Source organism: Neltuma alba, unplaced genomic scaffold, assembly GCF_004799145.2.
Source record: "Neltuma alba isolate B1F8T4 unplaced genomic scaffold, ASM479914v2 tig00011396_pilon, whole genome shotgun sequence".
Taxonomy (NCBI): Eukaryota; Viridiplantae; Streptophyta; class Magnoliopsida; order Fabales; family Fabaceae; genus Neltuma; species Neltuma alba.
Genome location: NW_021636085.1, coordinates 279,880 through 351,968, shown reverse-complemented (window position 1 = coordinate 351,968; position 72,089 = coordinate 279,880). Strand labels below are relative to the sequence as shown.

General features: G+C 31.4%; 1 protein-coding gene across 1 annotated transcript; it reads right to left on the bottom strand.

Annotated features, from left to right (window-relative positions):
- Positions 1-56,425: 56,425 nt before the first annotated feature.
- Positions 56,426-61,147, bottom strand: LOC114712728 (uncharacterized). Its single transcript, XM_028897275.1, has 6 exons — positions 59,495-61,147; positions 58,877-59,410; positions 57,537-57,798; positions 57,286-57,452; positions 57,142-57,210; positions 56,426-57,055 (listed from the first exon to the last, which is right to left on the bottom strand). Exons 1-6 carry the CDS (start codon positions 61,145-61,147, stop codon positions 56,426-56,428), a joined length of 3,315 nt encoding a protein of 1,104 aa, XP_028753108.1.
- Between the last annotated feature and the right edge of the window lie 10,942 nt (positions 61,148-72,089).

Sequence of the window (72,089 nt, the reverse complement as noted above, 5' to 3'; positions counted from 1 at the left end):
TGTGTGTAGATCAACTAATGGAATTCATGGATAACTTAACATATGGTTTAATAATAGAGGCTACACTTTTCAAAAATTGAAGAAAGGAATATATATCATACTTCGACCACACCATTTTACTTTCTCTGCAGAATAACTTTATGCATGTAACTTTGTTTTCATACACATGAAAATACAGCTATTGTAAATACATAAAGCCCACTTTAATGCCTAATTGCATTAAGATATGGATAGTTTAATGAATAAATTAGAATTAAATAAAAAAAGAAATAGATGCACGCTAACTCGGAAGTAGGTCATTGCATCGAGTAAGCTTCACGTAACCTTTGATACGAAAGCCTTCTTTCGTTTTTTTTCTTTCTTTTTTATTTTTTAAGAAGAGGACAATTAGTTGATATAATTTAAATATTCTGAAGCTAAGAATTTTTTTATAATAAAAATATAATAAATAAGACATTAATAAAAAGCAAGGAACAAAAAACTGAACAGAACATTAAACCGGTCGAGATAGTGGGTCAAGGGTTACTGGTCGAACCGAGGTCGAACCGAGGTCGGACCGGTCATATTAAAATAATATAATTTAATTCACAATATTAAAATAAAACAAAATTTATAAATAATAATCACTAAAAAAAATATGAGAAGCTACAAAAGTAGTTTAAATGTTTAATAGTACCAAGCAAGCACATTTTTAATCCTCCACATTAATTCAAACTATGCTTCTTGTAGGTTCTAAAATAGCTTTCCGATTTACTTCCATATTAAAACTTCCAGACTTTCAATTCCGTTAGCACTCAACCTCCTACACATGCATACATTCTCCCATAGCCTTATAATCTCCTTATACAAACTTTAATCTATGCCAACATATCCTCTAATCATTTAAAATTCCTATCCATTGGTTGGTAGCCTCAAGCACATCAATATATATATAAATACTCTTCCACCAAGCCATCTCCAGAAACGGCTTAGCACTGGCTTCAGAGACGAATTACTGTTCACAAGCCATGCTCATTAAAATAAGCTTATTTCTTGGGCTTCTGTCAAGCTAATCATAATAAATGACATACATTGGGCTTTGAGCCGCGGCTCACTGTTCTGCACCTTTCCCTCAGTTCCATTTATTACGTTTTCCCTCTTCTCGACTTTTATCACCCGCCCCTCTCCATCATTTTTTCACACAAGGCATTACCTCTCACTTCTTCATTGCTACAGGTACTTACTTCTAAATTCAAATTTTAAATTTCATCTCCCTCATTTGAAACAATATATAAAGTTAAATGGCTAAAAATATACTTTAACTTTTTATATTTTAGTCCAAACTGTTAATACTATTAAAGAATATTTTAAAATATTCTAAAGGTAAATTTTAAATTAAAAAATGTATTAAAATAAATCTTATTTACTAGTTTGCCTCTCATCCTACTAAATCTTCAATTTATTGACCATACGCTTCAAGTGACCAACCAAGGTAATATATAAAAATAAGTTAAAGAAAGTTTGAGAGACAATGCATACGCGTTGGCCAAAAAAAAAAAGAAAGGAAGGAGACAATGCATACACATGTATGTTTGTATACATTTATAAAAGAAGATGCAAACACAATTCGTAAGTATCAGGGAATACAAATTCTTACCTCTCAAAGATTTCTAGGTATGTTCCCGCCTGAATGGTTTTGTTATAAAAGCCTTTTTTATTTTTTTTAAGAAAGGCAATTATGAGTCTATGAGAACAACGAGTAGGCAGGAGAAAAAAGATTTGAACACAGCAAATAATTTATAAGATACTTTCCAATTTCTTGAAACTTGATGTAAAATGTCGCCTATGTCCCTGGGCTTTAACTTCCTTTGACAATGGTTTTAAGGGGAAAAAAAAATTGCGTTGACCAACCTTCAACAAACGCTGTACGGCCAAATCTACATAATTTTTGTAATTTTAATTTTATGAACAATAATATATAATTTATAATTTCATAAGATAAAGAACACTTAGGGCCTTTTGTAAATTTAAAAGATAATTTGTGGGTTTAAGAAATTGACCAGTAAATGAATTTTGTAAAATTTGAAGAACCAATGCAAAAAAATTATGCAATTGTGTGAGAGAGAGAGAGAGAGAAGAGAGAGAGAGAGACGTATCAAATCAGAGATAAGATTAAGATGTATCCCCGCCGGCCAAAAAGAATTAAAAAAAAGAAGAGATGTATCATGTCCAAACGAGATTGAAATTATCTCAAACTTTTTGAATGACAAATTTTAAAATAATAAATTTATTGTTTAACAAAATGAGGATTAAAAGATTATTTTATTTAAAATCATAAATTTGTTAAAATATATAATGGTTAAAATATAAAATAAAATAATATATATTCAACGTGTACCATATTTATTTGGGAGAATTGCAATTGAGTTTTAAATAAAATAATAATAATTACTAAAAGGTCCCAATAACAACCTAAATAACCTGTAATGACAAGTTCTAGAACAAAGAATGACAACCTCTCTAAAACTTGCTTTATCATTTTTTTTCTTTTTTAGGACCTCATTATAATTCTTCCTTTATTTGTTGGATGGTCCAAATGGTAAGCAGCACTGAAATTGAATTAACTTTATTTGAAGATAATCACTGGTATAGTAAAACTATAGAGATATGCGGTATTACGGATAATACACCTAATTTAAAACTTTATTTGAATACTCACGCACAAAAGCCTTCCCTAACTTATAATTAAAGTAAATATGCTATAAAAAAAACAGGTAATGGAAATCTTCTTTTTTCCCCCCTCAATTTCCTTTCTTTTTTGGGCTAACATGACAACAAAAATCCCAAATATGTAAGTAAGTTTCATGTGACCAATCAAGATTTGATAAATGGAACTGAAAATGTTTAGGAGATTAAATATTTAGTATACACAACCCGCACCTGAGTTGATAGTTTAAGAAAGCTGTAAATTTTTTTTATAAATAATACTACAATTAAAACTATACACATACTAACCTGGAAATTAACAGGAATCCAAAATCTTCAAGCAGGCTTCAGGTGACCAACTAAGATCTGAAAAATAAAAATAAGTTAAAGAAAGTTTAAGAGACAATATGTGTGTTACACACGCACATACACATATATTAAAAAAAAAGGATATAAATATAATTCATAAGTATAATGAAAATGAAGTACAAATACGTACCTCTCAAAAGATGCCTTCGATATAAAGGCCTCTTTTTTTTTGTTTTTTTGTTTTTGTTTTTTATTTTTTAAGATAAGGGGACTGCAGGAACAACGATTAAGGAGAAAAGAAGATTTAAACACAACTTTTTTTGGGTTTTCTATAAACAACGATAACAATGATCAACCAAAATTAAAGTAGAAAATAATTCAAATTAACACAAAACAAAGCTTAAAAAATACAGGCTCCTTCAATGGACAAACTTTGAAACAGAAGACAAAACTCTAAATCTTTTTTTTTTGGGAAAGAACACAAAACAACAAAAGGTTTTAGTGATTGAAGAGAGAAATGAAAGCGAAAACAGAGGAAGAGCACAGAAATTGCAGAAAACAGAAGCAGAAAAGAGCTAGCGTGGCGAATAGCAAAGGGGGTGCTATTATAATTAATTATATGATTAGAAGTGTTTTGTTGGGATTTGTTAAGGCACAAGCTGGAAACGCAAAAATATCTCACTCCTTGTGTATGCGGGGCTCCATTCCATCAATCCTAGGGAGCCCACACACGCGCGCCATTCCAGTCATTATCATAAATACTTTTTCTATCCTTAATATAAGACCTATTTAATTAATTTAATTATATTAAAAAAGTTAGTTAATTATAAAAAATATGACATGTTTTTTTTTCTTAAAACACCATAATCATCTTCCTTAATATCCTCCATCCCTCTTCTACGTGATTATGATTGAAAAAGTATTTATAAAGGTAACTTGGAAAAAATTGATAAATATAAGAAATAGGTTTTACATTTATGACCAAAATCAATTCAACAATCAGGTACTATATTAAAGACTGGAGGAATAATTTGTAACGCATTCTTCACCTACCACAATCTTTTTAAATTTACTTGGGTTAAGGTGTGCCCCAAACTATTTTTCCAGGTGCGCCTAGTGTCCTAAAATAATTTTCGGTGCATCCAGTGTCCCAAACTAATTAAAACAGTGCGTCTATATCCCAAGCTAATAGAAAAGTTAAGTTTGACCATTACCCTGCTGACTCAGCCGAAGGTTGACCAAAAAATCCTACATGACGGACACGTAGGTGTCTGATGTGTATTATTTTGACGAGTTAAGATGCTCCTAGCATCCCGAACTATTTTTCCAAGTACGCCCATTGTCCAAAAATAATTTTTATTGCATCTAGTGTCCCAAACTAATTAAAATAATGCGTTCATATCCCAAGCTAATAGAAAAATCAAGTTTGACCATTACCTTACTGACTTAGCTGAAGGTTAACCAAAAAATCCTACATGGCAGACACGCAGGCGTCTGATATGTATTATTTTGACTGAAACTCTCGAGATGAGCCTGGTGACGGCAGGCGTTTTCTCGGGAGGCAACAGCAACGGCAACATCGACAGAGTGACTAAGGGGAAGTTTACTGTGTTCTACAAGGAGGAAAGCAAATGCAAGTCGAATGAAGAGTTGATAGAGACAGAGACGGAAGTGTGCTGTGATGGCGATTGCAGTTTCAAATCAGAGTGGTGGAAGAAATTGGATAAAATGTTAAAGACGAGGATGGAATTGAATGGGTGGTACATGTAGTAGGATTTAAGAGGGTGGATCGATGGTCTTTCTTTTTTTGAAGTTTAAAAACTGATAGACGATAAATGTTAGAAGATGAGAAAATAAATTGAATTTTCAGGCAAAATAATATACATCAAAAGCCTGTAGAAATTTTCGGTTAACCTTCAGCTGAGTCAGCAAAGTAACAGTCAAACTTAACTTTTCTGTTAGCCTGGGATATGGACACACCGTTTTAATTAGTTTAAGGCATTGGATGTACTAAAAATTACTTTAGGACACTAGGTATACCTGGAAAAATAATTCAGGGTGCTGGACGCACCTTAACCCAATTTACTTTTATTAAAGTTTTTTTCTTTCTACATTTATAAGTCATTCTCAACTCTTTCTCTTTCTTTTTTTTTCCCAGCAATCATTAAATACTCCTTCTGTGACACCTCAGAGAGTCCCAATAACCATAAGCACACTTTGCACTTGCTATTGTGCGAAGCAGAAGCCAATGAATTCTGCCACTAAGAGCCGAATCTCGGGCATGGGGTACCCCATGCGGTATTAAAAAAATCTCCAGCAAGATACACCAGAGAGCAATGTTTTGGCATGAATGTCGAAGTCGAGTCATGGCAATGAACGTAGAGCAAAGCTAGTGCTTGATCAAGTAACGGATAAGATATCATGAAGGAGCAATATTAATAAGAACTTGAAAAACTAAAGACTAAAAAAAAGACAACTGCAAACTCGACTGAACAAACACAAGAAATAACACAAGGAGACACAGTTCAAACATGAGAAAAAACTCCCAAGAGACAAAGGGCTGCAGCACTGCTTGAATAAGAAAAATTGTCTTTTTATTAAAAAAAAAGTAAATAACTGAATTAGTAAATAAAGAAATAAATTAAAATTAGTTAAAATCAATAAATATAAGAAAAATATATTTATTTTCTTAAATATACCCTTTATTTAAAGAGAGGGTGAGAGAGAGAGAATGAGTTGAAAATAAAAATGAGAGAATGAGTAGGAAAAGGATATGAAAAAGACATATAATTAATTAGAGGTAAGAATTAAAAAATGCATCAAATGTACGTGTTCACACATCTCCAAAATATAATCTATTAAAAAAGCTAATAGCTTATAAAAAAGATCGGAGAAAGTAATCTCAATACTGGTCGGTTGATTTAAAAAAAATAAAAAAGCATCATTGAATCATCAATCAATTAACAAGCCAAAAAGTGAAGTATATGACAGGGAAGAAGTGAAAATTACACACACACACATATTTATATAGATATATTTATCGGGTAAAGGAGAGAAGCGAAACTAAAGAGAAAAATCGGGTAAAATCTGAAGTCCATATAAATCTGAAACAAAAAGTGAGGAAAATTAAAAATATAAAAATAAATATAAGAAAATATATGTGTGTGTATAATAAAGGAGAACTTTATTAATTAAAGCATAAAACGACGATACGTTAAAAATAAAAAATTTAAGTAAATATTTTGTAGCGGGAGAAATATTTTTCAGTCATTTAAAAAAATTGAAATAAATAAGTTTCAATAGATGTGATGAAAAATTAAAATGATAAAACTTTATAACATAGCCAAAATTAAGAAATTTTATAACATATAAATATATTTGATAATATATGTAAGAAAATTATTTTTCGGATGCATAAAAATTATTTTTTAACAGATATAAATGTTTAAATAATTCTTATATTAAGGGGGTATTTTGGTTCAAATAAAAGTTTAAGAGTTAAACTTGCTATTGAATGAATGGAAATAAAGTTTTAAAAATATAAAGAGGGTGTGTGTACCATACATCTTTTAATTTCAATGAAGATTCATACATGTTTTCATAATAAGAGAATTATGTAATTTAAATAAGATAGAAGAGTCGTTTGTGTATTTTATCCATAAGGAAAAACGGGGAAATGAGACTTGTTTAGCAAGTGGCCTTGTTTGGAGGTTTAGGTTGAGATCTAATCTCAATCCTTGGGAGACCTATCTCAATTGCAAATCCCAAACACGATCTTATTATCTTATCATCTGTTAATTAATTCACTCCCAAATTCAGCTCGGGATGTTCAGTCCAGAAAGAGAAAAAAGATGGGGATATAACATGTGGTCATTCAGCCACGCCCCTTCGTTTTCTTTTAACTCTCATATGCTCCCAACCGTGTTCTTCACCTCTTCCATCCAGCCGCATCATTCGTCCATCAATTCTCCATCTACTTCCAATTCTACACCGATCATTATTCTCCTTCTCCACTCAACTCACACACCATCCTTCTCCCTCACCATCATTGCAGTTCGAATTCTTCCCTCTTGTATCAGCCATGGCGTGTTTGAAGAAGCTTGTTGGAGCTGAAGAATCCGTGATGCGTGGCTGAACCATTAAACCCTCGGAGAGGTGTGACTATGCTTGACCCATGTTCTTCATAGGGGAGTTGTTTTCTCTATTCTTGATCTCGTCTTCTCTAGTTGTAGTTATCTGAATTCCGGTGAGTTTGTGATTGTAACTGAGAAAGAGTTGCTTCAATTGAGATATTTGTGATCCAAGATTTTTAAACTCATTTTGATTGTGATTGACTCAATAGTTATGTGCTGAAATTGAATTCTTCTTTTTCAATTGCTTGATAAGATTGCTTGTAAGGTGTTTGTGCAATTGCCTCAATGACTTTTGGGTGATTGGCGATCTAGGTTGTGACTTGTTAGTTACTTATCTTGAGAGGAATTAACTCTCAACTAAAATTGAGCTACACATTAGGGGTTTCTTAATGCCTTGTTTGGTGGTAAGGAATTGGAGGGAGGGAGGTGGAATTCATATTTTGGGGTGTCTGGTACTGTGGATCTCATTTTCTCGTGGAACTGAGTTCCATCAAAAATGATCGAACTGAGTTCCATCCCACCACTAATATAACTGAGATTTGGGGACCATTTTGCCCCTGAGATATCTGGCCACGGGCCCATGGCGGTGTGTAAGGACAGCGTTGTCCTTTTAATTAGGAAGTTAATTCAAGAGAAGCATATGACGCGGGGTGCATAAAGGGTGTTAAGTAAGATGGCATCTCACAACTGGGAAATAAAAAACACGGTAAGTAGTCTCAGGGGAAAAAAAAAACAAGAAGAAGAAGAAGAAGAAAAGGCCCGTTGATTATCAAAGTCTCGCAGCCCAATACAAAGACATGCAGAGCTCGCACCTTCTAAGAAGCCTTTGGAACCTACCAGAAGCAAGGACCAGGAACCACGATAACCACCTTTCCTAACTAGGAGCATGGAGAATGAACCAACCTTATTATAAGACAAGGAGAGAAATGGAAGGCCATCAACAGAAATGTGTAAATGGAAGAAGAAAACAAAACCAGACACGACACTATCTATTCTGTACTTGAAAAAACCATTCGAATCCTCCATATCAATGCCCTGAGAAGCAACTCTATTACTTGATGATCATCAAACTTCCTCTTTCCTTCAACTCGACTAAAAAACCTATTCCCACCCATAAAAGACACCACTAAAAGATACTGAGGAGAAACCAGCTTGGTGAAGAATACATATAATATATATATATATATATATATATTTGTGTTTCTTTTGGGAGTTTATAGTATGTTTAAATTGAAATATCTAGTAATATAAACATCTACCTGAGTTAATAAATTTATTAAGTTAGCAAATATCAGACCTTATTGTTAAAGACCACAAATCAAAAATTGGAAAACTCAAAAACCATAAAGCTGCTTGGTTCATCATTAGTCACAACTTTAGAGTGCAAATAATTTGATTTTCCTGAATGTTATTTTTAATTTTTAAATAAATATATAATTGACTAAATACATTTATAAATGTTAGAACAAAAAATTTACCAAAAATTTTTCAATTACAAATTTAAATTATTTATGCAATATCTTGAACTTGTACCATTTGTACTATATGATGAATAAATATGTGTTTGACATATTTTTAACCATTTAAAAGAAAGATAAATAAATAAGTTTCAATAAGTCTGATGAGGAATTAAAATTATAAAATTTTATAACATCATCAAATTAAATTAATTTTATACCATAGTTTGAGAGTTTGAAAATATGTGTATGAAAATTATTTTTTATGTACACGAAATTAGTTTTTTTACCAGTATAAATGTTTAAATAATTTTTATATTAAAGGGGTACTTTTTGTCAAAAGAAAATTTTAAAAGCCAAAATTTATCAGTCAACTAACATTTAGATAGATATAAATAGAATATCAAATATATTAAAAAAATTTGTGTAACATATATTTTAATTTCAAGAGATACTTATGTACAATTTTAAAAAATAAAAGAGAAGTTCTATAATCTACATAAAACAAAGGGATAGTTAATATATTTTAGCCGTGATTTTCCTTGGTCACAACAAAAGTTTTTCTTTTTAAATTTTTATCGTCCCCCCTCGCTTAGTCGTCACCATAGCTAGACCGAGGGAAGGAAGGTGCAAGATGGAGGGAGGGGATTCCATTGGATGAAGGATAGATAGTCATGAAATTGGTGACGGGATATTTTTATTTCATGACAAAATAGGAATGGGTCACGTTTACAGTTAGCAATGAGCTTTTACATATCATTAATTTCCGTTACTAAATATTGGTGACGGAATTAGTGATAAATTAGGGTCCGATTGTTTGTGACAAAATAATCCTATCAATAATTTTAATCATAAAATTGGCGATAGATTTTATTATTAATTTATTACTTCCAATCCTTAATATAAGGTTTAGTTAGAGATTCAATTTAGTTCTAAATAGAAGATTTTAATTCATTTTATTTTTTATATTTATCTATTTTGTCTCAAAGTAATCTCTATAGTAATTATAAGAACTATTTCAATCCACATAATTAATAAATATATTATAAATAATTAATTTAACTAATTTTTTTAATACTCATGGAAAACAATGTGGTTGGGGAGCTGATAACATCACTGTTATGAAATTTTATACCTACCTCTTGTCCGTGTATTTCTAGCCCTTTGATCGGAGAGGGCTCTTCTTTTTCTTTCTTCTTGCTTTGACTCTAATCAAAAAACAACACATTGATTCAAATGTTGAGAAAAATTAAGGAAATAACCGACGTTGTAATGACATAAAAAGTTAAAATAAAAATAATCACGTGAAAATTGGATATAATGAGGTCCAAAGTCCAAAGTGGAGAGAACAAATACTTACCCTCTTATATATCCTCAGATTTCAACGCCCCTCCGCTTGCACGCACGATGCTTTTGATGGAATTGGATATCCCTCTTTTTGCCCTTTTTTAACAATAAATGAACAAAAAGAAAAACAGCAAAGATAGATGATGGACAGGTACCCTGGTGAATTTTTTTAATTTGTTTGGGAAACCAGAACCAAAAGAACAGCAGAAACTTTAGTGACCGGAGAGGAAAAAATCAAAACAGGGATTCAAGTAGAACACACAATTTTTTTCCTTTTTTTCAAAGAAAAGCAAATAAAAAGAACTGAAAAGAAGAGCACACAATTTTTTTTATGCCAATGTCTTCTTCTTCTTTTTTCCTTTTTCTTTTGTTTAACACTAAATGAAGAGAAAGAAAAACAGCGACGCACGATTGATGGATAGGTACCCACGGCAAGTTTTTTTGTTTTTGGGGTTAAAAAAAAACCAGAAGCAGAAGAACAGCAGAAGCTATGGTGACCGGAGAGAAAAATTAAAACAGGAATATAATTCAAGTAGGACACATTTTTACTTTCAAGAATATAATTCTTGTTTTTTTTTTTTTTTAACACAGAAACAGAAGAGCAAGAAGAAGAAGAATGATTGATGGAAGTAGAGGTGAAAGTGAAAGGAGAGGATCGAAGTACAGAGGAGGGGGGCAAACAAAGTGTCAAAGACGAAGCACAAGAGAGAAACGATCAAAAGGAAGGATCCAAACACAAACAAGAAGATCGTCGAAGAAGATCAAAGACAGTTTTGTTTTGTTTTATTTTCTTTTTTAAAGATACAAACAAAAAGCACAGAAATGAAGAGCACACAATTTTTTTTTTTTTTTAATTTTAGAACAGAGAAGAAGAAAAAAGGACCTAAAACCAGAGAAGCAGAGGAAACAGACCGTTGAAGAAGAAGAACAAGAAAGACAAGGATCAAAACGAAGGATCCAAACACAAACAAGAAGATCGTCGAAGAAGATCAAAGACAATTTTTTTTCTTTTCTTTTTTAAAGATACAAACAAAAAGCACAGAAATGAAGAGCACACAATTTTTTCTTTTTTTCTTTCTTTTTTGATTTTTGATTTTAAAACAACAAAGAAGAAGAAAGGACCTAAAAACAGAGAAGCAGAGGAAACAGGGCGTTGAAGACGAAGAACAAGAAAGAAAGGATCAAAAGGAAGGATCCCAACACAAACAAGAAGATCGCAGAAGAAGAAGAACAACAACAGAAACTAGTGGGACTAATGATGATTATCCACAACCCAAATGGAACGAACACACAAATTGGTGAAAGGAATCGAAACTGCAGAAACTGTGGTGATTTGGTGAACAGAGAGAGGCTATCTGCTCAAAATACTTATCATGAATTGATCTGTGAGTCAAATATTTGCATGGAAGCGGGTAGCACTATTCATGACTGACAGCACAAATTGATTTTTTTTTTTGAGCAAAACAAATTGATTATTATTCCAAATCAAAACTATAAGAACTCATCCTTAACTCTATAAACGCTGCTGCCTAGTCTGGTTGAACTTCCCCTCTGTAAATATCGGTTTTAATATATTCCCCTTTACTCCAAAAAAAAAACTATAAGAACTCAGAACATAGTTTTCCCTAAAGAAATAAAATAGAGGTAAAATTACACATTAATTCAAAAATTATTTAATAGCCACCAATATTTCAACCAAAGAAAGGCAATGCCAGCTCAAAAGGGCAAAAAAGGAGTAAATGCTCTCACCGGCGAGATGGGCCCTCGTCCAACTACAGTCATTGACTGACTTTTCCATTCTCATTCGACATGTGCCCATTAATTCTGACATTTCGGCTTGCTCCTCACCTCTTCTCTAATCAATTCTTTTTCACGGAAATTACTTTCTATTTATTTTTTAATTTGATTTTTTAAAATTATTTATTCCCAAAAATCAAGTTCAACATCAAGGGTCAATTTGTTTATTAAAAAAAAAAAAGATTATAGTTGGCTGTTGGGGGAGTAAAAGAGAAAGCTGGGGGCGACGCCTTAATATTACCAATCGGAATTGGTGAAGTGCGTCAGAGCTGAACCTCTGAGCATAAAGTTTTGGGTTTGAGTCAGTGTGAATTAAAAACATCTTTCAGATAGCCACTCTCAATTGTCAAAAAGTTGTACAAAAAAGTTCAATATTCAGGCCAAAACAAAAAAAGAAAAATGACATAAAAATGACATATTAACTTGAAAATGGCGTCGGCTGAATTTGTCAAATCTCATTTTAGTCATATAATACCAAATTAGGATTATCATATCAAATAAAAAAAATTAAATTACCCTTCATTTTATTTATTGTTTTTAAAATACCAAAACCCTCACTGGCCGGCTAGTCGTCGGAGCTCCAGCAGCGGCAGTCATTGAAGCTCCAGTGACCAACCGACAATCGGTTACCTGAGCTCTAGCGGTCAAAAACAATTTTTTTTGAAAATTTTTACAACTTCAGTATAATGGTTAACTACTTTTGTAACACTATTAATAATTTCAGTATAGCAATTAATAACAGGTTTTCTGATAAATTCAATAAGCTCCGGTATCCGGAAACAATTGTTTTGAAAATTTTTACAACTTCAGTATAACAGTTAACAACTTTTGTAACGCTATTAACAACTTCAGTGTATCAGTTAACAACAGGTTTTTTAGAAAATTCAACTATTGGTCGCCGGAGCTCTAGCGGTCGGAAACAGTTTTTTTGAAAATTTTTACAACTTCAGTATAATGGTTAACAACTTTTGTAACACTATTAACAATTTCAGTATAGCGGTTAACAACAAGTTTTTGAGTTTGTTAACAGTATTACTGAAGTTACAAAAATGCTACTTTTTGAATTTCCTGAAAAACCTGTTATTAACTACTATATTGAAGTTGTTAATAAAGTTACAAAAGTTGTTAACTGTTATACCAAAGTTGTAAAAATTTTCAAAAAAAAAGAAGTTGTTAAAGTTATAAAAATGCCTTCTTTTTTTTTTTGAATTTTTAAGAAAAAATGTTATTAAATGCTATATCAAAGTTATTAATAGAGTTACGGAACTTATTAACGACATTATTGAAGTTGTAAAAATGTTACTTTTTGAATTTTTTGAAAAACTTGTTATTAACTGCTATACTAAAATTGTTAATAACATTACAAAAGTTGTTAACTGTTACACTGAAGTTATAAAAATTTTCAAAAAAAAAAGTAGCTGCTAAAGTTGTAAAAATGTCATTTTTTTTGAATTTTTAAGAAAACATATTGTTAAATACTATACAGAAATTGTTAATAGAGTTACGGAACTTGTTAACAGCATTATTAAAGTTGTAAAAATTCTACTTTTTGAATTTCTCAAAAAATTGTTGTTAGTAGCGTTACCAAAGTTGTTAACTATTATACTGAAGTTATAAAAATTTTAAAAAAAAATTGTTTCTAACTGCTGGAGCTCTAGCGACCAATTGTTGAATTTCCTGAAAAACCTGTTGTTAACTGATATATTGAAGTTGTTAATAGCGTTACAAAAGTGGTTAATCGTTATACTGAAATTGTAAAAATTTTCAAAAAAATTGTTTCCGGCCGCCAGAGCTCTTGCGACTAATTGTTGAATTTTCTGACCTGTTGTTAACTGATATACTGAAGTTGTTAATAGCATTACAAAAGTTGTTAACTGCTATACTGAAATTGTAAAAATTTTCAAAAAAATTCTTTCCGGCTGCCGGAGCTTGTTGAATTTCTCAGAAAACCTGTTGTTAACTACTACACTGAAGTTATTAATAGCATTACAAAAGTAGTTAACTGTTATACTGAAGTTGTAAAAAATTTTTAAAAAATTGTTTCCGACTGCTGGAGCTCGAGTAACCAATTGTCAGCTGGTCACCAGAGCTCCGATAACTGCCGCCGCCGGAGTTCTAGCAACCGGCAGGCCAGTGGGAGCTTTGGTATTTTAAAAACAATAAATAAAATGAAGAGCAATTTAGTCTTTTTATTTAACATGATAATACCAATTTGGTCTCATATGACCAAAATGAGATTTTGCAAATTTAGCGGACGTTCTGGTCATTCCCAAGTTAATCTGTCATTTTTTTGTCTTTTTCCCAACAAGAAAACATACGAAATAGTGTATTTTAAATATATTTCAATACTTTTAACTCTTACACAAAATTTTAATTCAGCCACTTAATTTTAAAAAATTAATATATTTTTAGTCAGTTGATCTTAAAACTACTAACAAAAAACAATAATGGCAACATCTTGACTCAAATACTAATTATTAAGTTGAATTTTTAAAATAATTATAATTTTTATTATTTAATACTAATGATTTTAGGATTAAAAATATGTTTTTTGAAGTTAAGAGATCAAAGTAAAATATTGTATAAAAATAAATACCTTTTAAATTTGATTATTGTGAGAGAAAAAAAAGCTTTTCTTATTTCTTTATTTCACTTTATCTTTCAATTTAGACGAAGCACCAAATACAATAGTTTAAAATGTCCAAACAAAAACAAAACAAAATCATACAGTCTAATAAATTCATAACTTGGGGGGACCCTAACGATGAAGTTTAATTTTTCATCTGGAACAAAATATAAGACATTAATTTTTTTTTTTCCTCACAATCTCCTCATATTGAAAATTGTTTTCTTAACTTTTTTATTTAGGGAAAAAAGATATCTTGTTTGGAATTTGATGAACTTAATTAAGGATGATATGAAAAAAAAATAGGGTTAAGATGTGCCCAGCACACTGAACTATTTTTCCAAGTGCGTTCAATGTTCTAAAGTAATTTTTAGTACATCCCGTGTCCCAAATTAATTAAAATGGTGCGTCCATATCCCAGGCTAACAGAAAATTTAAGTTTGGCCATTACCTTGTTGACTCGATTGAAGGTTGACTGAAAAATTCTACATGATAGACACGCAAACGTCTGATGTGTATTATTTTGACAGGTTAAAATGCGTTCAGCACCCCAAACTATTTTTCTAGGTGCACCCAGTGTCCTAAAGTAATTTTTGATGCATCCAATGTCCCAAACTAATTAAAACGGTGCGTCCATATCCTAAACCAATAGAAAAGTTAAGTTTGACCGTTACCTTATTGACTCAGCTGAAGGTTGATCGAAGAATCCTATATGGCAGACACGCAGGTATCTGATCTATATTATTTTGACTGAAAATTCAATTTATTTCCTCCTCTTTTAACGTTTATCTTCTGTCAGTTTTTAAATTTAAAAAAAAAAAGACCACCGATTCACCCTCTTAAATTCTGGTACATTTACCACCCATTCAATCTCATCCTTGTCTTTAACATTTTATCTCATTTCTTCCACCACTCTAATTTGAAACCGCAACCGCCGTCACAACACACTTCCGTCTCCATCTCTGTCAACTCTTCATCCTACTCGCATTTTGCTTTCCTCCTCATAGCACACAATAAACTTCCCTTTGGTCACTTCATCCCGCCGCCACCCGAGAAAACACCTGCCGCCACTGAGTTCGTCTCGGGAGCTTCAGTCAAAATAATACACATCGGACGCTTGCGTGTCCACTATGTAGGATTTTTCAGTCAACTTTTGGCTGAGTCAACAATGTAACGTTCAAACTTAACTTTTCTGTTAGTTTGGAATGTAGACGCACCCTTTTAATTAGTTTGGAATACTGGATGCAACGAAAATTATTTTAAGATACTGAGGATATCTGAAAAAATAATTCGGGATACTAGACTATCTTAACTCCAAAAAATAATAGTACTTTTCACAAATTTTAAGAACATAAACAACTGTTATTTGTTTTTTGCCTACTCCCTGTGAAATGTGAATGATTAGAAAGTGACTTGTGAGCGGGAAATGATGCTTTCCTTTTATTTGCTAGACCCAATATTTGTGTTTTTGTGGTCAATACTGGACCGAATATTAGATTATCCTACCTTTGCTTTTTCCGCACTCTCGGACAGGGCTTTGGGAAAGAAGGCTATGAAATGAAAGCATGAGATGGTCTATTTCCTTGGGTTTTTCCGCACTCTCTGACAGTACAAATTGATTTGTGGGAAAATTTTATTTAAAGATCACTGTAACCAATTAATATCAGTCAACACTTTCTGATATATCACTGCAGGATTAAAGAACCAAACTAAAATTAAATTTAAGAGTGAAATTATAATAATATCCCCTAATTTTTATTTTTTAAAAAATAAATATTAATGGTCGTCAGAGTTCTGGCCACCGGAGCTACAGTAGCGACTACCGAATGTTGGTTTTTTTTTTTTTTGTTAAACAAGGTAATCAAGGGAGGGTTTGAACCCATGACCCCTTGACACACCAAAAATAAAGTAACCACCAAGCCAAGTAAACCATTTAATCATGTGATGCAAATAAAAATATATATAACAAAACAAATGCGAGTGTCCAAGTATAAGTAAACAAGTGAAATTCAATAATTTAAGTGAATTCAGCAATTTACAACAAAAATTTAACAATTTACAAATAATATAATAGAATTCACAACCCCAAACGCAAGTATTTAAGTGCAAATGAGCAAGTAAAATTTGAAAATTTACAACAAAAGCTTATGGATTTACAACCCAAATTTGGCTATTCACAAGAAACACGATAATTCACAACCCAAAATGTAAGTGTTTGAGTGTAAATGAAAAGGTAAAATTTGACAATTTATAAGTGAATTTCAACAATTTCCAAATAACATAATAGCATTCACAACCCCAAATGCAGGTGTTTAAGTGTAAATAAGCAAGTGAAATTTGAAGATTTACAACAAAAGTTTGTGGATTTACAAATGAAATTCAACGATTTACAAGTGAAGTGTCACATTTTTGTTGTTAATTACTAATTTTACTTGTAAATTATCGAATTTCACTTGTTCACTAACACTCAAACTTACATTTTGGGTTGCGAATTCTCTTGTGTTTCTTGTGAATAGCCAAATTTATGTTGTAAATCCATAAAATTTTGTTATAAATCTTCAAATTTTAATTGCTCATTTGCATTTAAATACTTGTATTTGGAGTTGTGAATTCCATTATGTTATTTGTAAATTACCAAATTTCACTTGTAAATTATCAAATTTCACTTGTAAATTATCGAATTTCACTTGTTCACTTACATTCAAACTTACATTTTGGGTTATGAATTCTCTTGTGTTTTTTGTGAATAACCAAATTTGGGTTGTAAATCCATAAACTTTTGTTGTAAATCTTCAAATTTTACTTGCTCATTTGCACTTAAACACTTAACATTTGGAGTTGTGAATTCCATTATATTATTTGTAAAAGCCAAATTTTTATTATAAATTGCTGAATTTCACTTATAAATTATCGAATTTTACTTGTTTACTTATACTTGGACACTTGCATTTATTTTGTTATATATATTTTTATTTGCATCACATAATTAAATGGCTTGCTTGGTTCGGTGGTGATCTTATTTTCAGCGTGTCAAGGGGTCATGGGTTCAAACCCTTCCTTGACCATCTTTTTTTAAACAAAAAAACTCTAGACACTGGAGCTACAGTAGCGGCTAACACCTTTAAATTTAATTTTAGTCTGGTCCCTTGTTCCTGCAGTGATATTTTAGAATCTTTTGGGAGTTGACTGATACTAAAGGTGTTTGGCAATATCTAAATCATGGTTTCAGAAGCACTTTTCCGTAAAATGAGACAAATTTCTTCACATATTTACTTCGTAAACCGTAAAAGCACTTTTAAAACCATGATTTGGTTTCTATTCAAACACCGGATGATTAAAAAGTGACTTGTGAGCGGACAATAATGCTTCTTTTTTCAGCACTTTCTGAGAGGGCTTTGCGAAAGAAGGCCGTGAAATGAAGACGAAAGCATGAATAAGATGTTAGAGCTGTGCGCTCATGTGAAGCCGTAGATCCCATGTTCTTCAAGATCTACGCCAATATGAAAGTATCACTTATCTACATCTTACACATACAGTTATATAAATATACGGCAAGAGTTTTACTTTTAATTCCCCCCCCCCTAATTATGGGAGTTTGCCAAATAAATACCTGTTCAATCTAACAAGACAAGAACCAATATGTTGAAGCATTTTTTTAAAGTGTCTGATTGATAGGAAAAATTGGTTGGAATGGACAAGAATGAAAAAAAAGGAAATGGAAAATTTCTGGTCAAAAGCCTGTTTGGTAAGTATCAACATGAAAAATGAATTGATGAAAAGTTTTATGGTTGGTTGGATGAAAATAAGTTAAAAAATTGTGCAATTTTAGCATATGATCCTTAATAAAAGAATATAATATTATTAAATAAAAAACATTTTAACCTTATAGAGTAATGATATTATTAAAAATATTTAATAATTCAAAAAAATGAATGAATAAAAAAGTATTATAATTTAAATAAATATGAGTAATAAATGTTAACCTTGGACAGGAGCAATGTTACCCACATCATTAAAAATATTAACAATCAACATTAGCTCAATTTTAGCTTGTCAAAGGTTATAGTAGATTCGCTCTTTTTTAATACTGTAAAAAATTTCTAGATACAAACAATTCCTACGCAACTTTTAAGACAAATTGAATCTAAATCTAAGTAATTATGTATTTAAACTTATTTTCAAGATGAATTAAGCATCGCAAAATTAAAGGTAGCACCATGTTACCATTCGTCAATTTGACAATTAATTGGATAGAACTTGTTAGGCGCCGCTGAGTTCTTTGTTCTTTCTTTGGGATTCTTTTCCGCATGCGACAAACCATTGGCCCTAATGTAGAGGGCCTCAACTACCACTCAAAAATTTGACTTCATTTTTATCATTCTGAAACCTTCCTCGAGTTCTTCTAGCAAGAAAAGTCTTTCAATTAAAGTATATATTCAGTTCACGTTTTATAGAACCACTTCCTCTGTTAAAGAGTAACATACTTGATTATTCCAATTAGTGTTAGTGTATTCTTCTAAAAAAAAAATTATTTATAATGTTTTTCTTAAAGTGTTTGAGTTGGGCCTATGATCCAATTCTTTTCCTACAGATCTTTCTCAATTCTTTTTCCTCTTGTTTTTTTTAACAAAAATTAAATAAAATTAAAATTAAAAAATAATTTTAAAAAAAACCTTACAGATGATTTATACTTAGAACAAAAAATTTCCACTAACTTATGACACCAAACCGGAGCTCTCTCTTTCCAACTGAGTCAAATTTGTTTGTAAGAATGGTGGATGTGAGTATGTTATTCATGCATACATTACATACTATAGATGATGAGTAAAGGTCATCTTATTTTTTTTAGATACATCCTGTATCAAAATAAAAAGATCAAGAGTAATATTGTACAAACAAAAGTAATAAATAATATTATATTACTAAAAATATCGGGATGCAAAAATTAGAGGTAAATTACACATTGATTCAAAAATTATTTAATAGCTACCAATATTTCAACCAAATTGTGGCGTCTGAAATGCTGAGCCTTACAATCCATTTCAGAAGAGTAAATGCTCTCACTGGAGAGACAGGCCCTCCCCCAACTAATGGCACTGACTGACTTTTCCATTCTCATTCGACAACATGTCCCCATTAATTATGACATTACTGCTTCTTCTGACCTCTTTTCCAATCAATTCTTTTTCACGGAAATTACCTTCTATTTATTTTTAATTTGATTTTTGAAAATATTGTTCACGAAAACCAAATTTAAAAATTATTTATTCCCTAAAATCAAGTTCAACATCTAGGGTCAGTTTGTTTATTTTTTTAAAAAATTGATTTTAGTTGGCTGTTGGGAAAGGAAGAGAAAGTTGGGGTGAGCGCCTTGATATTGCCAAATGCCAATCGGTGTTGGTCTCGGTGAAATGTGCCTTAACCTCAGAGTAAAAAGTATTGGGTTTGAGTGCTGGCCCAAAAAAAAAAAAGGCATTGTGTTTGAGTCAGTGAGTGAAAAAACATCTTTCAAGATAGCGGTAATGTGATTAACAAATTCTTTAAGATTATTAACAAGTTCAATATAACAATTAATAATAAGTTTTCTAAGAAATTCAAAAAGTGACATTTTTATTGTTTCAGTAAAGTGTTTAACAAGTTTTGTAATGTTATTAAGAAGTTCAATATAGCATTTAACAAGTTTTTTGAGGAATTCAAAATGTTACTTCAGTAATCGGATTAATACTTCATGTAATGATATTAACAACTATCATAATATTACATAACTTGCTAATCGTGTTATTAAAATTATAAAAATAGCACTTGTTGAATTTATTGAAAAACCAGTTGTTAACTGCTATACCAATGACACAAAACTTGTTAACTACATTACTAAAATTGTAAAAATGTCACTTTTTAAATTTTCTGAAAAACCTATTATTAACTTTATACTAAACTTATTAATAGCGTTAAAAAATTTGTTAATTACATTACTAGATTTAAAGAAAAAATTTTAAAAATAGATGCTAGTAGCTAGAGCTTTGGTAGCAATGACCTGCCTGAACTTCAGTGATCACCACCAGTACCGGAGCTCTGGCACTTGGCTAACTGATGAAGGTGTTTGGTTTTTTTTTTTAAAAATAAAGAGTACTATGGTTATTTCATTAAATTTATAAATCTTAATTTGGTCGCCTATACCTAAAATAGAATTTCGCTTGTTTAGGTGATCATTTGAAAATTTTGAAATTTAGGATCATTTTTTTTTTGTCATTTTTCCTTAAAAGTATTAAGGATTATGGATGAGAACTAAAAATACGAAAAAGAAGTATTGAAAATATGAAAAAAGAAAGGTGATAAAAAATTAAAGGAGCATTTAGTACCTTGTATTTCTTAAGTGCATCTAGAACCTTAATCTTTTTTTTTTTGGGTACTTTTAGCACTTTAATGTTATTTATAGCACATCTAATATTCTAAACTATGAATAAGATGCATGAGGATGATGAATGTAAACAGAAAATAACTTTTTAAGGAGTGCTTAATGTACCATGAAAATAAAATTGAAGTAAGATTAAGGTATTGGTTGCATTTGAAAAATAATATCATAGTGCTGGATAGGGGTGTTCATCAAGCCCACTAGCCCGGTATGCCCGCCCAAGCCCGCAAGAAAATGGCCCTGCCCAGCCCGGAAAAAAAATAGCCCAAAGAAAAATGGGCATTTTTGGGCTGGGCATATTATGGGCAGGGCAGGACTGCGGGCATGGTATGCTGCCCTGCCCATTTGGCCCTGCCCGTGATATATATATATTTATAATTCTTTTTTTTTTGCCAAAAATACTTAAAATATATAATATATATAATAATATATATTATTCTCCCCTCTTTCATTTGCCATAGATATATTTAGTGGTATGTGTAATTCTTTCTTCTTAGTATCTTTTTAATTTTTTTTTTTAATTTGGTTTAGTATCTTTTAGTTTGTTTTTATTGTTGGTTGTCTTGCAAAGATGCAAAAGCAAACTCACTTTAGTGTTATATTAAAAGATATATCAATTTAAGACAAAAGCAAAGTTATTGATTTGTTGAATTTATTGTTTATTCAAGTATTTATTTCTTTATAGTTGTTATAAGATACCTTTACTTTAACTAAAAAAATTTTCACCAAGGTATCACTATTTGGGCTTGGAAGCCCGCCCTGCCCAGCCCGTTATTGCCCAGCCCGAAAATGGTTAGGGCTTCTATGGGTAGGGCAGGGCAGGGCAGCGGGCTGCAAAATGCAGCCCGCTCATTTTTCGGGCTGAGCATCGGGCAGGGGGCATGCCCTGCCCAGCCCTGCCCATGAACACCCCTAGTGCTGGATGCTACTTTAATTTATCTAAGAATTAACTTAGAAAATACTTTAAGAAAAAAATTACATCACAAAACACTTTAGAATATTGGATACATCTAAAAAGATACTACAAAATGTTGGATAAACACATTGATCCTTCTTTCTTTTGGGCATGCGACAAGACCTTTAGCAATAATATATATGTGGAGGGCTTTGGTTACCACTCAGAAATGTGATTTCATTTTTGTCATCCATATCATTCTGAAGCCTTCCTGAAGCTCTTTTGGCAAGAAAATTTCTGGGGCATATGATTATCATCTGTATCCCCTATCTCCTGCGTTTTTATAATTTCGACCCTCATCAGCCGGCGGCTGGTGTGTATATTCCCAATCTGATTCAATGAACAGTAGGAAGAATTAATTTCATTGTTGTGAGTGACTAGTTTTTCTGATAAATTCAAGCCATTGGTATATTAGTACTACCTTTGATTCTTAATATAAGATCTTATTTGACTTCTATTTTAGTCCTAAACATAAGATCCTAATTCATTTTGTCTTTTATATTTATGTATTTTGTTCTAAGATAGTCCTTTTAACAATGATAGTTCTAATCAATATATATACTTGATGATTAGCAAGGATATTTTAGGAAAGACAACATTTACTGATTACAAATAACTAACTTAACTTATTTTTTTAATCTCCTCAAATTAGTTAATTAGCTCTTATAATTAGGACCGGATGTATTATTATTCAAACACTCTATTGATAACATGGTGCTTTACTTTTTTTGTTGTTTTTTCCTCCTTAATAGATAAGGAAATTGAAGAGGGCAAAGGGGAAGAGCATTCAAAGTTATCTTGCATGATAAAAGTACATGGGTCAGTACTATTAGAACTCTATGCTGCTTTCACATGAAGACAGGGCATTTCAATTTACGTGTTTGGGTGCCCCAAAACCATGGTTTGGGTGGGATGTCACCCAAACAGCATCAATTTTGAAGAAATAATCCGAAACCATGATTTGGGCCAAAACCATAGTTTTAGAGCTTAAAACCATGGTTTCAGGAGAAGTGAATCCGTTCTGCTTCTGGCTCAAATTGAAGATTATGATTGTACCTGTCAGAATAGATTTTAACAACAATATGACTTTAACATCCCTCAATTAATTTTTTATAAACATATTTAATCTTATATCTTATAAATATATATACACATATTAATTATTTATTAATTATATTATCTTATGTATTATTAATTATGTTAGTAAAAAATACATTATTAACAGTTTTGTTCCTTCAAATTAAAATATATCATAAAATCTATCTTTTATGTAATTATCATATTAACTTATGCTTTTTTTAGTAATTTGTATATATAAAAAGTGCTTCTGATAACAATTATCCAAACACTCACATTTCTCAGAATCAATTTTTTACAAAATCTATTTTCCGCAGAATCTATTCTCCAGAAGCCATTTTCCAAACCATGACTTGGTTTCATCCAAACACCCCCTTAATAAAATCAAGTTAACTTCCTCTTTTGTGTTTTCTTTTTGCCAAAATTCAAATTCATTGCAGAGTGATACAAGATTTTAGCCAACCTCATTTTTATTCAATTGCTTTATTTATTTAAATTTCTTCTCCTTAATAAGACTCTTAATCAAAATTATAACTGCACAATCACAATTCAAATAAGATTTAAATTTTAAGACATAATTATTATTTGTTTTTAATAACACCTTATTAAAAAAAATAAGATTTCAACTTCAAAGATAGTTCAGATTTAAAATAGGGTAATAATTAGTATTCCCAACTGTGACAATCTATTGGGATTATGGATTAATTGATCTTGCGATTAAAACATGTATATGATGATAATAAAACTCATGAGCAAATCCGCTTAAAAAATGCAATTCAAATTGAAACATGAAAAAGCGTGACGGGTCACATTGTTAATACATATTGGAAAAAATATTTTAAGTCACATGCAAAATGTATAAAATCCACTCTAGTTTAGCACTAATCATACGGATCTATAAATAATTAACCTTATTTTATTGAGAAGATAAAATATTTAGAAATCAATTATATACAGTTGAAATCATTAGAAGGAACTTAAACAAACCAAAGCCCTTTTTTTTTTTTTTTTTTGCTTCCATCCATATATAGGTCACAGTTCCACCATTATAAATGGGAAAATCATGCGCACTGAATAGTTTTATTTATATACATGTAATATACGGAATTTATACGTTAATTATATACTACATCCAGTCCTAAATATAATAGTTAAATAGAGATTCAATTTGATCTTAAATATAAGACTCTAGTATATTTTATTTTTTATATTTATTTATTTTTCTAAAAATAGTTTTCATGATGATTACATATTTAAATGATTTCCATTTTAATGTGTATGATTGACGAACATATTTTTTTAAAAAATACTCATCTATTATAAATAAAAAATTTTATTTTAATATTCATAAATTATTTATCTAGTTTTTATATTAAAAATAAGAGATAGTTATATATAATCTTTGGACCAAGTGAGATAGATCCGCAATAATGGTACTGTACAAAGGGGGAAAAAAAAAGGTGAGGGGGAAGCGTACTTGACGTGTGAGAAGACAGTACGTAGTTCAGTGGAACAGGTTTGACGATGTCGACGGTTTTATTTTAAGCATGCATGCATGCATTTCACCTTTTCTCACTTGGCTCCTTCACTTCAAGAAAAAGAAAAGAAAAGAAAAACTTCTCTGGTGATCCGTACATGACGTGAAGTTACAGTGTATGTGGAGCAATTTAAAAGCTTATCTGGTTAGAAGACATCTATCACCTCTTAATCCACAGTTATATGCAGTAACTGGGGGATGTTACGAGCACAAATTCAAAAAAAGCACATCTTAAAAAAAACAAATTTATTTGAAAGGAAAGTTTCTTAAATATATGAACTAGACTTTTCTTGTGATATTTCTTAATATGGAACTTATTATGCCACGTCTTTTCAAAGGATACTGTCTTTAAGTGGCTTTTCCTTCTAATAAGGTCTTTTTTTACAAGTCTTAGGGCCTGTTTGGGTATCCCCAAACCGTGGTTTCAAAAGCACTTTTCCGCAAAACGAGATACTCTCCTCCACATATTTATTTCGTAATCCGTGAAAGCATTTCTGAAACCATGATTTTGTTTCTATCCAAACACACCCTTAGACGAGGAACCTTATATGAGAAGCGGGGTTTATAAATTGAAATGACTTTATTTCCAACTAATAATATGTTACTCCTTTGGATCTGAACTGATAAATTTGATGCTTTCATTGAGAGATCAACTTAATGAAGAGACTACCTACAAAGAGTGAGGTGTCAAGTTGTGGAGCTGCTGGGGATATTAGTTCTCAAACCAACGATTTTAATGGGTCGGAAGTTGATTGAAGAATCAAGAAAAGAAGTTGCTAGGGAGTTTCACACACGCAGTTATGACAAAAATATATTCACCATGATTTATCACCGGTTCATTCCGGTCCCCTAGTTTAAGCTCTAAATTCTAAACCAAACCAGACTTTAGTTTGGTTCATTAGTTTCCGTTCTAAACCAATCGATCTGGTTCGATTTTTTGTTCACTTCACTCACATGTACTAGGTTAATTTTTCCTAACAATAACAATAATAACATCAACTACTCTCTCCTTTTTTTTTTGGGGGGTTCAATTGAGTTGTCATGACCCAAATTTTGAGTCAAATAATTTCATTTGACATAATAAACCTAAAAGATTATGCCACTTTTCAGATAAATGTCTCCCCCGCAATAGAAATATTTATTGAACTCCTTCCGTCAAGAATAATTTCAAATGTCAACGAGATAACAAATCAGACCCGAAAAAAAAAATGGTAAAAGAGGGGGAGAGAGCACCGGAAGTGTGAACGAGACAGCAGCGTTGATGATGAGACTGGACAGAGGAAGGGGAGAGATACATCAACGGCGTTATAACGGAAGGACCGACATTAAAATTGAGCAAACCATAAGGATAACATAAAAGAAAATTTTTTAAGGACCTACTTCAAAACTTGAAAAAACTATGTGGAACTGTAAATTAATTTTCTCAACATTTAATTACATTACAAATTTATAATAAAAACCAGAGTGGGTAATCTCTTTTCAACGGTGAGTCAAATATTTATGTGGGAGAATGGTGGGTGTGAATGACTACTATTCAAAGAGTATACACTTCCTGCGGTGCTTAATATAAAAAATACATAATTGACTAATTCGAGAAAAATAAAAAAATTATTAAATTACTTAATTATAATATATGTTATGTGATTTTTTTAAAATAATTACATGTATAATTAGACTATATATCAAATTATCAATTTATAAACAAAAAAATTAATTTTAAAAAATTAATATAAATAATTTAAAATAATTTCATATTTTTAAAATTAGTTAACTGAATTATATATTAAAGATCAAATGGTAATGGCATTGAAAGATTATTTAATAGCTACCAATATTTCAACTAAAAGTGTGGCATTTGAAACGTGGAGGCTCCAGTCCATTCTAGAGGAGTAAATGCGTCGGTGGAGAGATAGGCCCAGCTCCAACTAAACTATAAGCCATTGATTCACTTGTCATTTTCATACGGTACCAGGCATATGCCCATTAATTGTAACTGCTTGCTTCTCGCCTCTTCTCTAATCAATTCTTTTTCACAGAAATTACTTCGTATTAATTTTTTTAATTTGATTATTGAAAATATTGTGCACGCAGACCAAATTTAAAAATTATTTATTCGGGCCATTTTTTTTTTTTTTGGGTTAAAAGGTGATTTTAGCTGGCTGCTGGGAAAGCAAGAGAAAGTTGGAGGAGTATCTTGAGTTTGAGTAAAAATTTCTCTCAAGTGCTACTCTTAATTTTAAAAAGGGAAAATTGGGGATAAATCCCCATTAAAAATTTAATTAGCAAATAGAACCTAATAATTTTGTGCAACTTAACTTCGTTTGTATACAACTTATCTTTCTTTGTGTGCAATGTATCTTTCTTTATGTGAAATAATCTTCTTTTGTACGATGTGCAACTTAATTTTCCTTTGTGCAAATGAAATTTTCTTATGTGCAAGTCATCTTCCCTATATGCAAACTAATTATTTATATCCAAATAATATTTTGTGCAAACTATCTTCCTTTTGTGCAACTTATCATCCTTTGTGTGCAAATAATCTTTTCTTATACAATTAATCATCCTAGGTCCCATTTGCCAATTAAATTTTCAATAAGGATTATCCCTAATTTTCCCTTTTAAAAATGTTATATAAAAAGTTAATATTATTGAAAATTTACAAATTTTTCCTTTGAGCATTAAATAGTTTTGAAATTTGATTATTGTGAAAAAGGTTTTCCTTGTTTTTTTACTTCACTTTATCCATACAAAAGTTCAAAATTTTCAAACAAAAAAACAACAAAATCATATAGTCTAATAAATTTATAATTGGAAAACCAACAAACTGTTAATTGAGATAATAAGCAGTTTCATCCTATAAAAAAAAAACACACACACACACACACATTTGAATTTTGGGAAAAGCATTGGTTTGGAGGATTTTAACATTAATATTCCTGACCAAACAGAAATTACTCTTAAACCTAATAATCTCAAGCCTAAAGTTAGGAGACTCTAAGTTTACACACACAAAAAAAAAATTCATAGCCGGGGAAAAATATTCTAACTCCGACCAGAGATTTTTCAGCACGTACTTTTGCAAAAGAAGGCCTTAAAAAAATCCCATGTCATAGAAGTACGGTGATCAGTGATATTAGAATTCCATGCTACTTTCACATGAAAACAGAGGATTTCAATTTAATAAAATCAAGTTAACTTCCTCTTTTTCTTTTTCTTTTTTTTTGGCCAAAAATTCAAGTTCATTGCAGAACGATACAACATTTTAGGCAACCAAATTTTTAATCCATTGCTTTAGATATTTAACTTTCTGCTCTCTAATAAAATTCTTGATCAAAATGTAACGTCACAATCATCCTTTAAATAAAGTGGGATTTTTTACAAACAAAAAGTTAAATAGCTTTAATTATGCCACATAAAAGAGAAGTAATCCAATCCAAATTTAAAAAGGGATATCGCACGATGTTGCAGTAATGTACTGCTTTTCTCAAGCTGAGTACAATCTCCTCAAAAGTAGCTCTTCAGACATCATTAGGCATGTTTATAATTTCCAACGAGTCACAACACTTGCAACTTTTCAATAACATACAGTTGAGTTGCATAGAAAGATGAAATGGATTTGAATATGTTGAGGTACTGCTGAAATTGTTGCCATCTTTGCTGCTAAACTTACGCTAGCTGATGATGACACTCGAAGCTGTCCATTAATACTAAAATGTATAGAACAGAGTGGCCTTAGATATATAGCCGAAGAAATAAGATTAATCACATGCTCATGTATTTTAAGAAGATGTATATCATTGGTTATGTATACCACGCTTTCTTGTTTTACCTCTTTGTTAAAGAAAGAGAATGATTGAAAATAAACAAACATGGATGCTAAATTTTACCCTTTAACACAGCTTCTCTTGCTACACCATGAGTTCAAGGTTTAGGTGGTTTAGTGATAGAATATAAGAATAGCTATATTAGAAGAAAATTTAAAATTTATTATTTTTATGCAAGTTGGCTTTCCTTAGTGGTAAAGTATTAGTAAGTTGTCATTAAGTTTCCTCCTACTAAAGGAAACTAAATTGGATTTTGCTTTTATATTTTATTAGGAAGTTGTCATCAAGTTTTCTTCTAGTGGAAGAAGTCAAGTTTGATTTTGCTTCTCTATTTTAATAGGAAGTTGCTATCAAGTTTCCTTCTAGTGAAGGAAGCCAAATTTGATTTTGCTTCTAGTAGCAAGTTGTCATCAAGATTACTCCATAAAGAAAGAAATCTTAATTTAGGTAAGCATATGTATTGGAGGGACTTTTGGATGAATGAAGATTTGAGCTTATGAAATCTCTCTCTCTCCCTCTACTGATTCTCTAACTCCCTCCCTAAATTCTATTCTGTTCTCCCTTAGTCTCTATCTCCTTCCCCCATTCTGTTCATTCTCTCTCTATTTCTCCCTCCGTTTCTCTTTGTTCCTTACCTTTCCCCCATAATTTCTCTCTGTTTCTATTTCCTGTCCCCTAAAATCTCCTCTGCTCTGCATTAGATTTAAGTGTGTGTGAGTTTGTTACATCATTTAGGCTAAAATCACATAATTCATTGTCTATTCTGTCTTGGAAGTCTCTTATGTAAACATGCGGTCATTATAAATATCGCTCATATAGGAACTATCTCCTTGATGCATGGCAAAGCTTAATAGGTGATTTTCCCCTCCAAAACATTATTTCTCCACATAATTCAGTGGAGAAATAATGTAAATACTTTGCTGTGAATAGTGTCGCCACTACACAAAATATTAATAACAAATTATGTTCTAAAACTTCAAACATTTAAGGCACCAAAGTATGGAGGTACAATTAACTGTTGGAAGAGAGGAGAGGCGCTGAAAAATACTACTGTTTATTGGTGAATATAGAAGCCTATATATAGGCCTACAATGACTTGGAGTCCACTCCATGAGAAAACCTGAATATAATAATTAAAACAATGAAAGTGGGAAAGTGGGGGATATGAAACCGGATTACATGCGGGAATATTGGAAACTAACTTGACTTATTCAACTGATAAAATAATAATAAAATAAATAAGCTACATGCACGTGAAGCATTATTCAACACTCCCCCTTGCTTCAAAGCTGCAGACACCCATTTGCATTCTGAAATCTTCAACTTTTCTAATTGAAAGTGACTTGGTCATTATATCTGCAACTTGCTCTTTTGTTCCACAATACTTCAATGCAATAACACCATCTGCTACTAGATCACGAATGAAGTGGTGCCGGATGTCAATGTGCTTCATTCTGCCATGAAAAGCTGCATTCTTTGTCATCGCAATGGCTGATTTGTTGTCACAATAAATCTCTGTTGCATCTTGTTGCGGTTGAAGAAAATCTGCCAATAATCTTCTAAGCCACACAGCTTGACAGGCTGCTGAAGTTATTGCTGCATACTCTGCTTCAGATGAAGATAGAGCTACAGTATCTTGCTTCTTTGAGCTCCATGATATAGCACCTGAGCCAAGGGTAAAGACATACCCAGAAGTGCTCCTTCTATCATCAATTGAACCTGCCCAATCACTATCAGAAAAGCCAAACAGTTTGAAACTTGATACCTTAGAGTACCAAATTCCAAAATCAATAGTGCCTGCAACATAACGCATGATCCTCTTTACAGTTCCAAGATGGTGTTTTGTGGGATGATGCATGAACCTGGAAACAAGACTCACAGAATGTGCAATGTCAGGTCTTGTATTACATAAATAATTCAAGCCACCTACCGTACTCCTATACCACCTTTCATTCGCAGGTCTAGTACCATCTTCAGCTCTCAATTTTTCATTCACATTCATAGGAGAACGTGCCGTTTTACAGCCCAACATATGACATTGTTTGAGCAGATCTAGAGCATATTTTCTTTGAGAAATAAAAATACCATCAACACTTTGCTTCACTTCTAAACCAAGAAAATAATGCAATAATCCCAAATCTGACATCTCAAACTTCTGCATCATACTTGACTTAAAATCAACAATCACTTTCTCAGAAGATCCCATATAAATCATATCATCAACATAGAGGCATACCACTATAAAATCAGACTCACCATGCTGTTTCAAGTAAAGAGTGGGCTCATTATCACTCCTTTTAAATCCGTTTTCACGAAAATAGGAGTCAATTTTATGATACCATGCACGTGGGGCTTGTTTAAGGCCATACAAAGCCTTTTTCAGCTTATAAACCTTACTTTCTTGACCACTAACAACAAAACCTTCAGGTTGGGAAACATACACTTCCTCTTTCAATTCACCATTCAGGAAAGCAGATTTAACATCAAATTGAAACACAGGCCATTTAAGTTGAGCAGCAAAAGATAGAAAAAGTCTCATCGTTTCAAACCGAGCTACAGGAGAGAAGGTTTCATTGAAATCAATACCTTGCTGTTGAGCATAACCTTTTACTACTAACCGTGCTTTGTGTTTTTGCACACTATTATCAGCATTATACTTTGTTCGAAAAACCCATTTAAGCCCAATTGGCTTCTTGCCTTCAGGAAGATCAACTAGCTCCCACGTATCATTTTTCTTGATACAATTCATCTCTTCAATCATTGCATTTCTCCAAACTTGCTCTTTTTCAGCATCCACATAAGACTCAGGATCTGAGACAAAAAGAGCATAATTACATGATTCATAAATGTCAATCAAAGATCGAACCTTTCTAGGAGGAGCTTCACTTGAGGAGCTAGTAAATGAACTTGCTGGTGAAGATGTAATTCTGTCAGCACTAGAAGGTGATGACTGTGGTGTTTGTGAGCTACTACCACCTGATGTAGATAACTCTAAACCTGTTTGATTTGGTTCAGAGTTTCCTGCTTCAAAACTTATTGGAACAGAAACAGATTTTTCATTTACCTTGCTACTCCAATTCCAACTAACTTCTTCATGAAAAACAACATCCCTACTGATAATTATCTTGCCACTAACTGGATTATACAGCCTATAAGCTTTGGATTGTAGGCTATAACCAACAAAAATGCATTTTTCAGATTTTTCATCAAGTTTTTGACGAGATGATTTTACCAAAGCATAGGCTATACAACCAAAAACTTTTAAGTGGCTTACCCGGGGCTTTACACCTCTCCATGCTTCATAAGGTGTCATGTTAGGGACTGCTTTTGTAGGAGAAAGATTAAGCAGATACACTGCTGTAGCTACTGCTTCTGCCCAGAACTGATTTGGAAGCTCTCTGGCTTTCATCATGCTTCTAGCCATTTCAACCACAGTTCGATTCTTCCGTTCTGCAATGCCATTTTGCTCTAGCGTATGTGGTGAAGTGAGCTCCCTGTGAATGCCATTTTCTTCACAAAAGCTAGCAAATTCATTAGAACAAAATTCTCCTCCTCTATCAGTACGCAAAACCTTTATGCAACAGTCACTTTGCTTCTCTACAAGAACTTTAAATTTCTTGAAATTTTCAAATGCTTCAGATTTTAATTTCAAGAAATAGGCCCAGCACATTCTGCTATAATCATCAGTAAACAACAGAAAATACCGACTGCCATTCAAAGACTCAGTATTCATTGGCCCACATAAATCTGCATGTATCAATTCAAGACATTGAGAAGCCCTCCAAGACTTCCCTACAGGAAAGGACTTTTTACTTTGTTTTCCCAAAACACAGCCTTCACAAAAATCAATACCATCAATATTTGGCAGCCCAAAGACCATATCCTTTTTACTCAACAATTGCAACCCATTAAGATGCAAATGACCATATCGTAAATGCCATAAATCAGAACTACTAACTTCTTTAACAGCCAAAACTCTTTTTTCAACAGAAGAAATGTCAAGCGGAAACATTCTATTTTTAGTCATGGGAACTTTTGCAATTGTTTGACCAGACTTCTTATCAAAAACATCACAACAGAAATCATCAAATGTGACTCTAAAGCCATTTTCCATCATTTGTCCCACACTCAATAAATTATTAGCCAAACTAGGCACAAGCAAAACATCATTCAACAACTTCTTTTTACCATGGTCATTATGAATAGCAATCATACCTCTACCTCCGACTTGAACTTGCTTATCATCACCAAGTCGAACATCAGATTTGTGTGATTCATCTAGCTCTTCAAACAGTGAACGTGAGCTAGTCATATGATTGGAGCACCCGCTGTCAATAAACCATATATCTTTTGAAGATTGAGTGTTTGGGAAATGTGCCATAAACAAGGTCTCTCCCTCTGTCTCTGCAAAGTCAGCATGTTTTTTTTCACCTCTCTGCTTTGCCCAACAGTCTACCTCCTTATGCCCAAGTTTCTTACACCAATGACATTGAATAGAGCTTTTATGAGAAGCTCCAGATTGCTGCTTTGGCTCATTCGATTGACCGCGGCCTCTGCCATTACCACGGCCTCTGCCTCTACCTCTTCCACGAAAACCACCTCTACCGTTTCCTCTCCCTGCAGACTCCCCCTTCACCTGAAAAGCTTGCTCTTCATTTTTCTCTTGAAATTGATTCATCCTGTCCTCATGAGCTTGCAAGGAACTCATTAATTCATCAAAAGAATACGTAGACATATCATGTGCCTCCTCAATTGCAGCAACAATAAAATTAAAACGAGGAGTAAGAGTGCGCAGAATTTTTGCAACAATTATTTCATCAGCAATTTTTTCACCATAAGACCTCATCTTATTAACCACAGAACTAGCTCTAGATAAGTAATCTTGTACAGACTCACTCTTTTGCATTCGAAGATTCTCAAATTCCCGACGAAGTGATTGGAGTTTTACAGAGATTACCTTATCAGAGCCCTGAAACTCAGTCTTTAAAATCTGCCATGCCTCTTTAGCCGTCGTTGCAGATGCGATTCTGGAAAAGAGATTGTCGTGCACGGCTTGTTGGAGGAAAAATAAAGCTTTTGCATCTCGCTTTCTATTTTCCTTCAAACGTTGCTGGTCTGTTTCTGACTCTGAAAAACCATCCTCAACTAAGTCCCATAAATCTTGAGATCGAAAGAGGGTCTTCATTCTAATCGACCAAAACTCATACTTGTCCCCGTTGAAAATAGGAATCAATGGTTGGGAGTTTGTAGAAACTCCATTAGATGTTGTAGAGATATTGTTTGCTGCCATCATCACTGTCACGTTATTCAGAGTTGCTCAAGCGGAAGACGCCCAGGTGGTTTGAAGAAAGATGAGGAGAAAGAAAAAAATAAAAGCTGCAGTGCGATTTCAATTTTTTCTCTCTCTGTCGCTCTCTCACGGAAGGCTATATCACTCTTGCTCACGGGAATATATTTCACTCACTCACTGCTCGCTACCTCACGGGAATAAAGAAAATCGTCACTGCAGGAAAGAGATGCTGCGTTGCTCACTCTCAAGATTGACCACTCCAAGGCTCGGATACCACGATTGTTGGAAGAGAGGAGAGGCGCTGAAAAATACTACTGTTTATTGGTGAATATAGAAGCCTATATATAGGCCTACAATGACTTGGAGTCCACTCCATGAGAAAACCTGAATATAATAATTAAAACAATGAAAGTGGGAAAGTGGGGGATATGAAACCGGATTACATGCGGGAATATTGGAAACTAACTTGACTTATTCAACTGATAAAATAATAATAAAATAAATAAGCTACATGCACGTGAAGCATTATTCAACATTAACTGTAATGATGAGTATCATAATATTTATCACTGCAATTAGTATCGAAATTAGTTTCGTACAAATTAATAAGTCTTTATCTGGTACGAAACCAACCCATACTCTAAACTAAGTCAAAATCACTAGAATATATTTATATATGTGTGTCTGCGCGCGTTCGCGTGACAACATGACAATATCCAACTATCAGCGCTTCTGCTGAAAATGGATTCCCAACAAAAGTGAAGTTTTCCGCAAATCAGCCACACAAGAAGGCCATTGATTTCCCAACTCTTTTAGTTCTTGGCTTGCTTTTGTTTGGCCATCCACCACATAGGGCTTGTCTTTCTTCACAGCCTCGTACTCATCCATGAACCCTATGGTGTCCAAGACACATTCCATTTTTTGCTTCTGAAGAGATGACAGTTTGATTTCACAGTCCTCAAATTCTTCTTCTTTGCTTTTTAGTTCAGCCTGCAATCTAGAGATATGCTCTTTCAGTTCAATCATATAATCCTCAGTATTGGGGATTTCAGGCAAAAGATTTCATGCTGCCTCCTCCCTTTGAGAATGTTGTTCATCGATCCACTTCTCTTTTTCTTTAAGCTTGGTGAATGTGTCAAGGTTATCATAAGCTTGCTTGAAGGATGAGAGAATTTTTTGGATTTCTTGATGGAGGGAGTCTATTTTGCCTCTAATAAGGCCATAAGAAGAGGTTCTTTTCAGAATAATGGGTAGACAAGAAGTTGAGTTCATTCTCATGGTGATTAGTATGTTCTTCAGAGTTAGCTATCTGATAGAGATCTACTTTCGATGAGGATTCTATGTCAGCAAAGGCCATAGCCACCTTGTCATCTTCAAGAGCAGCAATTTTGGAAATACAAGGCAGGCCAACTTCTGAGTCGGAACCATCCTTCATTATTTGAAGTGATCTAATAAGATTATCATTGATGGAGGTCTCTCTTTAATTGACCATAATTTGGCCCTGAAGCAAATGAAATGAAGCATTAATTTGCAACTATCATATATAAATTATGTGGGTACGAGTTGATGATCAAATTGTACTATTATAGCATTATTATATGCCAGTTTTAAAGAATAACATTAGATCCCAAAACTGATGCAGTACAATAAAGGCTTACTTGTGCAGATTAATCAGTAACAACAGAGCTGCCTGATTCCATTTCCATGTGAGTAGTTGAAGTTGCTGCTTGAGGCTTTTTGGGAGAAGAGATTGAAGACATCTAAGAGCATAGGAATAGAAAAATTAATCTGAACAGAAATCAATAATGTATCAATAGCGCAAATATGTTAAAAATCGAATATTTACCAGTGGAGAAGTCATTCCAGTAACAAATGGTGGAGTCCATAATGCCATTTCGTATGATGTTTCTTTGGAAGAACATTCATTGGCAGGTTCTTCAACCATTTGAAGAGCTCCATTGAAACTTCTACTTTCTCCAAGTGCTTGTTGATCACCCTTTCCACATAACTCCTAAGCAAAGGAATCAATAAACAAGACATGACTTTAAAGCTAAAATATTGAATGCAGAAAGCTTAGCTTAGAAGTATCGAATGTATAAGGTATTTCAATTTTTGGTTTTGAGCAAGTTGAAGAACTTGCTTTGCCATATTTCTCTAATGAAGGACCTTCTTTAAAAGTTGCCTTGAGATTCTGCACAACACACCAAATTATCCTAAATGAAGATAAATATGACAAAAGCAACAAAAAGTTACGTCTTCTTATCATAAATTCAACCCATATCAGGAAGCACAATATTCTCACATGTGGAGGCTCATGTTCTGAAGCAATGGCAAATGTTGTTGACTCATCTGATTTAGAACCTTGGTGAACACTTAGCTCCATTGTTTCTATAGCAATCTATTCCAGAGTACAGATCAGTAAACTAGTCTGCTCTTACTTTAAATGTTATCTCTTTATTTTCTTTGCTACACATTTTGCTTTCTCTTCGGATCTATATATAAGTAAAAAAAAATGATAGTCTATTTTGTTAATCGCATTATATAAAAAGATTGACCATTAATTACTGCCTTTCAATTTTATCCTTTTGCTACTGTTTTTGGGTAAGAAATTGTATACGAGAAAGATGATTGTTTTTGAAGATGATGCATATTTAATAAATATAAATTGAATTTTTTTTTCCTTTTACAATTTGTTGGTAGCTAAAATCAGCTTTAGTAAGTCTACTGTTAGTGTCAACTTTAATAAACCAATCGTGCCTTAGAGGCTCTTACCAACTCTTATGGATACATAAAACAAAATCTTTACTACTACGAGACATTTCTACTTCCACGATGATACATGCTTGGGAAAGAAACAGCGTATATATATGTGTGTATATCAATGAATGTATTAATTGAAGAGTAGCCCTTACCATGGCTGAATTAGATGATGGACATGTAGAGAGTTTTTCTTCAAAAATTTCATTGGTTGATGAATTGGTAATCTATGCAGCCCATAAAATATGAATAAATTACTATAAAAGGCTTAAATAATTAAGAAGCATGTCATATCATATATTAATTTAAAGAGGAAGTATATATTTGTTGGTCTGAGTCCTAGTACTATAGAATAACATAATATACATACCTTTATCAAATTTGGCAAATTACTATTTTGTTTGTGTGTTGTGGAGTCTTTTGTAGCGTTCTCCTCTGATACTTCCTTACGCTAAACATCAACAAAAAATATATAAAAAGAAGATAAACTGAGTTTTGACGTTATTACTAACCATAATAAATCTCAGCACACAGTTTAAAAAAAAGTCTAAATTTATCTGTAACAAATGAATGAGACTGAGATAAGAGAGAAATCATTAGTTAGTTTCTTAAGTCTGGTTAGTTATAGAAAAGTATAATATATATACATTTGCCAAATTTGATGAACCATTATTCTGTTGCGGCATTGTTGAGTCTTTTCCATTATATTTTTGTTATCTCTCTTCTTCAATATGAACAATAACAGAAAATATATATTAGTTTACCATCGTGTCAACTTTGATTATTCCTAAGGGTGCTTGTACAGATTGATCAGTAATAGCAGAGCTCCTTGATTCGATTTCCACATGAATAGTTGAAGTTGCTCTTTGGGGAGAAGAGATTGAAGAGATCTAAGAGCATAGAAATAGAAAAATTAATCTAAATATAAATTAATAATGTGTCAATACTCAGTAGTGCAAATACATTAAAAAAACCAAATGTTTACCAGTGGAGAGGTCATTCCAAAAGTATATGGTGGAATCCATAATGCCATTTTGTTTGATGTTTCTTTGGAAGAACATTCATTGGCAGGTTCTTCAATTCTTTGAGGAGCTTCATTAGAGCTTCTACTTTCTCCAAGCGCTTGTTGACACCCATTAATCCCTTTCCACATAACTCCTAAGCAAAGGAACGAAAAAGCAGCAAGACATCTATTTAAAGCAAAATGAATGCAGCAATCTTACCTCAGAAGGATTTGAATAAGTTGATGAACTTGCTTGGTCATATTTCTCTAACGAAGGATCTTCTCCATAAGCTGCTTTGAGATTCTGCACAAAACCAAATGATATGTAAGTTTAATATCTCTATGACACTAAAATTGTATACCATACTACTTTTGGTACTTAATATATGATATGATTAACTAATTTGAAAAAATTAAGAAAGCAAAAAAAAAAAAACTACTTAATTATAGCGAATATTACATGATATCTCTAAAATATCTATGTGTATCATTGGATTATATATTAGTTTGTAAGACGAGAAAATTAGTTTGGAGAAAAATAAAAATATAATACTTTAAAGTAATTTATTTAATTTCTTAATCTCTTTAAATTAGTCAACCAAATCTTATATTAAGGTAATATATCTTCTGTGTCATGCTAGCATCTTGTAAATATCAGGTCCTGTTGCATAGGTTTGCAGTTCTCCCACACATGCATAGATAAGTGAAGTTGTTTGTTCAAGATTCACTCTTAAACTATCTCAATTAGATGATAGAGTGACCGTTTCAAGTATATCAAAATATGAAATTATTGAACAAGTTCATTTACTTCCCTTTTGCTAATATACTCTTCCAGTCCTAAATATAAGACTCTTATCTGGAAGAGTATAAACTAATAGTATGATAATGGAGGGAAAATATTTTGTCGGCTTCTTAAATCAGTTTTAACTAGTTTATCAATAGAGTTAACTTTGATAACCAAGTACTCTACATCAAGGCTCTTACAAACTCTTTTAGGTAAAACACAAATTATTACGATAAAAAATTATTACTATCAATATATTTCCGCTTCCACATTACTCCATACTCAAAAATGCTCAATAAATATGTACAAGTGTGAAAGCATTTGTTGAGAAAAGACCCTTATACCCTATCAGACTTTGATGATGGAGTTCCAGCGGTATTTGAAGTAAAAAGTTGTTCTTCCACAATTTCATTTGCTCATATCTCAGTATTCTGTATAGCCCATAAAATATGAATAAGTTGCTAAATAAGTTCAGTTAATCAAGAAGAAAGTCGTTTATTAATTAAGGAACAGACTCAATGAAAATACAAGCGAAAGCATTTGTTATTGGATAAATCTGACAATATGGGAAAAAGAATTTGTTATGAGGAACCTGTTGCCACAGAAGTTCAATGCATTAACAAGCACAAGTTCGTACCTCTGTCAAATTTGGTGAGCTACTTTTCTGCTTCTGTATTGTGGAGTTTTTCTCAATAGCCCCTTTGGATGCCTTTTCACTCTAAACAATCAATCACCAAAAAAAAAAGAAAAAAAAAAAAAAAAAAAGATGAGATGATTTGAAGTATATCAAATAGACTTTGTGTATCCTAGCCCACAAAGAAGAAAAAAGGTTCTAGATTTATTAATGTCCTGCTAAAATTTGAGTACTACTGTTCTGTTCTGATATTGTCTCATCTCTCTCATGAGCTTCCTGAAATTCTTCTCCTTCCCTCTAAGCAATGACGATAAAGAAATTAATGAGTTGAAGTCATCAAGAAAGATAGTAGTCTTTGCCCATAAACAAGAAAAGTGGGGGAACTATTGAATTTCTAGCATAGTAGAAGTTCGGCACTTACCTCGAAAGTCCATTTACTAAAGACAATTTTTTGCGTAGATGTCATTATCTACTAAGTTCTTTTGGTCTTGTAGTGAATTATCGCGAAACTCAAGTACTGCACAAGCAAAATAACAATTTTATTATTATTATGAGAAGAAATCATATATAGCAATTAGCAATTGTGAATAACTACGTTTATGTGAATGCTTACTCTCAGAGGAGCTGACATCAGTAGCTAAAGGGATATTGTTACAACCACGCACAGGACAGACTTTCAAGGTTTGGAAATCAATCCCTTGATAGATTGTATGAAGACTAGGTGGATTTACCAGTCTTGTTGCAAGTAAATTTGGAAGCACATCCTTAATGACCAACTCTTGTGGCACACCTTGCTTCCATTGAAATACTTGCGCAAGCTCAGGAGCATCTTCTATATCCAACATCCGAAGCCTTGGAAGTTTAGCACATATGGAGATGGAGAATAGGCATCTCAACTTCTTGCAGTTTGCACTGCAATTGTATTTAGCTTCGGGAAACACGATTGATGTAGATCCAAAGCATTTTGCTGATTCCCTTCATCATCCTCAATGATGCTCATTAGCTCTTCACATTCTCATATGAATAGCCTTCTCAATTCTGGCATGCTTCTTGTGGTACATGCAGACAGTATGAACTTCAACTATTTGCATCCTTCAAATTCGAGCCCGGAAAGGTGTGGAAAGCTCAAATAGTTTTTAGGTCCCACATATATATTCCTTAGATCAGGCAACTCTTGCAAGGTCGAAAGTGCCTAACCTTTCTCTTTGAAAGATAATGTCTGTAAGATTATCATTGAGACATGCTAGTATTAAAGAATCTCTTTAGGTGACGAATTATAAACCAGAGAAGCAAGCTGGAAAGAGGTTTACATTTCTCTTTGAGAGATCTTCTTGTCTTTTGTGTCTATCAACTAAGAAATCTTTTAGATGTAATACCTCCACATAATAGTTTTCTGCGCAAATACTAACCATATTTGGGATATCATGAAGCTCTATTTTTTTCAAGGCTAGGAGATTAAGTTTACTCTAAACATTATGATTCTCATCAGCATGACATTCTCCAAACTCTGCCTTCCTAATGCTCACATATTTGAAGTCCTTAAAGTCTTTTGAATAAAAAGATGGGAATACATATTCCAAATTTTTACATCTCTCCACATAAACTTGCTTTAAGTTTGGAAACATAGAGTGCACATTCATATGACCATGACTATTAACCCCCTTGTCTGTTATTATATGCTCCAGTTCATTGCACTCTTGGACTTCCAATTTTTCCAGCAACGTTAGTGATGAGGCAATGGGTGTGGTAAAGAGTGATATTAACTCGGAAAATCCAGTTATCTCAATCTTTCTCAAATTGGATTGATATGATGGTGATGACAAACATCTATGAGCTATACTTGCCATTTTGATGCCTTGCTTAAATACAAACATGTCATGCTTATGAATTCGATAAAATTAAAAAGTTTCAGGTTCCACCTACGGGCTCCATCTATATTAAAAATTATTAAGGATTTGAATATTCAATTTCTTAATACCTCAGTAAATGTGAAAAAATGAAATAATGAGGGAAAATTTAACCATATAAATGACTTTAAGCGGAAGTCAGATGTGAAAATATAACTTGCACGTACCACATGACATATTTTTGAACAAGTCATCAAAATTAATAATATATGCGACCTACACATACACACACAAAGCTTTGAGACGTAGAAATCTTCACAAAATAATACCACCTCCGGTCCTTAATATAAGAGTTCATTTGACTTTTATTTTGGTTCTAAATATGAGACCTCAGTCCATCTTGTCTCTCATATTTATTCATTTTTTCCCCAAAATAATCCTTATAATAATAGTAGTTTTAACTAATACACTAGATTAGAAGAATATTTTAGGAAATATAATACTTATTTATTACAAATAACTAACATAACTAGTTTTCTTAATCTACTCAAATGAGTCTATTAGCTCTTATACTAAAGTCTGAAGGTAGTAAATTTCATCTATTTTGATAGTCACAAACTAAGAAAACTAGTTGGAAAGAGGCTTACCTTTGCCTTTGAGAGATCTTTTCTTTTTCGCACATCAACAAATAAATCCATAACGGTATTTATGAGAAGTTGTAAGCAGTTTTTCAAACGAATATCGTGCAAAGATAATGCCTTCATAGAGTAGTTTTTGTTGCAAAAACTAACCATATTTGGTACATCTTCAAGTTCTAGTTCTTTCAAGGCTAGGAAATTCAGTTCGATATGAATATTATCATGCTTCTGATTGGAATGACATTTTCCAAACACATTTCAACTTTTCAGTATTGAAGACTCTGACTCGCTTTAGGTTAGGAAAGATATAATAATCATTCATATGATTGTAAACATGTCCCTCATCTGTGACTGTATGCTCCATTTCACCACACTTTCTGATTATCAATTCTTCCAACAATTTCAATGATGAGGCAACGGATAGGGTAAAAAGTGACTTCAACTCAGAAAATCCCTCTAGTCTCATCTTTCTCAAATTCTCGCATGGATATAATGGAGGTGTAAAAAGTCCACCAGCTCTGCTGAGATGTTTCTCCTTTGATGCCTAAGTTACATTCAAGTATTTGTCAGTATGTCATTACATTACAAAACTACAATCATAGTAAGAAAAATAAATGAGAGATACATACCTAAGCATGGTCTAGTTGATTGGCCTTGGAAACAGATGGTTCATCAATAGTTAAGGCACTGGCATTTGCAGATAAACAACATAGCTAGAGGGCCCCATGATGTCTGCACTTGGGAAGGCTGTGGCAGATAATATTCTGGGTATATGCTGAAGCATTTTGGTACGTTTGTGACTTCTATTTCTTGTAGTGAGGGGAGTATGATTTCCTTTTCCATTTGACACATTCCTTCCTCCTCTAAACATTGCCGAAATATGTATTTTAGCTCATTACAACCATTGATTTTCAGAGTTTCTAACTCTTTGCATGGAAAAATTGGCAATATAAATTCCAATTTATAACATTCTTGAACATCGAGAAACTTCAGTTTTGGAACATTGAGTGATGTGCCTTTCGATTTGGATCTTGATGATCATCTACTTTCTACTCTGTTGATCTCTCAACATCTTTTTATGTACAAATTTTTCAGTTGCTCTAGACTTTGAGCTGTGGATAGATGAAAAAGATATGCCATCGAACAATCATATAACTCAATAGACTTCAAATTACTTAGCTCTAGCTTGTACTTCAATAATGTGCCTGCTATTTCAATACAACCACTTAAGTATAGCTTCTCTAGGGGCTTAAGAGAGTCATTAGGAAAATCATCACGACATAATTCCCTCACAGATAAAGTCACAACTCAACTAAGTTGGAGAAGATGGTTGTATCATATTGAATTCCACTTGTGTTGATGATGCATTGTATTGCAGGCCAAGATTTCAAAGAAAGCCGAAGTAAGCCATTCATGCCTTCATCTTCTTTAGGATGAACCATCTCAGGAACAAGATTTGTCCATCTTTTTTCATCACATTCTATTAACTCAAGAACCTCTGCTCTTGTTGCTAGGGATTTAATTGTGCTCTCAAACAAGATACCTTTTAACTTTTTTTGTTGAAGCATCCAATTAAAAAGAATGTTGTTAGGCATAGTTGCCTTCTATATGATATAGTTCAAATTCTTGATGAAGATCTGTAATTTTAGAAGGCTTTATTTTAGTGTTAAGAGTGTCATGATTTGAAACATGATACAATGCTTCAAGTTTTGAGCATCTCCCGATCACTTCAAATGGATTATTCCTTTTGATTGAACAACGAACCAAGCTCAGCAACCTGAATTTCTCTACTTGGCTAACATCATTTGGTAGTTCAATAATGGAACAATTAGTCAATTCAGTAGTGTGGAGTTTTTTAAAGTTTTGCAAAGTAGATATATCACCTAGCTCCCAATTTGTTAGGGACAATGTTTGGATATTTTCAAATGAATGAATTGATTTTGGTAGTGACAAGGCCAATGTTCTCTGAAATTTAAACTTAGAACACAAAAGCAAAACTAAGTCCCTTCATGCCTCCAAAGAATACCTCAGGAACTTTCATAGAACGACTTGTATTATTTACCCATACTAAAAGAACTTCAAGATTGCTGCCCTCAAAAAAATTGGAGAAGTCATCTGTATTCCAAGATGAATATTTTACATTTTCCTTCGATTTTCTCAATATTTTACATCCTCCTTTGATTTTATCTCAGAATCCATGATTACTTGAGTCTTTTCACCTGCTATCTATTAGCTGCATCGTGAATCACATTGTGCATCTTTACACACCCTTGTCTAGCAGTCAACAATAAAGCAGAACATATGACTGTGTTTTTTATGAAAAGCACCTCATTTCTTGCTTCGTAGTAGCTGTCAACATTTTCACAAAGCCCCAAACCTATAGCAATTCTGATTAAAAGTTCTGCAGGTATTTCATAAGCTCTAGGGAATATTGAACATATGAAGATGAGATCTTGGGCTCCTGTATCTCGATGGTTGATGCTCATTTTCAGAGAATTATAAAACTTTTTCGCTTCATTATTATTCCCATGCCTTAAGGATGAATCTCTTTTTGTCGCTGTAAAAGCATCCTCCCATTTATTTGAATCCCAGTTCTTGAAGGTCTTTGCCATTGCTGCAACTATAACAGGTAATCTTCCACATTCATTCACAAATTTTGATGCCAACAATTTCAATTTATTTGGACAATTTTCTCACTTTCACTATCATGATATAGGAAAAGATTCACTGCATCTTTCTCAGATAAGGCCTCTAGTTTAATGGTCTTTTGGCATCCCATGCTTTTACAAATTGTCTCATCACGTGTGGTCAGCCAAACACTGCATCGGCCTTGGCTATGGATGCCACGGTGAATGCCTATATGTTCTCGAGTTTGAGTTCTTCCCAGACATCATCAAGTATTATGAGTACATTTCCAACATTAGCAATTCTGATCCATATTTGTTCTCCTTGTGTTAAATGCTTGTCTTCTTCTGACTTTAATTCCAATTTCTTTGCAACTTCATCTTGAATCTTCTTTTCATCAACAGGGTTAGGCACTTCAACAAAGATAATTTTATCAAATGCCTTTGAATTTTCAAGTTCCTTCCCAACTGCTTTTGCCATTGTGGTTTTCCCCAATTCTCCCATTGCTTACAGTCCAATCCTGTGTATATTGTCATCTTTCACCTCCTCCCTAAGTTGGTCAAAAACTGAGGTTCTGCTGTTAAAATGCATAAACTCTTGTGAATAGAACTCCATGCCTGGACGCTCAGCTGCATGTGCAACTTGTGAGAAGTTCTCAGCTTTCTCTATTATTGTGGGAATCTCTTGCACAATGCGCTCCAATTTCTTTGCCAGTGAATACTGTGAAAACCAATCAGTACAAAAACCAAACCATTTCTTTGGTCTTGTCTCTTGCTGAATAAGGTGTTGGCTTTTTGAACCAGTGCTTAACTAAAGGCTCAATTTCAGTCTCATTTCTTCTTTTGGCTTCCTTTATCTTCATGTCCACACTCTCCACTGCAACTGACAATTCTTTTTTCTCTTTAAAGTCACCTGCATAACTCTTGTAACAGCACAAATATGGAAGTTCCTTCATTACTTTATCTGCCAATATATCAGTACATTTTGTTGCAACAGCACTGCTAGCAGCAATATCCGCCATCTATCATAAATAATGAGATTACAACTTCAAAAACAACAAGATCATATCATGATACCTAGGGCACACACCTACTATGATCCGAGATTTGAATGGCATAAAAAACAAATCATATAATCAAAATCTTAGCATTCATACTTCGCAACCTTTTTGTTGTGGACGAAACAGTCCATCGACAGGGAAGTTAGAATGTTTTCCACAACAATGGTAGGTTGATACGAAAAAGGCATTATTCAGTCATCAAAAAGAAACCAACAAGTGAAGAATGTGACAAGGAAGAAGTGAAAAAATATACTACCTATGGGTCTTAATATAAGACGTAATTGACTAATTTGAGGTGACTAAAAAATTTTGTTAAGTTAATTATTTATAATAAATAGTTGTTATTTTTCTTAAAATACCCGTATTAATCATGTGTATTAGCTATAACTACCATTTAATAAAACTTTTAACATTTACAACTACTAGAATGAGTACTTTAAAAAAAATAGATAGATATGGGAGATAAAGTGGATTAAAGTCTTACATTTGGGACCAAACTGAATATCAAACTCGTTCTTATATTAAGGATCGCATGTAGTATGAAAAAAATCAAAATATTGAGTAAGGAGTAGGAGCGAAGGTAAAAAGAAAAATTGGGTAAAATCTAAAGTCAACTTGAAAAAAAAAAATAAAAATATAAGTTTAAACAAAAATGTTAGGAATTTTTTTTTAAAAAAGAATATAGACACGTGTTTCTTTTGTGAGTTTTGTAGGCCTAAATTGAAATATATAATAATATAAACACTTCCTATCTTAATTTAAAAAGTTTTTTAAGTTAGCATAATATCAAAACCATAAATCTCGTTGGTTTCGCCATAAGCCATAACAATGTCATTACAAATAGTTTGATTTCCACAGCGACTTTAAATTTTACAGAGTAAAATAACTTAACGTTTATCGCATTTTATCTTAATTATATGGATCTTTTATCCACTTTAATAACGTATACTTAAATTCCAAACCATTAACTTCATTAAAAATATTTTTAAAAGATACCTTTTCAATTAAGATTTATATTAAATATTTTAATTCACTAATTTACCCTTATCATAATAAGTTACTAATCTAGAAAATAATTAAGAGATTTTTTTCATTTTCCTTAGTTTTATCTTTTCCTTTTGCAAATATCTAAGTAATTTAGTTAAGGTATACATAAGAGAATTTAATTGAAAATTTAATTAATTCTTAGATAAATATGAATGTATGTGACTAAAATTTTGTTTAAAAATTTCAAATTATAAATTTAAATAATTTATATAATCACCCAAAGTTACATCGTTTATGCTATATGATAAAAATTATTTTTAAAATATTTTTTATCCACTTTAAAAGAAGGGAGAATCCCATTTAAATTTAATTAAAATACTAAAATTTAAAATTAGGCGTACAGTTTGAACAAATATCTAATCAGGCCTCTTAATTAAGAATTTATAAATATTGTTAAAATGTCTAGAATACCCTCTATAATTATAATATGAATTTTTAACTTTATATTTTTCTTTCTCACAAATTCTTTTCCTCAAATTTTTTTTGCCAGATTTTCCTGAAATTTAAAAATAGTAAATCTTTAGTAGATGGCAGAAAATTACAATACAGTTCTTGATTCGCATTAATAATTATTACCATTATCAATGTAAGAGTACAGGTAACTGATAGATTTTAATTTTTTTATGGGTTTAATTTCTGCTTGGTTTTAATATTGATCCATACTTCATATATTTTATGCACACACATACAATTTTTTTTATTAAACTTGTATATTGTTTTAATAGAACACATGTATATTTTAAGAGTAAAAAACTTATTCAAACAACAAACTTTTTACAGATTTTGGATTGAGGACAGTGTTATAATTTATTATTTTCATATTTTAAGAAAAAAATTCATAAGGGAGAAAAATATATAAGTATCAGGCCATATTTTAATTACAGAGGGCATTTTAGTCTTTTAATAACATTCATAAATCTCTAATTAGACCAGGCCTAATTTTAAATTTTAGTATTTTAACTGGATTTAAATGAGATTCTCCCTTAAAAGAAACCTCAATAACCAGATTTTAATAAATGTGATGAAAAATTAAAATCATAAAATTTTATAATATAAGCAAAACTAGTATTATAACATATTAGAAATCTAAAAATATGTATTAAATTATGCATAAATGTTTAAATAATTTGTATATATGTTAGGGAGGAGCGGTATTTTGGTCAAAACAGAAAAATTTAAGAGTCAAAGTCAACGATTAACTAATATTTAATTAGATGAAAATAGAATCTCAAATATATAACAGATATTTGTGTAATATACAATTTAATTTCAAGAAGTGTTTATATTTCAAAATAAAAGGAAGGTCTATGTAATTTTTTTTTGGCCATTAAGAAGTTTATGTAATTTTTACTTAGTATATTTTAGCAGTAATTTTCCTTGGTCATCACAAACAGGTTTTTTTTTTTTTTTTAAATTGTATCTCTGATCATCTTCATCTAGATGTCACCATTAATAGAAAGAGGGGAGGGAGGGGTAAGATGGAGGGAGGAGATTTCATCACACATGAACCATAGATTAGTGACAACATATTTCATGATGTTCCTTCAATAAATCAGTCGCAAAATAAGGATGAATTAGTTATTCTTTAAATCAGTAATGAGTATTTTTCATTGCTAATTTTGGTTGTTATATATTTTGCGATGAAATTAGTGATGGATTGTGAACAGATTATTTGCAACAGAGTAATGGCATTATTAATTTTAATCACAGAATTAGCGAAATTCTATTGCTAGTTTTTTTTTTTTTTCGTTTTTGCGAAAGACATTGATTTGAGAGCTTACAATATTGATATTATGAAATTCTATACATACCTCTTGTCCAATTATTTCAGACTCTCTGACGGGTACCCTCCTTCTTGCTTCTTGGCTTCCTGCTTTGACCCTAAATATAAAAACAACATTGATTTAAATGTTGAGAAAAATTAAGGAAATGATCTAAATTGTAATCACGTAAGTATTTAGAATAAAAATAAGGAAATTTGAGAAAATTTGCTTATTGAAATTTTATTGGTGAAGCGATTTTAAATTAAAATATTAGTATTCTGTATGTTGTGGAGTCTCAATACTTTATATGCGTAAAAATTTATCAACTCCTTTTTACTAGTAAATTTTTTAATGAAGGTACTTTCCTTCAATTTTTTCTCTGAAAATAATCATGTTAATAATACAAAAATTGGATATAATCATGTTCAAACTTTAATTTTTATTATTATATGAGATTAAAGGTAGAAACTCATTGAAGTATTATAAGACTTTTTTTAAACTGTTTTTTAATGAACAAAAGGATGATAGAAAAAGACTTCAGTTAGAGCTATTAATAAGAGGTCCCGACCTTAAAAAGCTAATCCTTAATAGGTTATGATCTAAAAAAAATGGGTTTTTTAAGAATCGGCCTATCATAAAATTATTTTATTATTAAAGCTCAGTCTTCATACATGCGGACATTTTGTTAAATTTCGACTTTTTTTTAAAACTATTTTGGAATATAAAAAAATAAACAACAAATCTCTTAGAATTAAATAAAGTATCATATTATAGTTCAAACTTTCAAAACTAATACAAACTAAATCTTAACCACAATGGTGTATGAAAAGAACCTCAAATACTAATAAACTATTGTGAATACTTGAAAAAAGTAAATAAAGTGGACGTTAAAAAGATAAAAATTAAAAACGTCTACATGTGATTATTATCTTCATCTCATCGTTATCATTAGAATCAACAATACTTACTTGTTATTCACAACAAATAAGCTTTTTTAATAGCAAAAATATCGAGGTTTTTGTTTATCCCCATCATTAAAGTAAAAACATGCCACCAGTTACATACCTAAGTTTTTTTTTTCCCCATTAAGAGGATTGCCTAGCATCACTCACACAAAAACAAAATAGTGATTAATGATAATAATGATAGGTTACTTTAATAATTTATTATATTTTAGTATTTAAAAGATAGGTGGGCTTAAATGGGATAGCCCTCACCCTAACAGGCTAGTTTTTTTATTTTTGAGTCCTAAAAAGTTAACATGTTTAAACTTAGTTTTCTTTTAAACTCCTTAGAACACAAGCCTAACTCTTTATTTAAACGGGTTTAAAAAGCCAACATAGTGGGCTTGGCTTATTTTGACAGGTCGAACCTTAGTATATAATCAATGTGAAAAAAATATACCAGAGCCAAGATGTCCTTTCTTAGCAAATAATTCTATGCTTTCTTTTTGGTTTAGGATAATTTATTATTTATATTTTATATTTATATTCACAATTCAATTGATCATTATTTACGAATTTTTTTCAACATGTCATTATACAAAATTAATTAATTTATAAGTAGTTCACTTTACATCGTATATAACAGTTTTTCGATACATAATTTCTAACCCACTTTATGTTATTTATAACACAATTTCGTCCCGCATATATGAAAATGAATTTCTAGTAATTTGCAACTCATCTTCCTAATTTACAATATAAATTAAAGAAATTGGAAAACTTATATACTTAATATACTTGTTTCCAATTAAATGAAGACGTGTATTATTTTATCCTTGAACCCTCAACTAACTCACGTTAATAATATCTTAAAGTTTTGAAAATTTTAAAAATCGAATTGTACTAATTTGATTGGAGATAAGTATATAAGATTAAGTACATAACTCTTCTCTTAAAATTATTCAATAATTGCAACTAATCATGTGGATTTCACAAATTTTAGGAGACCTATTTCTCATTTAAAAAGACACGAAGAGACTAAGATGAGCCAGTAATCTTAAAACTTAATGGCATATAAAGTCTTATATGCAAGTGAGAAGTTTTACGTGAGTTTGATCTCGTTTATATTTTCATTCAAGTAATTAAACTTAGAGTCATTAGTACTTGTTCTCTTTGTTTTTTTTTTTTTTTTTGTCAACGTACTGCTTGTCTCTTCAGATTATATGTAACCAAAAAAAAAAAAAAGACTGTGTAATAGTACAACACCAAGAAAATTTACTGTCCATATATAAATCGGAACCATGGACAATAACAAAATCAGAATGATGGACAAAGAGCAAATTATGATGATTGATTGCTCATCCTGTCACGGTTAAATTTGTTAACTTTAGGTAGTAAATTCCCGGAAACTTTGTAAATCATGTTCTTTTTTAATCAGACAAAGCAACAGACAACTTAGTCAGGCGAACCCGAATTTAAAAGTTTCACTATTAAATGTATTTTTTACGTGGAAAACAAATTTACCTGTTTTACTATTAAAATTTTAAAAAAATTGGTTAAAACTCCCTATTTTACAAATTAATTTGGGAATAAGACCTGCAATAAATCTAAAGATATAGGTCCCTCAGGGAAAAAAATCATATTACCGTGACGGATATTAATTGCATATGACGGATTTTACTGATATGTTATGGATTCTCATTTAGATATAACGGACGATTACTTACATATATGACTAAATTTATATGACATATACTCATTTGCATATGACTCATTTCATGTAACAGATGTTCACTTGTATATAATAGATGCCTACTTGCATATAGGTTTATTGCTTAATACGAATGCTAATTACATATAAAATCCTTTTAATCAGTCTTTGGTTTCCTTCAATATTTTTTATAAGATTTTTTTAACCAAATTACATGTTGTAACAAAATAGTTAAAATTATTTAAAAGTAATAAAATAAAAATTAAAAAAAAATCCAAGCATGCTGCCACTTATCCTCTGATATAATTATAAACTCCAACGTTCAAAATGCAGAGTACAAATACTTACCTCTTATCCTCTGATTTCACCGCCTCTCCGCTTGCGCCATGCTTTAATTTTGATGGAGATAAAGAAAAACAGCAACGACAGCAGTTTTTTCCCCCCAAACCAGGCCAGAAGAAGAGAGCCAGAAACTGTACTGGAGAGAAAAATCGAAAAAGGAATATAATTTAAGTAGAACAGACAATTTTTTTTTCCTTTCCTTTTTAAAGAAACAAAGAAAAAGAACTGAAATGAAGAGCACACAATTTTTTTTTTTTTCTTTTTTGATTTTAGAAAAAAGAAGAGGAAGAAAGGACCTAAAAAGAAGAACTTAAAAGAAGAGCAGACGATTTCTTTTAACACTAAATGAAGAAAAAGAAAAAAGGCAACGTACGATTGATGGATGGAAAAACGGCAGAAGAACAACAGAAACAACAGTAACTGGAGAGAAAAATCAATACAGGAATATAATTCAGGTTGAACACAGAATTTTTTTTTCTTGTTTTTCTTACACACAAATGGAACGAACACACAAATTGGACAATTGGTGAAAGGAATCGAAACTGCAGAACAGTGGTGATTTGGTGAACAGAGAGAGGCTATCTGTTCAAAATACTTATCATTTGTGTGGAAGTGGGTGGATGTGAGCACTATTCAAGACTGACTTTGCTTTTTTTAAGCACTTTCTGATGGGGCTTTGCAAAAGAAGGCCATGAAAAGAAAACGAAAGCATGAACAAGATGGAACAAGATGTTAGAGCTCTGAGCTCATGTGAAGCCGTAGATCCCATGTTCTTCAAGATCTACGCCAATATGAAAGTATCACTTATCTGCATCTCACATATACAATTGTGTAAGTATATGAGGAGTCCTTGAAGTTTTTTTTTTTTAACTGATTATGGGAGTTTGCCAAATAAATACTTATTCAATCTAACAAGACCAGACCAAATATGTTGACAAGCACTTTTTTAAGGCTTCGTTTGATTGATAGGAAGAATCGGTTGAAATGGACAAGAATAAAAAGAAAGGAAATGGAAAATTTCTAGTTAAAGGTCTGTTTGATAAGTACTAAAATGAAAAATAAATTCATGAAAAATTTTATGATTGATTTGATAAAAATGGATTGAAAAATTGTGCAATTTTAGCATTTCACCCTGAATAAAAGAATATAATATTATTAAATAAAAAAAGCTTTTTAACCTTATACTAATGATATTATTAAAAATATTTAATAATTCAAAAAAATAAATGAATAAAAATATTTTTTGACCGGTATTGATAAAAAAAAATTTCCAGATACCAATAATTCCTACGCAACTTTTAAGACAAAATTGAATCTTAATCCAAGTAATTATGTATTTAAACTTATTTTCAAGATGAATTAGGTATATCAAAATTAAAGGTGGCACAATGTTACCATTCCACAAAACGTTTGTCAATTTGACAATTCATTGGATAGAAATTGTTAGGCACTGCTGAGTTCTTTGTTCTTTCTTTGGGGTTCTTTTCCGCATGCGACAAACCATTGACAATAAAGTAGAGGAACTGATCAATCACCACTCAAAAATTTGACTTCATTTTATCATTCTGAAACCTTCCTCAAGTTCTTCTAGCAAGAAAATTTCTTCAATTAAAGTATATATTCAGTTCACGTTTTATGGAGCCACTTCCTTTGTTAAGGAGTAGCATACTTAATTATTCCAATTAGTGTTACGGTATTCCTCTAAAAACATGTTGTTTATAACGTTTTTTTAAATCTTTCCCTATGAACTCTGTTATTTCTCAGATTTCCAGTTGTAATTCTGCTCTAAATTGGAGAGGACTCTATATATGTTTTCATACACGAATTGCTGTATATCAGCTTTTGAATATTACTCCTTCATTAACTATTCTCATAAGTTATCTTATTTGATAAAAGCATAGAGATTCGTAAGATCAGACTTCCATGCTGCATTCGCCTGAAAATAGAGGATTTCAATTTAATAAAAAACAAAAAAATCAAGTTAACTTCCTCTTTTTGTTTTTTGGGCCAAAAATTCAACTTCATTGGAGAATCGTACAACATTTTTAGCCAACCTCATTTTTAATATTCAATTGCTTTATTTGTTTTACTTTCTTCTCTCTATTAAGATTCTTGATCAAAACATAACAACACAATCATACTTTAAATAAGTGGGATTTTTCACAAACAAAAAGTTAAATCATTTTAATTATGCTACATTAAAAAAGAAGCAATCCAAATTTAACAAGGGATCCTAAAATATTTGATAGCATACCATGAGGCGTTCAATATGAAGGCCATGAAGCTCAAACAGTACTCATTCAGTTAGAGGCCCAACAATCCCTCTAGAGCGTGCCTATCAATATTGCAGTAATATACTGCTTTTCTCAAACTAAGTACAGTCCCATCAAAGTAACTCTTCAGAAATCTTTAAGCATGCTTATAATTTCAAGCAAGTGATAACAGTTTACTAACTTGCAATTTTTCAATAATATACAATCAAGTAGCATAAAAGGATGGGATGGTTTTGCATGGACTCAGAAGCACATATGGGTGACAACCCAACTAATAAACATACAACATTGTCGATTTTTTTAATACTGTTTTTAGGAAATATAAATATCAGTCTCCAACAGTCAAAGCTTCTGTTGAAGATGAACTCCTAGCAACAGTGTGGTTTTCTTCAAATTGGATAGACAGGAAGACCACTTGACATCCATATTTTGTAGCTGTTGCTTTGCTTTTATATTTTCTTCCACCATGTGAGACTTTTCTTTCTTCACTTCCTCAAACTCCTTTATGAATCCCATTGTGTCAGAAACACTCTTTTTCTTCTGTTCTTTCAGAGATAACAGTTCCATCTCACACTCTTGAATTTCTTTTTCCTTGCTATACAGTTTAGCCTGAAACTTTGAGATTGTCTTCTTCAACTCTGCTTCCTTTAGCCGAGCCTCAGCCAAATAACTCTCTTTATTGTGAATTTCAGACAGAAGAGCAATTGCTGCTTCCTTTCTCTTTGAACGTTCTTCAATGGCAAGCTTCTCTTTTTCTTCAAGCTTGTTGAATGTGTCAATAGTGGCATAGGCTTTCTTGGAGGAAGATAGAACAGTTTGGATTTCTTGTTGCAGAGAATGAATTGTAGCTTGAAGGCCATGAAAGGGAGCTCCATCTTCAAAACAATGAAGGACAAGATGTTAAGAGCATTCTCAAGCCGAAGTTTGCCTTCTTCAGAGCAAGCTATTTCACTTAGACTCATCTTCAATGAGGTTCCCAAGTCAGTGAGAGCTTTACTCAGCTCGTTATCATCTTCAAATGCTGCAATTTTGGATCCATAAGGCATGTCAACTTCCATTTCAGCACCTTCCTCCATTATTTGGAATAATCTCATTAGATCATCTTCTGCAAATTGACGACGGTTTCCCTGGTCAAACTTAATTTGATTCTTAATGGAGGTCCCTGTTTGATCCATGATTTTATCCTGTTGAAGTAAATCAAATGAAGCAACCATTATTGTAACCTATAGAATAGAATATAATAAAATAAAATGGCCCACAACACATTTATGTCTAAACAATAGAAGCACAGTTAATAATTGTTGACCTTCTTAATTAGGTGCATACTGAAAATAATAGTTCATACAAGTTAGTTTATTTATGTATTAAATTGTAATGGTGTGTTTTATTTATGTATTAATTAAACTGTAATGAAGTTAATGTATAGTGTCTCTAAAATACGGGACCATTTGCTTCATTAAAAAGGGAACTACCAGTTGATTATCAAATTGTTCTATTCTAGCATTAGTATATACCAGCTTTAAAGAATAAATTCCATCCCGAAATTGATGCAGTAACATGAAGGCTTACTTGTGCAGATTGATCAGTAATAGTAGAGCTGCCTGATTCCATTTCCACGTGAGGAGCTGAAGTTTTTTCTTGAGGCTTTTTTTGGAGAACATATTGAAGAGATCAAAGAGATTAGAGATTATAGAAAGGTTAATCTGAATGAAAATAAATAATGTATCAATAATGCAAATATATTGAAAACCAAGTATTTACCGGTGGAGGGTTCATTCCAGTAATAGAATTTTCTGGAATCATCATTGCCATTCTATTTGATGTTTCTTTGGAAGGGCATTCATTAGTAGGTTCTTCAACTCTTTGAGGAGCTTCATTGGAGCTTCTACTTTCTCCAAGTGCTTGTTGATCACACATTGGTTCCTTTTCACATAACTCCTAAGTAAAGGAATAATCAAGCAACAAGTGATATTTTTAAAGCAAAAAGCTAATGAAACAAACCTACCTTTATAAAAACTGCTGTGCCTAGATTTGAGATTGTTAGCTCAGAATGAGTTGATGAACTTACATTGTAAACCAAATTATCCTGAATGAACATGAAAATGTAAAAACTATCACAAGGTTATGTCGTTTAGGAGCTAACTCAACCCACATCAGGAAGGACTATATTCTTACTATTTATTTTATAAAGGAATAGCAGATGCTATTTGTGATGTATTACTTAATTTTGAATTCATGATTTAATATGCTTTTCTAGCTTCCTCTTATTTTGGTACCTTCTTGAATACTTCGTTTGTTTCTTAAATTTGTTTTAATTAGATTACCCATAGCGTCAACTTTGATAAATGTACAAGTACAAAAGCATTTGTTGAGGAAAGACTCTTACCCTATCAGACTTTGATGGTGGAATTGCTGCTGTATCTGAAGTAGGAATTTGTTCTTCAACAATTTCATCTGTTGATACCTTAGTATTCTGTATAGTTCATAAAATATGAATAAGTTGCTAAAGAAGTTCAATTAATCGAGAAGAAAGTCTTTTATTAATTGAGGAAAAAGCTCAATAAAAATACTACAAATTATTACTATTATAAGACATTTCCATTTCTACATTGCTGCATATATAACTGGGAAAAAAGACTGAGTGTGTGTATATATATAAAACGGTGAAAGTATTAATTGAGAATAACCCTACCACAACTGAGTTAGATGATAGAGTTGTAGAGAGCTTTTCTTCAACAATTTCATTTCCTGATACGTTGGCACTCTACATAGCCCATAAATTATGAATATGTCAGTTTCTAAAATGGTTAAAATAATTAAGAAGCATACAATATATATACATTAATAAAAAGAGAAATTGTTTGTTGGTCTGGGTCACTATTGTCATAGAAAAGCATAATGTACATACCTCTATAAAATTTGACGAATTTGCGGTGCCTTTTTTAGCAATCTCCTTTGATAACTCATTACTCTAAACATTAAAAAAAATGGTATAATAAAAAGAAGGTAAACTGAGCTTTGATGTTATTAATAACTGTAATATATTAAATCTAAACACACAACATAAAAAAAATATCTTGATTTATTTGGAATAAATGGATAAGACAATGAGGTAAGAGAGAATTCATTAGTTAGTTTCTTAAGTATGCTTAGTCATAGGGAAGTATAAACACGTACATTTTCAAAATTTGGAGAACCACTGCTCTGTTGGGGCATTGCTGAGTCATTTCCAACATATTGTGGTTCCTCTTCTTCAATCTGAACAATAATAGAATATATATATATATATATATATATATATTAACATAAAAATAGTAATCTTCGCCCACAAAATAAGAAAAGTGGGGGAAGTATTGAATTTCTACCAAAATTAATAGAAGTCTGGCACTAACCTCGCAAGCCCATTCCTGAATAATACCGTATGTGTAGTTGAAGGTCTTTTCTTGTGGAAAAGAATAATCGAGATAATCAAATACTGCACAACCAAAACCACAATTTCGTTATCATTACTATGAGAAGAAATCATATGTAGCAGTTAATGATTTCGATTAACTACGTATATGTGAATACTTACTCTCAGAGGAGCTGACATTAGGTGAAGGGATATTGTTACAATCTTGCACAATACGGATTTTCACAGTGTGGAAATCAATTCCATGATAGATAGTGTGAAGACTTGGTAGTTTTACCAGTCTTATTGCAAGTAAATTTGGAAGCACATCCTTGATGACCAACTCTTGCGGCGCGCCCTGCTTCCATTCAAATACTTGAGCAAGCTCAGGAGCATCTTCTATCTCCAACGTCAAGAGACATGGAAGTTTAGCACATGTAGAGACAGAGAATAAGCATTTCAACTTCTTGCAGTGCTTTACTCGAATATGGCATAGCTTTGGGAAACATGGTTGATGCAGATCCAAAGGATTTTGTTGATTCTCTTCATCATCCTCAATTATGCTCACCAACTCTTCACAGTCTGATATGAATAGCCTTCTCAATTCTGGTATGCTTCTCGTGGTACAAGCAGACAGTATGAACTTCAACTGTTTGCATTTTTCAAATTCTAGAACAGAAAGGTTTTGAAAGCTCAAAGAGATTTTAGGTCCCACATATATATCCCTTAAATCAGCCAACTCTTGCAAGTTCGAAAGTGCCTTACCTTTCTCCTTGAAAGATAATGCCTGTAAGCATACAATTGAGATATGTTAGTCTTAAAGAGTCTCTTTAGGTGATTGATTATAAGCTAGCAAACGGCAGAGAGGTTTACCTTTCTGCTTGAGAGATCTTCTTGTCTTTTGTGTCCACCAACCAAGAAATCTATAAAAGTTTGAGGAAGCTGTAGACATCCTTCAATACTAATATATTCTAGATTTAATACCTCCACGTAATAATTTTCTGTGGAAATACTAACCATATTTGGTAAATCTACAAGGTATATTGTTTTCAAGGCTGGGAGATTAAGTTTACTCTGAACATTATGATTCTGATCAGCATGACATTCTCGAAATACATATTTCATCTTTTCTGCCTTCCCGATGCTCACATATCCCAACTCCTTAAAGTCTTTTGAATAAAAAGCTGGGAATAAAAATTCCAAATTGTTACAGCTCCAAATATAGACTTGTTGTAAGTTAGGAAAGATAGAGTGCACATTCATATGACCTTGACCATTAGGCCCCTCGTCTGTTATAATATGTTCCAGTGCATCACACTCCTTGACATACAATGTTTCCAAGAACTTCAGTGATGAGGCAATGGATATGGTAAAGAGTGATGTTAACTTGGAAAATCCAGTTATCTCAATCCCTCTCAAATTGGATTGAGATAATGGTAGTGGAAAATATCCATAAGCTGTACTTGGCACGTGCTTCGATTTGGATGCCTTGGTTAAATACAAACATGTTAATTCATTTTTTCCTTTTTCCTGGTAAATACATATGAATTCTTCTTCAATAAACTAATAAAGAACATTTTAGTATGTTGTTATATTTAAAAAAAATAGAAAATACTTTTTCTGGTTCTTTACAGAACTTGTGAAACCAAGAAGAATTCAAGAGAAATTTTATTCAGCTTTTCTAACAACTTATAATATATAAATATTTTGAATTTCTCCCCTAATTTTTCTCATATTGTAAACAAAAGAAATGCTCGCTTTTGATATAAATTGAGCTCAAACTGAAATTTCTATCTTTTGCTTTTCTATTATTTTCTATTTAAACAAGGAAAAATTGCAAATAATGGCCATAGAAAATATAAAATTGCAATTTGGATTCTTCAAATCCTAAAATTGTTGTCAAGAACTGACTCTTAAATATAAATTAGCAAATATTGTATAAAAAACCAAATTGCCCTCCTATTACTTGGAATACTTAAATTGTTACTTGAAATACTTAACTTGTAATTTCTAAAATTGTACTTATTTTTTCGTAGTACAAATTTATTATTTGAAATACTTCACTTGTAATTTTAAATGCTATGCTTGTTATTCCCAATAGTTCACTTGTTATTTTCAATAGGAAGGCAACTTGGTCTTATACTCAATATTTCATAATTCAAATTTAAGATGAGGTCCCTAGCAATAACTTTTTGAATTCAAAAATCCAAATTGCAATTTTATATTTTTCAAAATCTTTATTTGTGATTTTTTCTTTAAACAATTACCTAGAAGCCAAAATTATATATTTTAATCTATACGACATCAACTTTTATAATAAAAATTATAAAGAATGTAAATTTCAACATTCTAAATACTTCTGTAAATGAAAAAGTAAAATAACAAGGAAAAATTGAACAATATAAATGTTTTAAAGTGGAAGTCAGAGGTGAAAAAGTAACCTACTACTAACATAAGGCATATTTTTGAACAAGCCATCAAAATCAATAATATATGTGTCTATACACACACAAAAAGCTACCACAAGTAGAAATCTTCACACAAAAGAATAAATTTTCTCTACTTAAATATTCACAAACTAAAAAAAAATAGTAGGAAAGAGGTTTACCTTTTCCTTTGAGAGGTGATCTCTTTTTTGCACATCAATGGATAAATCTATAACATTATTTATGGGAAGTTGTGGGCAGTTTTTCAAACTTATATCTTGTAGAGATAATGCCTTCACAGAATACTTTTTGGTGCAAATACTCACCATATTTGGCACATCATGAAGGCTTAGTCTTTTGAGATCTAGGAGATTAAGTTCAATATGAACATTATGCCTTTGATTGGAATGACATTTTCCAAACACATATTTCAACTTTTCAGCATTGAAGACTTCAACTTGCTTTAAGTTGGAAAAGATACAACAATCATTCATATGACTGTAAGCATGCCCCTCATCTGTGACTATGTGCTCCAGTTCACCACATTTACTGATTGTTAATTCTTCTAACAATTTCAATGATGAGGCAATCGACAGGGTAAGAAGTGACTTCAACTCAGAAAATCCCTCTACACTCATCTTTCTTAAATTCTTGTATGGACATAATGAAGGTGTAAAAAGTCCACTAGCTTTACCGAGATGTTTCTCCTTTAATGCCTATGTTACATTAAAATATTTGTCAATATGTTATTACATTACAAAATCACAATCATAGTAACCAAAAAAAGTGAGACAAAGTACCTGAGTAAGGTTCAATTGATTGGCCCTGGAAAAAGATAGTTCATTGATGCTAAAGGCACTTGCTTTTGAAGATAAACGACACAGAGGGCCCCATGATTTCTGCACTTGAGAAGACTGTGGGAGATAATATTCTGGATATATGTTGATGAATTTGGGTACGTTTGCAATTTCTATTTCTTGTAGTGAGGGGAGTATGGTTTCCTTTTCCATTTGACGCATACCTCCCTCCTCTAAACATTGCCGAAATATGAATTCTAGCTTATTACAACCACGGATTTTCACACTTTCTAGCTCTTTGCAAGGAAAAATTGGCAATATAAATTCCAATTCATGACATTCTTCAATGTTCAGAGACCTCAATTTCGGGAACATTGAGTGATGGGTCTTTTGATTACAATCATGATGATCGTCCACTTTTTGCTCTGCAGATCTCTTATCATCACTTATTAGGCATTTCATCTTTGAGCATCCACTTATGTCCAAATTTTCTAGTTGCTTTAGACTTTGAGCTGTGGATAGACAGAAAAGATATGTCATCGAACAACCATTTAACTCTATAGACTTCAAACTACTTAGCTCTAGCTTGCCCTTCAATAGTGTGCCGTCTATTTCAGCACAACCACTTATGTATAGCTTCTCTAGTTGCTTGAGAAAGTCATTAGGAAAATCACCATGACATAATTCCCTCACACACATGTTAGAAAGTCGTAGCTCAACTAAGTTTGAGAAGATGGTTGCATGAGATTGAATTCCACTTGTATTGATGAGGCATTGTATTGCAGGCCAAGATTTCAAAGAAAGCCTAATTAAGCCATTCATGCCTTCATCTTCTTGAGGATCAACTATGTCAGGAATAAGGTTTGTCCATCTTGTATCATTACATTCTGTTAACTCAAGAATCTCTGCTCTTGCTGCCAGGGATTTGATTGTGCTTTCAGACAAGATCCCTTTTAACTTGGTTGAATTGAAATATCTTTTTGTTGAAGCATCCAATTGAAAAGAACGCTGGTAAGAGTAGTTGCCTTCTACATGATATATTCTAAATTCTTGATCAAGATCTATAATTTTAGAAGGCTTTGGATTAATTTTAAGAGTGTCATGATTTGAAATATAATACAATACTTCAAGTTTCGAGCATCTCCCAATCACTTCAAACGGGTTATTCTTTTCGATTGAACAATCTACCAAGCCTAGCAACCTCAGTTTCTCCTGTTGGCTAACTTCATTTGGCAATTCACTAATTGAACAATTTGTCAATTCAAGAGTTTGGAGTTTTTTGAGGTTTTGCAAAATAGATATATCACCCAACTCCCAATTTGTTAGGGACAGTGTTTGGATATTTTCAAGTGAATGAATTGATTTTGGTAGTGACAAGGCCAATGTTCTCCGAAACTTAACCTTAGAACACAAAAGCAAAACTCTAAGTCCCTTCATACCTCCAAAGAATGCCTCAGGAACTCCCAAAGAATGACTTGCATTATTTACCCATACTAAAAGAACCTCAAGATTAATGCCCTCAAAAGAGTTGGAAAAGTCATCTATCATCCAGGATGAATATTTTACATTCTCCTTCAATTTACTTTTAGAATCCATGATTACTTGAATCTTTTCATCTCCTATTTGATGGGCTATATCACGAATCACATCATGCATCTTTACAAATCCTTCTCTAGTAGTGAGCAATAAAGCAGAACGTACGAGTGTGGTTTTGATTGAAAGAACTTCACTTCTTGCTCTATATAGCTGCCAACATTTTCACTAAGCCCTGAACCTATAGCAATTCTGCTTAAAACCTCTACTGGTATTTCATAAGCTCTTGGGAATATAGAACATAGCAGGATGAGATCTTGCGCTCCTCTATCTAGACACTTGAAGCTTATTTTCAGAGAATTGTAAAACTTTTTCACTTCTTCATCATGTTCCCATGCCTTAAGGATGAATCTTTTTCTATTACTGCAAAAGCATCCTCCCATTCATTTGGATCCCAATTTCTAAAGGTTCGTGCAACTGCTACAATTACAACTGGTAAGTTTCCACACTCAATCACAACTTTTGATGCTAGCAACTTCAATTTATTAGGACAATCCTTCCCATTTTCAGTGGCATGATGTAGGAAAAGATTCACTGCGTCTTCCTCAGGTAAGAGCCCTAGTTTAACAGTCTTTTGGCAGCTCATTCTTCTACAAATTGTCTCATAACGTGTGGTTAGCAAGACACAACACCGGCCCTGGCTATGGATGCCATGGTGAATCCCCATGTTCTCAAGTTTGAGCTCTTCCCAGACATCATCAAGTATTATGAGTACACTTCCAGCATTAGTGATTCTGATCCATATTTGTTCTGCGTGTGTTAAATCCTTGCCATCCTCCAACTTCAACTCCAATTTTTTTGCAATTTCATCTTGAATCTTCTTTTCGTCAACAGGATTAGGCACTTCAATGAAGACAACTTTATCAAATGCCTTTGAATTTTCAAGTTCCTTACCAATTGCTTTTGTCATTGTGGTTTTCCCTGATCCTCCCATTGCTTGCAATCCAATCCTATGTATATTGTCATTTTTCAGCTCCTCCCTAAGTTGTTCATAAACTAAGTTTCTACTCTTAAAATGCATAAACTCTTGTGAATAGAACTCCATGCCTGGAGGTCCAGCTGCACGTGCAACTTGTGAGAAGTTCTCAGCTTTCTCCATTATTGTTGGAATCTCTTGCATGATGCGCTCTAATTTCTTCGCCAGTGAATATTGCGAAAACCAATCATTACAGAAACCAAACCATTTCTTTGGTCTTGTTTCTTGCTGAATGAAGTTGTTGGCTTTTCGAACCCAATGCTTAACTAAAGGGTCAATTTGAGTTTCATTCCTTCTTTTGGCTTCTTTTATCTTCATGTCCACACTCTCCACTGCAGCTGACAATTCTCCTTTTTTCTCTTCAAATTCAGCTGCATAACTCTTGTAACAACACAAATATGGAAGTTCCTTTGTTACTTTGTCTACCAATATATCAGTACATTTTGTTGCAGCAGCACTACTGGCAGCAATCTCCGCCATCTATCATACATAATGAGATTACAATTACAAAAACAACAAGGTCATATCGTGATACCTCAGGCACAACTATACTATGATCCAATATTTAGCATAAAAAACAAATTATAGTAATCAAAATCTTAGTACTTGTATAGTGCACAAAATTTCGTAACCTCTATGTTTTAGATGAAACAATCCAATATAAATATGACAGGGAAGTTAGTTTGACAATCCATTGCACTCACAAAATGTTATGAGCCTCAAGCCTTAGAAGAAAAGTTCGATTTATAAATCTAAAGAGCTCTCTCTTCTAACAAGTTATTGTAGTCTTTTAGAATGTGCTCCATAACATTGCTAGGTTGATACGAAAAAATCTGAAGTCACTATAAATTAGAAAGAAAAAAGTGGTGAGAATTAAAAATATGTAAATATATGTATTTGTTTCTTTTGTCAGTTTATGTAGTAGGTTTAAATGGAAATATCTAATAACATGAACATTTTTTACCTTAATAAATAAATTTATTATGTTAGCATAATATCAGAACTTATTTCTAGAGACCACAAATCAAAAATTGGAAAACTCAATAACCATAAATCTTATTGGTTTCTCCAAAAGCCACACCCACACCAATAGAATGCCGTTGCAAATAATTTGATTTCCGCATATGACTCTCAATTTTACAGTAAAATACTTCAACCTTTAATCTATTACATTTTGTCTTGCTCACATGATTTTCCATCATCTATTGTGATAACATACACTTAAATTTCAAAAGATACTTTTTAATTAAATTTATATTAAAGTACTTTTGTTTACTAGTTTACATCATGATACTAAATTTTTAATTTTGGCTAAAATATTTTTAAAGAATTTAAAAGTTTTCCCTTTTCCTTGATTTTTTATTTACTTTTGTAAATAGATATATTTATAATGTTTTTATCATGTTAGAAAAGAAGTTTAAATAATTTAGTCAACGATTAATATCATCTTTAGTTGTAAAAATTTGATCTTGTTTTAGTTTTAATTTGGTCCTTAAAATTTGAAACAAGTGCTTTTGATTTTTAAAATTTAACTTTATTTTGATCTGTTTACAGATTTTTTGTTTATGGAACAGTTTTTTTTTTGGTTCATGAAAGTATGAAATTTTAGAAACTAAAATTAAAATAAGATCAAATTTTAAAAACTAGAGATGATATTTACCCTTTACTTAATGTATACATGAAAAAACTTGATTGAAAATTTGATTAATTTTTGAAAAAAAATATATAACTGACTGAGTATGTTTATACGTGTTTGTAACTAAAGCTTTGTTAAAAATTTTATATTTTAAATTTAAATTGTTTATATAATCTCCCAATCTTGCATCATTTATAATTATAATATATGATGAAAAAATATGTGTTTGAAATATTTGTTAGCCATTAATTTGAAAAAAAAACTCAATAAATAAGTTCCAATACATGTGATGAAAGATTAAAATTACAAAAGTTTATAATATAATCAAAATTAACTTTACAACATATTAGAAAGCTTGAAAATATATGTATTAAAGTTATTTTTGTTGTATAAAAAATATTTATTTGAAAAATATAATATAAATATTTAAATAATTTTTATGTTAAGCAGGTGTATTTTTGTCAAAACAAAATTTTAAGAGTCAAACTTTAAGAGAACTAACATTTAGATGAACGAAAATGGCATATCAATTATATAAGAAAGATTTGTATAACATATGATTTAATTTCAAAGAATGTTCGCACAATTTTAAAATAAATGAATGGTTTTTATAATTTAAGTCAAATAATTGTATCTCCCGTACTCTCATGATCACAATGACGTGAAGGATGAGAGGGAGGGACGGGATGAACCATAGTTTAGTCACAAAATTAATGATAGAATATTTTGATGACAAGCATTTTAGTAATGACATTGAGAAATAAAAATTTATAATTTTGAGCATTTCCATTACCAAATACTTTATACTATCTCGGTTCTTAATATAAGACCCTATTTAACTTTTATTTTGGTCCTAAATATAAGACCCCAATCCACTTTGTCTCTCATATTTACTCAATTTTTTTCAAGATAATCCTTCTAATAATTATAGATCTAGTTAATATACTTGATTAGCAAGGATATTTTAGGAAAGACAACACCTATTTAGGATAAATAACTAACTCAACTTACTTCCTTAATCTTCTCAAATTAGTCAACTGGCTCTTATAATTAGGACCGGAGGTAATAATAGAATTATTGATGGATTATTGATAGATTGTTTGACAGAATAATTATGTTGTTAATTCTAATCATGAAATTAGTAACAGAATAATAAAATTGGGTCGCTAAATTATATTGTTAATTTATTGTTTTTTTAGTGATATTAAAGACGTTGATTTGGAAGCTCGTAATATTAATATTATGAAATTCTATGCTTGCTTCTTGACTCTTGTCCGAGTATTTCAAACTCTATGATAGGAAGGACCTTCTGCTTGCTTCTTGGTTTGCCCCTAATAAAAAAGCAACATTATCCAAATGTCAGAGAAAAATTAAGGGAATGATAACCTAAATTGTAAAGACATAAAAATTTAGATAAGAATAAGAAAAATTTGAGAAAAATTTCCCTATTGAAAATCTTATTAGTGAGGAGGACCTGAATCAAAATATCAGTATTACTGTTATATGTGTTGCAAAGTCTTGATATTTTCTGTGTACAAAAATCTACCAAGTCCTTATCACTAGTAAAATTTTAATGGTGTTAACTCTTTTTAAACGGTTTTAAACAGTAGGGATTAATAAAGCTAACTGTGTAAACTTAAAGGACTTAATAAAAAATTTAAAAAAATGCAGGGACTTGATTCAAAATTCAAGTAAACTATAAGAACTGGGAAACTAATTTTTCCCATATTATAAATCACGTTTTAACCGTCCAAAAATTACTTTGAGAAACTCAAAGAAACAAGCTCTTTAATTATTCAATTCAAATCTCAATGATTAAAAGAAATAAGCTGGCTTGTTGACAAATTTTTTTAATTGTGATTTTTACTGCTTTTTTTTTTTTTGGTCTGACAGCCTTGCTTAAACCATTGATGATAAAAACATAAAACCATACAAGTTATTGATTGGCTAAAATGTACATTTGGTTCTTTAATTTTGTATATGATTTTAATTTAATTCCTTAACTTTAAAAAGTATACTTTTAGTTCTTTAACCTTAAAATTTTTTAAGAAAATGATGACATTAAGATATTAAATGTTAATAAAGCATTCTCAAATACTAACATATTAAGTTTAATTTTCAAAAAATCCATGATTGTTACAAAAAAATCATCATTAAAGTCTAATGATTTTAGGGTTAAGGACCAAATATATACATTTTAAAGTTAAAGGACCAAATTAAAACCTTGTATAAAGTTAAAGAACCAAATGTATACTTTAACCTTATTAATTTATACGTTCCTATAGTGAGATAAATATAAAAAGTATAAAGAGCCGTATTGTTCACAAATAGTAGAAGATGCAGTTAATTGTATAATATATATAAATACGCGTAACCCGCTTTAGTTTATAATTTAACAAAGCTATTGCAGAAGTTTCTGAGCATAAGTGAAATCTACGACCAAAGCTATGCATATATTAACCTGTAAATAGGAATTATTCAAGTATGACTCACATGACCGATCAAGATCTAAGAAATAAAAGCAAGTTAAAACATAAAAAAGAAGTTGAAGAGAGCATATGTGTAAAAGAGAATTCATAAGTATCATGGAGTTTAAATCCTTACCTCTTAGAGATTTCTATGCTGCAATGCTTCTGACATAAAAGCCTCTTCTTCTTCTTTCTCTGTTTTTTTTTTTGGTGGTTTGAGAAAAGGAAATACAAGAGAAGATTTCAACACAATTTTTTTTTTCTCTCTAAGTAAGAACTAGCTAAACAACAATAATAACAATAGACAAAGATAAGAATAAGAAAATAACTCAAATGCCAGAAAATAAAGCTTGGAGAAAAAACAGGTTCTTTCAATCGACAAACTTTGAAACAAAACCCAAAGCCTTTAGATTTCTTTTTCTTGCTTTGTTTTCTCTAAATGAGAAGGAGAAAAGCAACTCAAAACAGAAAAGCAAGAGCTTCAAAAGATTTTTATGATTAGAAAGAGAAATGAGAGCGAGAACAGAGGAAGAGCACAAAAATTACAGAAAGAAGAAGCAAAAAGTACAATAAGAGAAAGAATAGCCAGTGGGTCCCATAAATTTTTATATTTAACAATCTTTCGCCATCAATTAATTTCTCTCTCTTTCCCTTCCAGCAATGCCCCTCTTTCTCTTCCATTAAAAGCACAGTTCCCTTTCTTTTAGTTTGAAAGCTCTACAGTTAAAAAGTAAGTGGATCTGCTTAGTTTATCATAATTTTAAAAATTTTATTCCTATCAATTTTATTATTAGCAAACCCATGCATTACAATTTTACTAGAGAAATAGATCTAATGAATAAAAGTATAGACTTAAATTTTGTCCTCTAAAATATATCTAACATCATAAAATATATTTTTCAGTACATTTAATATATTAAAATATTTTTTTACAATTGTACACTTAGCATAATATAGAAGTTGTTATGAAAAATTAGCGCAATCCAAAGCAATAGAGAATTTGAATTTAACGCAATTTAAAATATTTTTTAGCACTTTAAAATATTTTTTAATGTAATTTAAAATACTTGATATACTAGAAAATAATTTAGAATGCTGGATACATTTAATAAAATATTTTAAGGTGCTAAATATACTTTAACTCATATGATAATATAAAGGTTAAAACATGGTTTTAATTTAGTTTTTTGACTTTAAAAAAATACTTTTAGTCCATTTATCCTAAAATTATTAACAAAAAATAATAATAATGAGAACTTGAATGTTAATAAAATATTATTAAAAACTAACATATTAAGTTTAATTTTCAAAATAATTATAATTGTTATAGAAAATCATCATTTAAGACTAGCAATTTTAAAGTTAAAGACTAAAAATATACTTTTTAAAATTAAGACTAAAAATTTATATAAAAATAAAAGACTAAATATATACTTTAACCTAATATAAAAGTTAGTATATAAAATTATTGATCCACGCATATTTTAAAATTTTGATAGATATAATTAAAATAATAAACATGGAATTGGGATGAATTTAGTTACAGTATATATCATACATATATTATTTATTTCAATTGATATAGCTAATAAAGGTAAACAAATTTCATACACTTAATACTACCTCTTATCCTTAATACAAGAACTAGTTGAATAATTTGAGTAGATTAATAAAATTTGTTGAATTAATTATTTGTAATAAATAGGTATTGTTTTTTCTAAAATACCCTTACTAATTAAGTGTATTAGCTTTAACATTTGATAAAGCAACTATTATAAGGACTATCTTAAAAAAATAGATAAATATAAAAGATAAAATAAATTAAGATTTTATATTTAAAAGCAAATTGAAAGTCAAACTAGCTTAGAAGTAATAACATATTAAGAACACCCCAAGTCTTTAGTGTCCCAAAACCAACTGTAGATATGATGAAAAAACTGTAGAGCTTTGTTTAAAAAAAAAAAAAATCTGTAGAGCTGCTAAGTTGAACGGAAGGGTGCCATGCTTCGATGGAAGATCAAGCAGGGCATAATTGGAAGTGACAATAGGGGGGAAGGGAGAGAAATTAATTGATGGAAAGAATCAAAGAATAATTGTTAAAAAAAATTGGTGGGACCTAAAGAGGTTATTTCTTTGATTGCGGTGTCATGTAAGACTGAGTATCTGTGAGTTGGTTGCATTTAATTAGACAGACCATAGATGAAGTGGCGTATCAAGTTCATCACGCAAGAATTTCTCTGCATTTAATCGGATAGACCGTTGACGAAGTGTTGCGCCGGGTTCACGCAAAAATTTCTTCAATCGTGTCATCAAGATTTCTGCGAATAAAACCAAATCCATACGGGAAATTTGAGCCGTCTTTAGAAACATGGGCAAATGAACTCATGATTACACATGGGCCTACGGTGTTTTGTTCCCATTCAATAATTGATCTCTTTTGTAGCCAACCACCTGATATTTTTTTTCAAAATACCCTAATTATTTTTTTAATTTACTTATTTCTTTTCCTACTTGATTATTATTCAGTAAATATCAATAAGATTAATTTAGAAAAAAATTGACAATCACATGAAATAGATCTTACGTATATGACTAATATTAACTCTCAAATTAGTTACCACATTAAATATCGGAAGAGTATTTCATTTATTTCATTTTTGTCTCCTTAGATAATGCCAGATTAATTTTATTTTATTTATTATTTTATTATTTTAGAGGTGAATTCATAACAGTTATGCTTTGCCCTGTATTTGTTATGAGGAAATGGGAAGAAGGAGACAGGAGGAAAAATTTTCATGAGTTTAATTTTAAAAATTAAAAAATGGGGTTATAAAATTTTGATTAATAAATATAAAACAAAAGAGTAATAAAACTTAATTAAAAATTTTTAATCCTATTTCATTAATTTTTTTAAATCAAACTCATCAAAATTTTCCTTCTCCTTCCCTCTTTTCCAGGAAATACCTTAAAGAAAAAGGGGTTGTTTGTTCAATCATTTTATTTTATATATATATATATATATATATATATATATATAAAGAGTCATTCGGTATAAAATAAATTGTGATATTAAGGTCTACTCACAAGTCACGCTTTCAATCAATTAACTTATTTTATGAGGTTTTTAGGCCTACACAATTGCAATGATAATTAAAATACGATTCTTAAATTGATAATACAATGAAAATATGATTCTTAAATTGATAATGCCACTTTTTCTTTTTTGTGAACTTCCCTTTGCAACCCTTTTTTAATTTTGTATAGTTATTTGTCATACAGCCCAGAAGTCTACCATGCCGATCTGCCCAAGTTTTTTTTTTTTAATTGTTAAGAAAACTTAGACCAATTTTCCTACAACTATAATATCAAGTTCTCCACCGCTCTGTCATGTGTTCTTTTTTTTTCCCTAACTTTTTTCATATAATAATTTAATATTAATTTTACATGGAAAAAAAAATCACATGTGATTAGAAAACTTGACATGATAATCATAAGCAACTTTATCTAATTAATCTCCTCTTATAATTACTATTTATCTTCATAAGAATATACGTATAATAATATAACCAACCAAACTTAAAAGTTATATATACCACCGATACTACTTTCCTTTACTTGTTACAATTCATAACAAGTTAAAGACAACTAGCATGTAAAAACTAGATTTCTGTGCCAAGCTTGAATAATTTACTTCTCTTGACAGAATAATAGCTTCCTCAATATTAAAGTCAACATGCAGCAATTAACAAGCATTTTAATCACCAACAAATTGTTTGTTGAGATAATAAGCGGTTTCACTTCCGTATAGAGGAGAATACAAGTTCAAATTCTGAAAAGTATATTTATTGACAAAACTTTAATACTGTGACCTCGATAAAAATTAGTTTCAAATTCAAAATAATTTGAAAATATTTTGAGTTAAAAAAGAACAAACCAATGGTTTGAAGAAGTAAATCTCCTTTTACTTTTCTCTTCTTCTTTTTTCCTTTTTGGTTTAAACTAGAAGGTGCTTACCCGCGTGTTGCACGGAGAGCTTCTCCAACTAAGATGGAAGTTTTTAACTATGTCCAAAATATATTCATAAAAATTATGTAGTTTACTCTCAACAATTACAAAACTTTATATTTGTAAAGATGAAAAGCACTTGCTGAATATAATTTAAATGAAATATAAATATAATGTTCACTCTGGAAAAAAAAAACCTTCAAAAGTGTAAAGAAAACAACAAAAATAAGTAATTTTTAAATAAAAAATGTTTGAATGACATGAACTATTTCACACTAAGTCAATGGGAAAAAACTTGTCATTCAACTATCTCATATTTATTGTTTTCAACTTCTATTAAAATAAATTGAAACCATCTGCATAATATAATAATCCAATATTATCAACCCAAAACACTCACATGATGACCGCCGTAATATTGAACTTGAAGGAGCTGGTCCAAAAAAAATACAGAGAGAACTTGAAGGAAGGGATATAATTGACAGGAACTTGCTTTTTTCCATTTTCGGATAACAATGTCCCTTTCCTCCCACCCATGCATTGAAGGATTGAAGGATTACCCAAAAATCTAAAAAATTAGCTCTTATAACTGGTAAGAACCCTTTTTTTTTTTTTTAAAAGCAATATCTTTAGCATCATCAATATAATCACTGAATAGAAAGATAAAGTGAGCGGGGAATTTTAAAATAAAATTATCCAATAGCATCACCAATATACTGATATAAAATATTCTTGGGAGAAAAATACAGAAATTTATACCCCCTAACATTTCAATCTCTACAGTCTATACTCTATATAACCACTCTGCCGTAACATTTCAATCTCTACAGTTGAAAATCACAAGAAGTGCAACATGTATTTTGTTCAATAAAAAAAGATTATTATCCTTGATAGTAATTTAATAAGTTCAAGGTTCGTATTTGTGCTTCTATTCTTGGTTCTCTATCCATCATTTCCCTAAAAAAGGAAGAGTTATGATGAAAGGTCGGATGGATCAATTAAAAAAGGAAAAATGACAAAGAGGTCCCACTCAAAGGAATTAAATACAAAAAAATCCCTTGAAATCATGAAATTATTTTAAAGTCCCAAAAAATTTTTCGCATTAAATTTTATTTGTTTACTTACTAAATTACCCTTTTTTTTTTTTGTTTAAGTTTATATTGACAACTATAAGAGCAGTGGTTAACAACTCAGAGTGCAAGGATTGACAACTATCGCGGCTGGTTTGATAACTTATGGTGTGATATGCTAAGAAAATGTGTTGTCAAACCAGCCGCGATAGTTGTCAATTCTTGCACCCTGAGTTGTTAATCACTACTCTTTCAGTTGTCAATACAAATTTAAACAAAAGAAAGAAAGGTAATTTGGTAATTAAACAAATAAAATTTATTGCAAAAAGATCTCTTGGGACTTCAGAATAATTTCATGATTTCAAGAGACCTTTTTGTATTTAATTCCCTTGAGTGGGACCTAATTGCAATTCTTCCATTAAAAAAAGCCAAATAGATTTATGAGGAAGTTAAGAATACAGAGAAAAAAAATGATGGTTTTGCGCATGTAAAGCCCATTTCTTTAAAGTCTAATATTTAGAAATAAACCATCACTAAAACATCCCAACTCACATGGATTTTAAGAGAACTGATGATGTTTGTAATCTAAAGAGTCTGTTACAGACCAACTCTTTGAATGGATATGGCTTCGCTTTCCTGTTCTGGATAACATAAACTACTTGTTGGTTACAAAGAGCTGCGAGATTACCAATGCCTACTTATTGGGAGCAAACTTCCACCCAATGCATGGGGAAATTTTGATAAGATGTATTTGAAGAGTCAGAGTGTTTAATAGCTGTAGTGTAAACTTTTAAAATCCCATCGAGTCAAACCAAGTTAAATTCATAGCTGGACAAAGGCCCGTTTTGCA

What these genes read in the sequence shown, in the direction of transcription:
- LOC114712728 (XM_028897275.1), bottom strand. Translation starts at nt 61,147, where the DNA reads ATGCATGATGTGATTCGTGATATAGCCCATCAAATAGGAGATGAAAAG. An exon ending in ATCAATTGAACCTTACTCAG is followed by an intron (nt 59,411 to 59,494) that starts GTACTTTGTCTC and finishes AATGTAACATAG; the next exon opens with GCATTAAAGGAGAAACATCT. An exon ending in ATCACCTCTCAAAGGAAAAG is followed by an intron (nt 57,799 to 58,876) that starts GTAAACCTCTTT and finishes TGTATTTACCAG; the next exon opens with GAAAAAGGAAAAAATGAATT.